The 72,089-nt window shown below is 39.6% G+C and overlaps 1 protein-coding gene across 1 annotated transcript; it reads right to left on the reverse strand.

Moving 5' to 3' along the window:
- Nucleotides 1-7,084: 7,084 nt before the first annotated feature.
- On the reverse strand, nt 7,085-28,722 carry n4bp1 (nedd4 binding protein 1). The gene is made up of 12 exons (XM_046038026.1): nt 28,009-28,722; nt 23,710-23,937; nt 23,336-23,509; nt 21,250-21,764; nt 19,725-20,082; nt 18,106-18,441; nt 17,237-17,472; nt 11,873-12,003; nt 11,318-11,414; nt 10,370-10,477; nt 9,802-9,903; nt 7,085-9,569 (listed from the first exon to the last, which is right to left on the reverse strand). Exons 1-12 carry the CDS (start codon nt 28,318-28,320, stop codon nt 9,209-9,211), a joined length of 2,958 nt encoding a protein of 985 aa, XP_045893982.1. The 5' UTR covers nt 28,321-28,722; the 3' UTR covers nt 7,085-9,208.
- Nucleotides 28,723-72,089: the final 43,367 nt, after the last annotated feature.

The raw sequence follows: 72,089 nt of genomic DNA on the forward strand, positions 1-72,089 counted from the left end.
ATTGTACTAAGCTATATTATAACGACGCCTCCTAATTTTGTCAAGACCCTGTGAAATCAAACGTATTTTTTAGCCGTTTGATTGTAGCCTCAAGTCTCCCATAAAAAGGTTTAATAAGGAACCCCAGCGTTTTATCCCTCAAATTAAAGAAGCACAAAAGGGCTCCATATTAGATTACCGCAGTAAACAACATTTTATATTGCTGTTTTTTTTTAACTTGCAACAGACATTTAACTTACATTTTCTGGCATTATGCTATAGAAACAGAGATGGTTAATGCAAGAGAGTTGTCTAAATAAAAACAGACCGCTACCAACATGAGATGATTTCTTCCTGTTCCGGGCAAACTGTTAGCTAGTTAATTACTATTAATATTACTGTGATTAATCTTCTTGCAAAAGCTAATCGTCCAATTTAAAGGCAAGCTCCTTGTAGTGTAATATTCACAGAACTTAAATAAACTAGGTGGATCATCAAGCAACAAATGGTAAGTGTAGTGATGTAGAAACAGCTCCAGGACTATGTCCTCTCTCTCTTTTTGTAAAAGATTTTTTATTTCAAGAAAGCAGACTAGATAATGCTAATGCTAGCTGATATTAGCTAGTTATACCAGCAAAGCTGGATGTTGTATGGGTTATCCATCATTTTACTAACATTACATGTGAAACAATACAACAAATAATTAAAATGACATGTATTGAGTTGATACTCTTTAAACCCATACAACAATTAGGGACCATAAATGCTGTATAAAAAAGACCTGGCTACATAGCTGTTAGTCAGAGTGTGACAAAACTGTAATAAATAATGAATGTGGTGCAGATTTAGCCTTGATACCTTTCCTCTGTATACATGTCTGTGTGGCACCTTGTTTTTTGACTGCAGAAACACTGGCCGTCTACTACCAGAGAAGATGATGTTCCTGTGTGAATGAGATTTAACCAGTTTAGTTATTTCACACCCAAACCAGCAATTTCACAAACATTTCACAGTAAAAATATGCTCAATCATGTACTGCTGTCAACAGAAATTCACCTACACTACACCAACAACCATTTTTCACGGCAGGCCAACTGCTGTCAAAGAAGCTGAGAAAAAGAGCAGCAAATCCTTCTCCCAGTGGAGAAGCTGGAACAGACTCATATTTGGCAATTTTGTTTGTATGAAAAATGCATTTGTTTTCAGAATTGTTGAGCATGTTTAATCTAATGTTTCTTTACATGCACTTAATCAATTTATTAATATAAATGTACTTGCCTCTATATGTGTGTGCATGTGTGTGTGATTGTTATCGTGGTCAGGCTCAATAATGTTTAATCAAATAGAAACGCATTCTGTGATCTAGAAAAAGCTTTTAATGCTAAAGAACCTCAAAGTTTTAAAGAAAGACAGGAGTTCCTTGGAATGAGCCCAGAGGGTTGGGTCAATTTATAATGAACGCTCTAAAATGGTTTGATATTGAATTATTTAGGGTGGCCATATATGTACCAAGATATAGAAACAACAATGGTTCAATATGAAAACAACTTGAGTGTAGTCTAAGCATCCTGAGCTAAAAACTCACAGGGAGACAAACACATTTGGTTCTTTCCAGCATGTTTTTCTTCTCTTTTCCTGTAATCCAGAGTTTCTCAACCTTTGGGTCAAGTCTTTGTGTGTTACTGCCAAACTAGCTGTACAGGAGCCATCCGCTTTGCATGTAAATGCCTTTCATTGCAACAAGAGGCAACCCAATCTGTCCCAAATTAGATGACCTGTCCTGCAGGGAATTCTCCCAAAGCTATTTTTTGACTGAAGCAGACCCTCTTATGATTGGCGTCTGTATTTTCCTCTGCAGTCGAGGAAACATCTCTGGACACACACATCGACAGTGTTTGCAAGTCACTTTGCCTGAAAAACAAGCCACATGTATTTGCATAATGAGAGCCATGTTTCAAGAAGCATGTTGCTTATGTAATGTTGAACCTGATACATGTTAACACATAAGTGTTTATTGTGTCTCTGGGGCCTGAGTCTTCACTGGAAAATTATGATTAATCAGATAAAATAAAGGATAGTGCGATAATGTGGCCCTGAAACTAAGATATCCATAAAAACAGGGAACTTAGGGAATGTTGTGTAAGAACACAGGGATCAGGCTGAATCTGATCTACCTGAAACACACACCACTCACACATTTGCATGAAAGCAAAACTCCTATATAAGCATTTTCCTCATAAGTGTGTGTGACCCCTGGCACCTACAGGGCCTCCCTCTTAACACCCCTGAATATCTAATATCAGGAAGTACATTATTAAGTTTCAGTCTGGCTGGATTAATTTCCTTTTGGCATGTCTGCATGGACACAACCTTGAACAGGCCACCGGCTTATTTGGTGGATGTCGAGTGTGTTTTTAAAAGGGAAACCTCACTGGCCTTAAACTATCTAAAACTATTTGACCATACCAGCTAAATGTTTCACTTTTTCACATACATAAAACAAAAGAAAGTGGTGTTTTTGCAGTGTGGTTGTTGGATACACGGTGGAATGAAGAGGAATGCTGGTTGGTCAAAAGGCCTTTCACAACCAGATGTTTTCAGTTATTCTGGCATGTTGGACCTCTGATCAGGTTAAAGTTGGGTGGAGCTGAGAGTTCCCTGAGGTCACCAAACTAAATTAGCATTACAAACAAAAGGCTGTCCTACCCTAACAGGTGCAACAAAGCTAACAGGGAAATCAGAGACATGAAAGCATCAATGAAGGAGTGACAGTCTCTGGGGATACATCAGTGGAAGATTTTTGCCTTATGGATGCATTTGGGACCTAGGTTAAAAATTAAAGCTGATGTCTCACAGAAACCTTAAGGTGCTGTTTTTTTTTACTCCAGGACTTAATCAGGATGATCTGGATTGATCATTGCTTTGTTGACATTGGATTGTTTGAGGTACAGACCCCACTGCTGTATGTGCACAACAAATTGCAAAATCAACCTTTTATCTTTTTTCTTCTGACCTTATTAAAAAGTGTTAACCTTTCCATTTGTCACAAAAGGTTTAATAATAATACTATCAATAATAATGTGCCAAAACACAGAAATTACCATAAAGCATTGTTATTACACCAAATAAGGAAATATTTATTCTTATTTTATATTAGTGTCATATGGGCTATGCATGAAATATATATATATATAAGTCTGACATTTGTTTGACAGTATGTTATATATCATTTGGGGTCAGACTCCAGAGAAGTGTGACTCCCTGTTAGTCTTCTTTAAAATCTTAAAACTCCAATAATGAAATTACAAATAGGCTTATTTGGGATTAGGGAGGGTAGGGTAGGAAAAGTACAAAGCTTTAGACCTCTTTTTACCCTCTGTTAATTATTTTTTAACTCCTAGGAGTGGTAAATACATGGAATGTGTATATATATACATACAATATAAATATTGTTCACAAATCTGTCAAAATCTGTCTTAGTGAGCACTTCTCCTTTGCCGAGATTATCCATATCAAGATGCTGATCAGACAGCATGGGTGTTGCACAGGTTTGCCTTAGGCTGGCCACAATAAAAGGCCACACATCTAGTGAAGTCAAAACTTGTAAAGTGAAGTGGCACAGACAAAATTACTCCAGTGGCCACAGCTTAATGCACACTGACCCCTAGTGAACAATCTGCAGAAGTGATTCAGGCATGCTGAGGCATTAAGCACGTGGCTGTTCCTTCTCAAGATGAGGAAATGATAGTGAAATACAGGGCTTGTATTAAGTAAAATTATGTTAATGTTTTATGAATACTTTTGGAATATCAAAGAAGGCGTATGTTTAGCCTTATCTTACTCCTTTTAGTGGAATTCCACAAATCAATACTGAAGCTGAACAACAACCATGACCACGTGAAGAAACACAAAAACAGGCACAGCAACATCAATGGTGGGATGTTCAATTGGTGACACCCTTCTAATGGCAGGAAGTGACAGGATTAACAAGATTGTAAACATATAACTTAATAACTATTTTTGATGTAATTAAAACTTGTAATAACACGCCTATTAAGGTGTAAAGTAAAGTGCAGAGTAAAGTTCTCATGTAAAAACATTTTGCCATATTGAGCTTTGTGCTGGTTGTTATGCTATTAAATCATTATTAACTTATTAAATCAAATGCAAATGAGCATAGTTAATGTTTCATAGAGAGGTTTTAGTAAAGACTATGCACACTAAAGCAAGGACACACCCAACTTGGTAGAGCACACGAACACAAGGTACAAGGTAGTTTATCTGCAACACAAGGTTGTATAACGAAAAGAAAGTTTGTAGTCCCTTGATGCTACACACACAACACTAAACAGATAATTAAATGTATATTAAAATATGGTACCATATAAAATAAAAAAAATAAAACAAGATTTATTACAGTTATTTATATAGGCCTACATTCCGCAGTGCATTTTTTGAATTTGTGTCGGTGGAGAATGTAAATAGCAGCAACAAGATGATGATTTTCATCTTCACATACAAAAGTCTGACTTTTGGAAACAGTGTCCACTCTGACTGTGTTGGAGCACCAAGCATCATTGATGTACACAGTTGAGTCCACCTCCTCTCATCTTGCCGGAGTCTTGCGCTTGATTTGGGATATTGATGAGCTGTAAAGATGTGGGGACAACGGTATTGGATTGCTTGTCCAACCTGGGTCCCATTTTGTCACTTTTGAACATGTATTTTGGAGTTCAACACTGCAGAGACCTGACTTTAACTCCCAGCAACGGGGCCTCAAGTATGACCAGGCTGTTCAGTCAACACAAGTGGCAGTTTTTACTGGGGAGACATAAGTGAGGGTCCGGGTTTGAAAGTCTTCTACTGTATTAAGGTAGCAGCCAAAATGTCAGAGAAAATAAACCCAGAAAAAATATGCATAGCTAGATATTACTAAAGATAAGACACTAGTGATTCCCTTACAAGTGTCCCACCCTACATAGAGAAAGCCACACCTTTTCTGCCAGTGCACCACACTTAGCCACAGCTTGCGTTATACTATAAGGTCAGTAGGGGGGCCCTCATCTTACAAACAGCTTTGCACAGGCAAATCCACTACTGCACAGTGGCTTGGGATATAGTTAAAGACCAAAGCATGTTATCTGTGACAATGCAGGGATACAGAGTAACTGTCTCTGGGCAACTATAGCTTGCATTAGGCACACTTGTAAAATCTGCAGTCTTGTTCATCAGATCAAGCAGTGAGTAGTTGAGCAGAGAAGGATCACACACAAATGTCAGGCAACTCCACAGCACAGAGACTTGCTAACAAGACATGGGCAAAAAGCACACCTTTACAACATTACAAAGAATTTGAAAAAGTGTGATGAGGAACTTAGCCCCCCCACGTACTTTGCCTACAGTAATGCAAATATCTAGCATCACACACACAACTTAAAACCATTCAGTCACACATTTCACACACTGATAATGGCGCGCCATTTTGTTGAAAACAGAACAATCCATCTGGGAACTGACTTCTGGTTTTGGATAAAAGAGTGGACCTACAGCACTATATCAGACATAACAACTACTGACAGTCCTACTGTGTAAAGCAAGGTGCTGCAACAACTATCTTTATGGTGGGACAGCCTGACACAGAATCTACTAACAAGGATCCAGTTCCAGAAGAAGTCTAACAAATGCACTGTTTTAGCCATGCTAGCGACATGGCTCTAGGAATTGGTCACTCAGTTGCTCCACCTCTTTGGTCCAGACTAAAATAACTCAACAGCTTAAGGATGGATTGTCAGCCGTGGTCCCCAGACGATGAAGCCCTCGGAATTTGATTTTCCCGACCACCAGCAGCAGGTCAAAATTCTCATTGTCTTGATAAATATCTCGACTTCTGTAAGTTGACTGGCTCAAGATTGTGTACAGATTTTCATGGTTCTTAAACAATGAACTTCCCATCAACACACACCTGGTGGAAAGCCTTCCCAGAAGAGTTGAAGCTGTTATAGCTGCAAAGGGTGGGCCAACTCCATATGAAACCCTACGGATTAAGAATGGCATGTCATTAACCTTCATGTGCGGGTAAAGGCAGGCGACCCAAAACCTTTCGGCAATATAGTGTCTCTCAAACGTTGGATGGATTGCCATGTAATTTGGTACACACACATTCATGCCCCTAACACGATACTAGGTGCGTTTGACTTCATGCAGCGCTGAAGCAACATAAGGCATGCTGGTTAGAAATTGCATCTACAAATCGTCATTAAAACCTCGAGGGAGCAAAGCGGCTGTAGTTGCTTTTTTGCGGCTGCACGAAGTTGGAAACACACTCGTGCCTTGTCTCGCTGCATTTTTCTTTGCAAATGCCTCGAGATCAGTCATTGATCTCAGCTCACAGTAGTGATCCCTTGACTTTTCACCTTGCGCCATCAACAGGTCAAACTTTTTATTTTTCCTATGCAAAACTAATGACAATCCCATCAGCCTCAGCTGCACTTTGTTTTTAATGCTAATTAGCACATTAGCATGCTAACACACTAAACTAAGATGGTGAACTTGTTTAACATTATACCTGGATGTTTGTATTATCATTTTGAGCATGTTAGCATGATGATGTTAGCATTTAGATCAAAGCACCACTGGCCAAAGTATATTCATGGTAAGTGTGTATCTTGTGATTTTTCTGTAACAAAGTAAAATATTATGTAAAAAAAAAGAAATAAGAAAATTCTTGAAAATTACACTAAACTGGCAATGTATGAAAAAATGTGGCACAAAGTATTTTGATAGTAAATACAATATTATAGAATTTCATTAACTTGCAACCACTATTAACAAATTTAAAGCTATAGTTCCACGTTTTGGGAAATACATGTAATTGCTTTCTTGCAGTTAAATATGAAGCCCCTATAAACAGCCAGTTAGCATAGCTTAGCATTAAGCTTGGAAGTCGGGGGTAACACCTACCCAGGCTCTGTGTAAAGGCAAAATAATTAAATTGCCAGCATCTCTAAAGCTCTGTATTTAACATGTTGTAATTATAATGTGTAACATTGAAACACCGTAACAGTTGAATCAACAGTAAGCACTGTGCAGGCATATGAAAAAAAGCTTCATGGGGACTGCCGTATTTATTTTGTTTTTTCCACATACATAAAACCATATGTGCACTGTAGCCAAAAATGCCTGTATATACAAAAAAACAAAATCGATATACACAAAATAATTATAATACAAGAGGGGAAAAATCCTTCAGTAATCCTTACAACAACATTGCAAGTACGAACAAAACATCTTTTTTTGACACCTTGTAAAGTTTTTGTGCAGATATTCTTTCTTTATATTATTACAAGGAAATAAAGTGTTTGTATATTACAAAGCCCAGATTCTCTGGGTGTATGAGGGTAAAAAAAAAAACTATAAGCTTTCTGAGGATTCATCAATGAAACCTTATTTCACGCACTACACCATTACTTACCTTCAGTGCATAAAATGTATCTATTAAACACTAATTACAAATGTAACTGAAGTAAATCAAGTCGTCTTCGCAAGTTTTTTTTTTTCTGGTTAGCAAAATGGTATGGCGTGTGTGATTTCAAATATAAGTGTGTTATTTAACTTAAATCAACAAAAGGATAAATCCAAACTCTTGTAGTGTTTCCATCCAAAACCAGATGGACTGACATACGTTATCGCCCAAAGACCGGGGCGAAAAACTAACAACGCATCTCAGATGAAAATGCTGATGTAGATCTACAGACTGCATCCTCATGAAAACACTGTTTAACGGTGTATCTAACTGGAACAAGTGATGCCGGGATTCAAACTAATTTCAAACTCTTAATATCAGAGCAGCAAATTCAAGTTCTTCCACAGCTTCTCAGAGATCACTTATAAACAGCAGGTGTGAGAAGCAACACAGAGCTACCAGGAACATCTCTCAAAAGACAGAGAACATGGGGGCAGTTGTTATTGTGGGCGGGTGTATTTCCTTCTGAATAGAGAGACAATTTTTGCCAAAACAATGAAATTCTAATGCAATGCATTATCAAGATTCCTGGCTGAAAGAGAACGGTAGTTTTGAAACACTTTTCAGTTAGTTGATATGGTTGTAAAATTTTAGGAATAATTTGTAGTGTACAAATGCATCATCTAGATTCAACCAGGCAATATTTTAAAAGGCATAGAGATGGGCAGTGCTGCTTTAAGTGAAAGTGAGATTAACCCAGCCTGTGTGTGTGTGTGTGTGTGTGTGTGTGTGTGTGTGTGTGTGTGTGTGTGTGTGTGTGTGTGTGTGTGCTAAATCTGAAAAAATGATCGTAATCGTAACTGCCCATCTACACAGCCTCAAAATATTAGCCTTACACTTGACTAAATGCTTATCTTTAATATGGTTAGCTGTAAAACTGAAATTAAAGTTGTATGTACTATCCAAATGTGGCTTTTGGGATTTCTATCCAACATTGCCAGTCACTAGTAGTGATTTTATTATGGTAAAACTAGTGATCTTTTCATGCTCCCGGAAAGTACACCGACAATGAAATGAGAAACATCTGTGGTAATTTAAAACTCAGTCGTCCCTGTTGATGTTGAATGATTCCCAACTGCTGAAACTGCTGACTGATAGAAGGGTGCAATAACCTGGTAAAGCCAGAGTGTATAACGAATATACTGAAAAAATAAAAACATGCAAACAATGTCGATGTCCCAGATTTTATCCAGAAAAAGCTCAGAGCTTGAATATTCAGAGAGGTGTTCGAGTCTGATGGTAAACAAGGTTTTGCAGAAGAAGCCCATCACATGCTGAGCTGGAGCCACTGTCACGTGGGCTGTTGGTCCAAAACATTTTCTCCCAGTGCTGGTCCCACATTCAAGGAACTTCTGGACCATTGTCAATGATCTGCAATGATTTATTACCATCTGAAAAAAATAAGACTTTGCTGCCTGACAGATGTAGCAATTTGTTAACATTTTGCCTCTGTAGATAGCAGTGTTGTTCACCATTTGAGAGCAAAGGAGGGAGGTGAGAAAAAATATAATACTTTTTGCCAGTAGCAGCTACTTTGATGATCAGTTTTTATGTGAAATACTATTTAAAACAAACTTTCCATGTCCGCCAGGCTGGAATAAGTGGTAAAATAAATAATTTTTTTTGCTGACACATATATGTATATTCTTGCATGTGTGTGTATGTACTGTGTGTGTGTCTGCTGATTCTCATTGTGGAGCCAGTTATTTATCCGAGCAGCAGCCCCGACAGGGCGTTCAGGTCTCTCATGTACGGGTTGTCGCTGAGGATGCGGTCGATCCGTTGTTTCTGGTCCGGGAATATGTCGTACAGCTTCCGTTTCAACTCTGACGTCTCCCCCGGTGACCGCTGGGGAGGTGGTGAGGGTGAGGGTGAGGGGGAACGGCGGGGCGGGTGCCATTCGGGGGGACCAGAGTGGGGCCACTGTGCAGTGGGGAGGAGGGGCCATGGCGTGGAGGCTGGGGTCCGAGGAGCAGAGTGCAGGGCCTGGACGTAAACTGGCTGCTGCTGCTGGGAGGATGGCCGCAAGTCTGGGGGTCTCAGAGGGGGAGGAGTGACTGGTGCCCTCCTGACAGAATAAGTAAGAAAGAAAGAAAGAAAGAAAGAAAGAAAGAAAGAAAGAAAGAAAGAAAGAGAGAGAGAGAGAGAGAGAGAGACAACAGACCAGCCATTTACTGCAACACATGCCACAGCAATAGTTATTTATAAAGTATTTACATGTCACCTAGAATCATAAAAAGACTGATATCACAGGTTTCCTCTGGGCCCTAACCTTCCACACATATGCAGGTAAAACATACCTGTTGTCTTTACGCAGGAAGCTGTCGATATGAGGTCCGTATTTCCCCAGAGGGTCATCAGGGATCATGAAGTGGTCCTCCACAAAAGTAAACTGAAGCAACCTAGGAAAGAAAGAGGAGTTTAAAAGTTAAAGACACACATTAGTTAAATCAACTGTAATTGTCTTGGCACTATTAAAATTCTCATACAAAAAACAAAAAGTAAAATCACAATGAACCTGCAAAACATTATAGAAATTTCATCTGCTCATGATTTAACAAAAAAAAAGACAGAAACATTTTCTTTCTATTAGCATTAGGTTTACACTTTAAAGTCAAACAATGCTTCTGATTCAGATGGGACCTTTTCCCCTCTTGAATGTTAATTTGATCTTCAGTTTCTGTTTGTTCTTCTACAAGATTGTTTGGTACATGTAAATAAACTGGATAAACTAAATAAAAACTACATTCTTAACATCAACGTCATCGAGCTGGCAACCCGCCTCAGTGGACTTTCCAGTATCATGTTGGGTAATGGAACGTATACATGAATGACTGACTGAGCAGTGTATACATAACAACCAATCACCTCTCTTGAATGATCGTGCGCCAGGTGTCTGATGTGTCGACAAAGTCCCTGAGGTTGTCATTGGTTACGATGATCCCGTCAGTTTTTTCTGCTAGGTGGAGCAGGAACCTGAAACAGAGAGAGAGAGAAAACTTTCCTTGTGTTCAAAGGTCAGAGGCTCGTTCCCTGCTCGGACGCTGCCGCCCACAGAAGGGAATCCACTGGTAGAGCAGGGGAGGAGGCAGACGTTAACATTCAGGGCTTAGCCCAAATGTATTTTTCAAGCCGTTATAGCGGAGATAATAGAAATGCCTAAAAATCTGTACACAACTTGGGAAAAACATGATAGTTGCCCAGAAAAACAAATCATCCTGTTACAGCCCACATCCTATTTTGTATCTTTTTTTTCAATCTTCTTCATCTTTGTGAAACCATAACACAACAAATGTTCAGGATGACTAATTTTCACTTCTGCTACCTAAAAACAGGTAATGTTACTGTTTTTAAGTTAAATAGAATGTGGCATGAACAGCATTACTATTCTTGAAACCTATGTTTGTTATACTGTGCTGGAGAAGAGTTCACAGAATGAATGTTTAGCTGAGAAATCTGCAACATTTGAATCCATTCCATGAAAATCTGGGCTGCTCTTACAGCAAATCAAAGATCTCCAACAGTGCTAAGTCAATATGGTCTTCGATACTCTGAAGTGATTTTTACTAACTAACTTATCTCCTACACTAACTGTGTAGGAGATAAGTTCATAATGGAACTAAAATGTACAGATATAACTGAGTGGCTCAATCACTGGCTCGGGAGAAGCATGTGTTCATCACCACTGCTCTACGATGTCACCTCTCGGTCTGCCTGCTTACTGCTGTCAAGATATAAAGAATTCAAGATAGGTGGACTCTCCTTGAAAGGTGACTGTTTTTTTAATGGTTTAAGACTGCGTGCGTGCTTGTCTACCTGTCGTCATGTGAGGATATCCTCTGGCCACAGACCTCCCTGGAGGGAGTGAAGGAGAGCAATCTCAGGTCTTCTAGCTGGTTTAGAAAATGTTGCTCTGAAATAAAACAATTATCCTAAAATTACATGATAATAAAACGGTTGAAAAAGTTGGTTCAAAGGGTTTATTAATTCATTAATTCCGTTATTAGTTTTTATTTTTTTTTTTACCAGGAGGCCTAAAACTTACAACACCATATTAAATTTCCACTTTTAACCGGATAAAGAACACTTAAAGAATGTTTTAAGATTTGGTTTTGGCTCTGTACCCGACCACTGTATTTGCAATGGAACGGTACACTATATGGTTATAGTGTTGACTGCAGCTTCAATTTGACACAGCATACAGTGTGTATGAAAAGGTCGGTACCCTTGTTATACACACTCAAACATCATTAAAGATGAATGTCAGTACTTTAACCTCATTACAAGTAAAGAGCCAAAATAATGAAAAACATATTACTGTCCCTTATGTTGAAGACTGCCCTGTATACACATGCAAATGTACAAATGTACCTGTTGTGAGTCGGTCTCTCTTCTGACGCCACTGAGGGACAAATACAGTGATCTCTCTGTGGCCCCGCCTCCAAAACGTCTCCACAGCCAGTGCTATTCCTCGACATGAGAAGAACCGATGAAGGCCATGCCTGGAGAGATGGGGGACGAAAAGAAGACGGACACAGTGAGGAGGAGGTACATGTAGATAAATCATGTCTGACGACACTACAGTTTGCACTGATTGTCTGAACCGCTGAGGTCCATGACTGTTAAAAATGGATGTCAATTTTTGTAGCATAAATGTGGGTTTAAGTAAAGAAAACAATCTTTGTATTGCACACCGGGTTTCCAGTGACATGACAAGTGAGTTAATCAGTGAGGAGAAACAAGGCTGCACATGAGTGTCTCTGCTGTCTGTTACATTCATTAAGTCTTGGCGGGCCACCAATTCAGTTTTTAGTGCTACTGTGATCTCTGGCCTCCCTAACATTTTGTCTATCCTGCACCAAGGGCTCCTCTGGACAATATGTATGAAAAACAAGAAAAAACATGGGAAAAAAACAAAGAATTACGCAAATAGGGCAGTGCTGCAAGCGATGAAATTTCATCATGTCGTAACGAGGTGACCAAGTGACAAGTTCAGAATATTTTAAATATTAGCAAGTCATACTGGTCTCAATGGTTTCCCTGGCAACTGATTTTGATAGTACAGTGGAAACTGCTAATAGTGATCTCGTTTCCATTTATAGTGATTAAAAAGCTTCAGACAGAAAAATTCCCACAAATGCTGCTTAAATAATTTGCTTATAGCAATGAAGAAGTACCCATACGGTACCATACCTGAACTACGGATGTTACTGTATTTGTAAACACCACAATCCTGTTTTAGGCTATAGACCAATTTGAACTTGAACCACAGTAAGATATATTTATATACAGTACTGTATTACTGTACTGTCAGTGTATTTGAATTATACACAGGGCAGTAGTTAATTTGTGCTGTAAGTTTGAAACAGCTGAACTGTTTTGAACAGTCAAAAATAGTCAATAGGGACGGTGTCTGTTTCATTACTTTATATTCATGTAAGAAATATAGAAATGTCAATTAGATGGTAATCTGTATAAAAAATAAAAAAAAGCCACAGACGTGATCGCTACAAGAGGTTTCCACTGTTAGTGAAAACAAAACAGCACCCAAAACACACACGCGTGTCATGTCATCAGCTGACCCAGATCGCTGGTGGTGACGTGTGTGCACGTCAGACGGCTGTTAAACAAAAATGGGTAGCTAGGACAGAAAACCACAAAACAACACAAACAAACAACAGACGTGAGAAACTCCCTGAGAGCAGCCAGGCTCACTGAGCAGGGAGCTAGCGGCTGCTGCTACAAGCCAGAGAGCCAGAACACTAGTGATTATTATTTGAGTATTTGTTATTATCAACGCATTTAAGTTCTTTATTTCTCAGGTGGACGTGTTGAGGAAATTATGCCTCAAAACCCTTCTGTGGATCATCACCTCAGGTTGAATGATTATCACTTTCAGAAAAACACATGTCTGCTCTATTCTATTTTTATGTTAGGGAAATCTTTGTCTCAAATCTGACACGTGCATTACATGAAGAGTTTTGTAACCATTAAACAGCAGAAAAACATGGCCGTCACAAGACCCTGTTTCCTTCACAGATGGAAGAATCTAGACTGAATGGCACTAGATATGTCTACTGGAAAGTGGGGTGAATCAAAAAATTTGACTGGAGCATCAGTTTACTCTTTCATTTTCCTCATCTTGTAAAATTATTTCAGTTATGTCTCTACTGGTAACTTCCCATCGACTGGGTTACTTATCTTGATCAGCAATCTGGCCTCACATAAACTGTAGTGCAGCAGAGACGCACAGCAAGAATCTGTGTGGCTGTGTGTTACACAAAATATGCAGCAAGGGGACACAGGTCCCCCCTAAAAATGAAGCTAAAGTTAATCTATTTTGCTGCTGATGAATATGGACGAGGTAAGTAGATAGAGTTGCTCTTCCTGAAAAATATTGTGGAAGTCACTATGAAGTTTGATATTGCTCAGGCTGCATCATCTGGCCTCAGTTAACCTTTTGATAAATAGTAGCAAAAGTGTCACTGCAGAAAAACACTCCCCCACTACTTGCACATGTAACTGATTACAAATTGCTTCTGTGACATGGCATTACGAGCCCATGTACAAACACACACATACACACAGTACAGAACAAGATCAGCTTGTGGTCAGAGTCGCAATGCAAACTCAAGGGAAGTTCCACCGACTGTTGCAGGAGAAAGTGATGAGTGATACCATAGGAGGAAGAGATTATGCCGCACTAAAATCACCATGAGAACCTGGACGTAACCTGACAGGAAAAAACATCTCCGAGCTCATTGGAATAAGTTTACATAAGCTAATGACCTAAAAATCAGGATTGGGACATGTCCTGATCCTCAAAACCGCACTAGGGACATCATCAATGTGAAGAAGTTAGGTGGGGGCTTTAGTTTTCAATAAACAAATACTTGATACACCTGAAATTACAGATCCATGAAAATGTTTACTATATTCTGTTGTCTTGTTAGTAATATTAAAGAGTAGATGAAGGTAAGTTCTGTGGTATCAGACATAAAACTGCGTGTCTCGCTTTGCAGGATTGGTCGAGACATAGGTGACCCATGCTTTTCTGTTTAGGCATACTTCTGGTAAGGAGTCAGGTAGAATGGAAGGGAAGCGGGAGGGTATAGTGGGAGTGACAGAGAACGTGAAAGGAAGTGGCTGGCAAAAGTGAGAAGTCAAGTAAAGGTCATCCGGGAAAAAATTGTCAGCAGACAGTGAGGGAGGAAAAAGAAAAACAACAATCTGCGCTCCGTCCTTCCTTGTGTGACACCAAAGTCCCTCTTTGTTGCACAATTTCTGGATTAAACAGAAACGACGTTACACCGATTTGTTTTTTACTAGAAAAGGCCTTTCTTCTCAAAAACACCTCCGTAGTACACCCACACTCATCAATATCACGTTGTTACAACTGCTTTCGCTCTGCTGGACGCACGCACACGCAAGCACGCACACACAAACGGTGATGAGTAACAACATTATGTGAATGCGTGGGATAGGTTTTGGTGCACCTACACAATAAGGTTGTAGCTGCAACCTACGCACTTTTAACAGGTGGTTTGTTTAGTTTGACAGTGTGTGATTGTGTGTGTGACCTTAAATGGTGATGATGCCAATGTTGATGGGAAGGGTGATGGCTTCATATGTAAAAAGGAAACATGTGGGGCATGCACTATAGCTGTGGTATTATAACTGGCATCAGAGGAGCTACAACTCTGTCTTTACACTCAAACTAGTAAGAAAAACATTTAAGAGTCATCCAAGTTACATTATTCATTACCTCACCGGTAACAGCTCAAGCTTTGTTAAAAAGTGCCAGTAAACCCCAGACCCTTGTGGCCTGTCACTGCAAAACATCCATTTACCATTGCTATGGTTACACTCCAGGGGTTATTATATGCTTTGCATGTTAATACCAAATAAGAGATTCAGTAGTAGAGTGTTTCCCATGAGTCTGTATTCCGTGGTCAATTTTCACAGGCAGTTGAGGATAAAGAGAGTTTTTAATGACCTTAAATACAGCCCCCTGGACACCCTCAATTCAAAACCCATTATGAATTTGGCAGAATATCTTTCTACTACCAGAGAGAAAGCAGAGACAAATCCTAACAAAGTACAGGCTCAGTGACTCACGTTCAGAAAAGGAAGACACGAAAAGAATCATGGCAACCAAAAGAATACAGACTATATGGTCACGGTTCGATAGGTGAGGCTGAGACACAGGTGCAAGGACATTCACTTTAACAAATTCAACTCTGTTATCTCAGATTTTAAGAGCTAAATGAGAGAGAGAGCGAGCAGCAGAAAGTAAAGGTGAAAGTTAGCAGTAAATAGTCAGTATGGCAGTAAAAGTGCAGTGTCTGTAACAGTGTGTCCGTTAGCAAATGCTGCAGCTTCTCGTGACCAAGAGAAGTCTGTCTGTTGTTTACCCAACTGCTGGAAAAGTGAAGGTCGCAAGCAAACATCTCCCCTGGCCTTTAGACTCCAGTCTGGAAGCTGAGCAGGAAAGGTACGCTTTTTGGCTGCTATGTAACTTAACATTAGCTAAATTTATAGGAAATAACTACAAGCTGCATGTCATAACCACCTACTTGTCCAGTGTTAAGGTACAAGCTTAGACTAAACTGTTGACCCACTCTGTGCTGTACACATCTTGATAGTTAAATTATATTTCAGTTTTCTGGTTTCCGTTAGGAAAAGAAAAGACGATGGTGACCATGTAGGAGCTGAAGTTAGTCAAACAAATCAGGGATGCAAAGGAGTCACCTTTAAGCTAAATAGGAGACTTCTTTTGGATTTTAATGTACAAATGAAATACTTGGTAATTATGCAGAAGGGAGTGAATAAATTAGCTAGTTCTTATGTTGCCTATTTTTTATATTAACTTCTACAGATAAATTAAGACACAAACATGTCATCCATCATGACTCTGAAGTTATATTAACAAGGTTTTCCCTGCCATTATAAGAGTTAGGTGGTGAAGATTTATTAGCTGCTCTAGCTTTTCCAACAATTGGTTCAGAGATATGGCAATAAAAAAACCAAAAAACAAAACACAGACAAAACTATTACAATTCTAAATTTCTCCATGTAACATGGTGTTATTATACAGCTTTTCTGTATTTTTGTTTTTCATGTTATATTTAAAAAAGTACCCGATGTGACACCAATATCCTCTGAGCTAAGCTACTGTTATGTGCACTGCACAAAAATAAACAAAAAATTCCCCAACAAAAACCACAATTCTGTCAGGTTGACACCTGATCAAGAGGTGTGATAACAGCCCAAGCGCACAGATGAGAGATTTTTTTAACAGATGAAACTCACTTTTCTCTGTCTGAGGCGCTGAGTCTCAGAGACTTTATATGCATGTTTGCTTGGTCTTAGTTGATGAATATGATGTGAAACTGCAGGAGTTTTTGGGTTGACCCATTATTTCTGCACAGTGGAATCCACAGCAAAGGTGCTTCCGACTTTTCTTCTGCCATAGGAAAGTTTATTATTGGTGCGCAACTCCCATGACACACCATTAAATATATCTGTTTAAACTATTTCTTAAAATTTGGCAAGAATAATTTGTGTGGATAGTCCTGTGTGGTATGAAAAGGCCACATTTTTTAATACAACGTAGTTCTCATAAATAACTGTAGGGACAGATGCTGCTTTATGCCTGTACAGTATTTCCAGGCAAAGAAAGGAAAACAGATTACACTTGCAGGGGGTGTGTGTGCATGCGCAGTGCAGACTCACGCCATAGCCACATTGCTGCCATCAATGATGATGTGTCTGAGCTCCTGACGTCCCGGCTCATTTGGCAGCTTCAGAGTGTACGGAGTCCTCAGTGACTGATGGAAACGAGCCAAGCCAGTTACCGGGGGCACCGGGGGGTCGTTTGCAGGAGGAGTCCTGGCTCCGACCCCATGAAACCCTATGTGGCTGATGGTCTGATAGGGAGAGGCAGAGGGCCGGGTGATGGGCTGAGCTGACTGAGGAGGACAATAATAATTATACCATGAGTGGGCATGTTTAAGATCACAGCTCATTCCAGTTTCATCCAGAAGTAAAACTGATTCTTTAAACATCTAGCCTTCAACAAGAGTTGATCATCAGTAGTAATAATAAAGCTAAAAATGGACTAATTGTGAAGTAATTCTAAGACCGCAGCTTTGTCAACATGTCAACCTGTGGGTTTAAAAAAAATAAAATAAAGTTCAGTCATCTTTTAATAGCAATAAAAAGCAAATCTTATGACTTCATCTTCTCCTCCCTCTTTAAAAAAAATCTAGAATCTGTGAATGCAAATATTTTTCTTTTAGGTTTTTAAGGTTTAACTGCTCGACGCAGGATGTTTCCTACTTTACTGAAAAGTCCATTCTCAGTGTGTGCACTCTGGAGGTTTTCATATCACACCACTATAAGTTTCACATTGGACCATGACGGGTTTCCTGATGTCACAAATCATCTCGGTGGTAAATGTCAAACTCAGATTAAACACAGAAAAATGTTCCTCCTTCACACATTAATTTGAACTCATGTGCATTCTGCACAGTGAAGATCAAACATCCATGTGAAACAATAAAAAGCACAACATAAGTGGAGGACCTCAAGGTAATACCTACACTGGGTGTTGATGCTAAGGAGGAGGTTGTGGCAGTTAGCCACTGAGGCGTGCTGCGCAACGCTGTCACACTCTCAACTTTGACGGATCCTCCTAAAGTCTGAGTCCCACCCCTCGACAGGTAGTCCCTCTGTGAGACGCCACCTGCTCCCCGCGCCAAGTAGTCTGTTCTGGATCCTGACTGGGTGTCCAGGTGGGCCACTGTCATTATCCGGGACGTCCTACTATCTGCTGTTTTGGTATTCATGGGGATGACATCATCGTCATCGTCAATGGTAATAACCTCGTAGTTTCCTGCTCCTCCCTGAGCACTAGAGCTCCTCTTGATAGTGATGGCCTGAAATGAGAGTCGGTATGATTTTATTTTTATTTTTGGGAGAAAAACGGCATGCATTACACAATTCTGTTGTCTAAATTAATGATGTAAAGTAAACACAATTTAAAAATCGCTCAGTGTTTCCCACAGAATGTTTACGTCGCTTTCCCCTTCAGTTCTCTTTTCCCCACACTTTCCCTCAAACCTACACCTCTGGTCTCAAACACACCGGCTTGACCCGCCTCTTTCTGTTCCTCTCTCTCTGAATGTGTCTGCTCTGCTGATTGTCTCCATCAGCAGTATGTTTTATAAAGTCGCTGAAAACACACAGAACTTGTGTTTTGGATTTTTCCATCCATGATTCTGTTTTTCTATTAGCAGGTGCGCCATATGTGTAGGAGGCTTGTTAATGATGTAGCCTATTGAAACCAACGTGCTGCCCAATAACATCTGCACTGGTGTGTTCGCTATTTGTTTACCTGGTGCTTGTAAAATACCCACTGTGTCTGCATCTTGTTACATAATACCAGATAACATCTCTCTCGGTGCAAAATACTTAAATGGGTCGCCAAACATACCTGGATGGCTGGTAATATATCTGGGTGACCTACCCAAGTAAAGTCTGTTTGTGGGGAAACACTGGCTCATTTAGCAAGTTTTGAAAGAAATTAGTCAAGAGTATTTAAGACAATTACATAGTTATCATGCTGTAAAACACCACACATTTGTTAGCAAATATCAGTGTTCATCAATAGGAAAGCAATTTCTTATTGAATGTAACCATATTGTCAAGCCATACGTGAGATGTTTACTGATATATTTGAGGCCAGCTGGATGAGCCAAATGAGCAATGAAATGAGGTGTTCTGTGATAACAAAAACAATATTTAAGATCCAGTAAGATGAGTCATAAGATATGAAGCAATTTAGTGGAAATGAGATCAGAGTACAGGGTAGAAGATAAAAAGGGAAGAAGAAGCGTCTGAAGAAACATTTAAGTGTCATGGGAGCTAAGATATGAGAGATGTAAATGTGAGGTGACAGATTAAACGAGGATTTCACAGGTGAGATGAAAGAAAGAACATGGTAAAGTACTTCAAGTTATATTATCTGAAATTTCTTGACACCATCTAGACTGAATTTCTCTGTGATTTCAAACCCTTTAAACTCAGTCAGGAACTTAAAAATGGAGATTTGGTTCCCCTCATCTCACAGTCTTTTCCACATTAAATTTGAGTGTTTTATCAAAGAAAAAATAAATAATATTACACTGAGAAGCAACAATCTTTCAGTGAAGGGGTGTACCTGCTGAGTGCTGGTCTCGCTGCCACTGCACTGCCTTCGATGGCCCAGACCGTTACTGCTGCCACCATGCTGGTTGGGCTTAATGTTCTCTTTGGACCTGCCCGGGTCTACTAATGCTCGACTCAGCTCACGCTCCTTCTCTCTGAAACGAGAGACCGTAGAAGAGGACGACGACGAGGAGGAGGAGGGAGTGTCTGAGGAGCGTACAGAGTTCGACTGTCTTTCTTTTCCCCCTACTTTTCCCTCTTCATGACGCTTGGTTTCCGCAACAATTTTCTCCAGAACGAGGAAGGTGTCTTCTGTCTGTCCCGTCTCCTTGACGACACGCTCCACCACTTCCTGCTGATAACCCATGGTTCTGAAGAAACCACAAAATTGGAACAATGCTTCATTTGGCAGGAAGAACTAAAAAGAGTGTTTCACAATTCAGTCTCCAATACTTCAGAGAAGTATAAGGATACTAAAGGAAATGTTGACTAAAAAGATTGATTGGAGAAGTATAAATTGGGCTTAACTCAGTCTGCTGAAACCTCATGAGCTTCAGTTGAACATTAGCTTGAATTTTTACACAGGACAATGACCACTATTTCTCACATTGAAATCAAAAAGTTATGTCCATGGCTTCATGGCCAACTACCAAAAGTAAACCGATGACACAACGCATGCTATAGCGTAGTGTATGTGGCAGTATATACAATATTATTTTTTATAGGCTAACTAATCGATAGAGGTCGTGTTTTCTTTGGAATCAAACAGGCATGTGATTGGCATAGGACAAAAAAGCAGGAAAATAAACATAACACAAGAGCATACAACATGGTGCTGTTGTTTTCATTCAAAAACCTTGTGGAAGAAAATAGTCTCTAATGTGTTAATGATAAGTTTTAACTCATCAATAATGCAACATCAATGCAGAACAATGAGTTCAACATTAAAAGTTTGCTGTAGCACGTCAAACTTTTTTTTTTTTTTTTTTTTTATTATTCAGCCCCATCCAGATAGGTCTGCTGACGAAAATGGCACATTGACTTTTTGAAAAGTTGAACATGTTTCAAGAAAAGGCATCTGATATAGCGAAATGGGCAGCTAGCCAAATCTAAACCTTCCTTATCTTTTCACAATTTTCTTGTCTCACCGGTTCAGCTGCATTGGATGCATCTTTGTTGCTGTTTTTGTAAAATGAGCTACTCGAGCAGCCGCAGAGCGACCGGACAGTCTGACTATTGGTGGCTTCACTGTCTCCACCGTGACCTCTCTGCTGTCTGTGATGTACAAACTGAGCTCCGCTCTCGGTCAAACGCACAGAGGAGAGGACAGAGCAGCATAGCAACATATTTTTCACAGATCTGCATGATTCACGCGGGTCATATTTTCAGGTTGGGAAATCCGGGAAAATCACAATCCTGATTAGTGTTATTGAAACTAATTTCCATGACTTTTCCAGGTTTTTCATGAGAGTATGAGCCCCATCCCTAATAGCACATCTGTAATAACGACAAACAGTTCAAACTATTATGACCTTTACCTGAAGAAGTTGACCAAGCAGCGGAGGTTGGTTTCTGGACTGACTGCCTCACTGTCATCTGAGACTCCTTCACTGGCGTCCAACATGATCGGACCGCCAACCGTGTTTGCTTTAGATGAAGAGGAGAGGGATGATGAAGCAGAGGGGGTTTTGGATCGACAGCTGCTACTGCTCCCCCTGCCCTCTCTGTCCCTCTGTCGCTCCCGCTCTCTCGCTCTCTCCGGCGACTCCTCCCTCCGCTCCAGAGAATACTGTCTCTTTGTGTCCCGAGTCTCGCTCTCAGATGAGCGCCGCTTGTGTGAGGGCCGAGTGCCGTTGAGCAGGACCGCTTCAGGACATAAGCCCATCACTCCTCCTGCTTTACTACCTCCAATGACAGATGCTGCTCCGGCCCCTCTCTCTTCGAAGCTGGTGTCAAGGATGCGGTTGGAGAGCTCCGTCACAGGGGTGCTACTCTGTGAGCGGTCCTGATCGACCTCTGCCATGCTGGAATACAGCGTCTGGTTGAGCTGAACCTGGGAGAGAAACACAAAGCATTTACATGTTTGTAAGTTTAATTCTACTTAAATTTTTAAATGCACGTTAAAATGAAATCTATTGTCAAAGCAGTACGACAAAAACTACACATCTATGTCATAAGATCAGACAGTCCTTATTTGTCACTGAAATGTTTCACCATGTAATGGCAGTTAGTTTTAACACGAGCGGGAATGCTCAACTTCCTCAAAACCTTGTATGGCCTTATGTTTATACACTCTGTAATATTTAATTTCTACATCAGGCCACAACATTGATAGAACAATGTCAGGTGTCACACATGTCTCAGGCTTTGTTGAGTCTCAGAAATGTTCTTGGAGATAAGAGTTTTCTATAGAACAGGAATGATAACAATCTGCCTTGTTGTGACCAATATAAAAAGGTATCCTCCGGCCAAGGACAAACGGGCCTTCACAGCAGTGGTGTAGGCAGCAAAAAAACAAATGAAGGCGGTGAGAGCTCAGTGTACATAAATTGCATGTTTAAATGTCTGTCTTAAGATGATGTGTACCACACCGCTATTTACCCACATAACAGAACCACCATCAAAGCAGAAACCAAGATTCAAATCAGTGGCTTAAGCACTTCAAGAACCTTCAGGGTCATATTTTGCAGTCATATTTTTCTCCAAAAACGTTCCCTCCATTTAGAGCTTTCTCTGTCTTCCTGTGTCCTCTGAGTGGAACACCTTGTTTAAACATACAGCATATCAACATCCAATAGCACTGCTGACGGTTTCTCTTTATAAAAACCACATTCCTAGAGTCATTGTGAATTTGGTTTAATACAGTGCCGACGACTCTGTTGCCCATGGCTTTGCTTGTAAGCTTCTAATTTAGATTGAGCAGCTCACTGATGGCAGATAAATCTGACTTAAATCAGACTTGTAGTAGAAAGGGATGGTGATAAAGCCGAGCTTGTCTGAGTTATTGCAGTTCTTATTTCACAGCAAAATCTGAATATTTCCGAACCTCAACTCCTCAAGGGACTTAACAGCGGCATTTTAGCTGTGGTCACTCTGGCTAGGCCTGGGCCTACCCCTTGGCTACCCGCCTGGTTCATAGACAAGAGCAGCATGTAAATGAATTTCAGTCACAATGAGAGATTTCACTCATCTAATCAACACAACAACAACGGAAAGGATGTCCACTCTGTATTACGTACAATTGAAACACCATACATGTGTTTATTTTAGCATAAATCCTCCCTCAGTTGCAAATTATGACTACACTAAATCTTACAACTAAGACTTTGTAGATTTGTGGCTGAGCCGTAGCAGAACCCGTACACTTCCCAAAGGTTTCAGGTATCACACGGTCAAGACAGGAATAGGACAACTCACATTTTAAAACCTAAATTATTACAGGCCACTGTCTGAGAAATCATACAGAATGGAGGTTATAACCCCAACTACATAGTAGATACATTTAAGCGTATTCAAAATTTGCCACAGTTATCCAAAGGCACTCTAGGTATTTGACATTTTAGCCGGACAGCTGTTATTATGCTGCACTGTAATAAATCACATTTTAAAAAGGTATACACTAACCAGGGAGGATGTGTTGGTGGTAGTGGGGCTATGAGCCAGTCCCAGTAACTCCTCCTTTAGGGCACTGGGTAGCAGAAGAAGCTCCATAGTGTACTTATCATCCCTTTCTTCCACAAAGGACTTGAACGCTCGTTTCACTGCGGGCTCTCTGTCGCTAGGCAGACTTCGCTTCTCCTGGATACAACACAAACACAATCACAGGTTTGTAGTGTCCTGTCCCACATATTGTCATGCTTTAGAATATTTTTTTAATCTGCAGATTAATTTCTCTATTCAATGATTAATCATTTGTGTATTAATGTCAGAAAATAGTAAAAAAAAAAAAAATGGCCATCACAATTTCCTGTGTGATCACATATAATTAGTACCCATACCTGGAATAGTGCTACAAATTGCTGAACTCTGCTCTGGGCCATCACTACGGGTTCCGCCCGGCCCAACAACCGAAGGCGGCCTGGCTCAGGCACCACAACTTCAGCACTTGTGTCCCGTATGAGCCTGTCCAGGAAGAGGCCCCGGGCACCAGCAAAAATACAGTGCATGTCCACTGGGTACCGCTCTTCTTTCTGCAGTTCGGGGTCACACAATCCTCGAACATATTCCTGCATGACATGAAAAAGAAAAAAACTGTGATAGCAAGTCATTGAACCACTTTGTGTTCTCTCTCTCTCTCTCCTCTCTCTCTCTCTCATTTTAAAAAGAACACATTAGCTACTAAAAATAATTGGGTAAAAACTACAGAAGTCAAACAGGCTTTTTGGTGACACATGCTCCTAAAAATATATCTAATTTTGCCAAAATTCAGGATGAAACACATTAAGCAAAATTAAATGTATACATTTATTTTACAGGGTTTGTGCCAATATTGCTGGTATGTGCTCTTTTAGTTCAGAAGAATGTCCCTGCACCCTCTGTAGAGCTGACACATGCTGAAACTTAACACTTGTCACTGATTCAGGGAATATCTTGGCTATGGGAAATGTTCGGATGAATCAGCTGCAGGTGGGAGCGGTAACTTCCTTACAGATACAATGTCACATTTCTTTAGCTTTAATGTGTAAGAAGAAAAAAAGAAAGGCTCAGTAGTGAGAATGTAAAATGACTCAACAATGACGCAGTGTGAGAATGACACAAATGATGTCAGACATCACAGAGAAACAGATCACAAATATTTGGGTGTGGCTTTTCAAATCCAAGAACCAGTAAAATGAGTTGGGAGGGCTGACTATCTGTAACAGCATGTGTGCAACATATAGGTGCTGGTACTTAACTAGAAATGCAAACTAGCCAAACTAAAAATAGAAATCTGTTTTTTTAGTTTTGTTTCAGTTTGTTGGAAGCAAGCTCTACTTGGGTTGTTGTAAATCTACTTAATTTTTTTTTTTAAGCATCCAATATATTTATGTATGACATGGTACATGAGTTGAAAGCTTATCAGTAAGTATTTATACAATTGTTGCTTGTCATTTTTCAATTTTGTGAACACAAACAACAAAATTCCAGTGACCTCCATTGTATTGTGGTAGAGACACAAAACCTGGACAAATAAACACAGAACTACTTGCATGGCTATTTTGGGAAAACCAACCCTTTCACAAGAACTGTTCTACTGCCCAACAAAAATGTTCCCAAATTTCCAGGGTAGTGGTTCTACAGCCTTGTAGAAGGGGATATCATAAAAAAGTTACATAAAAACATGCAAAATTGACAATTTACAAGCACTATTTCTCATTGTTCGCTCTATTATAAAATATTTTATTTCAGTTGTCCCATGACCCAACAACTTTCACCATTTATTCACAATTATATGAAACAGCAGTGGATGTAGACAGGCAGTTGCATCTGCCCATTACACATGACCAAAGAAGTACATTCAGGTTGATAACTGTTAGAGACTGTACTAGTAAAACACCAAATACAAGTAGTTCATTCTGTTCAGGGTCACTTATTACTTGCCTGGGAATCGGACAAATCTGCGCGCTCATGTTTTGTTTGCTCTGGCAGATGAGTCTGGCCGCCCTCATATTCAGACATATCAACCCATCCTGGAACACAACCTTTTAGCTAATACGAGGCTGGTATGACTGCATAGAGGAACGCAACCTAAACAAACAAGATGGTTGCTGCTAATGTGGAACTGCTGCTGTTGAATCAGCCATCATGTCAGTATTTAAATGAACTAGACGGCATATTTTCTCTAAAAAGAAGAACAAACAACTGCACTTTTGTTGATATGAAATATGTGTCTGCCGTACTTTAAACAGGAATTGATAAGTTTAATTTACCAACCACACGCTTCATTGTGCCGAATGGTTGTGGGTCTATCCAATTGCATCCAGAAGCATTTTAGCCTGCGCCCGTTGTTAACGGCCCTTGGAAATCAAAAATGTACTGAGAGGTTCCAGGCAAATAATTAGTCTGGTGATGTCATGTAATAACATAATAATTATGGTTATAGATGGGAAACTGAGTGAGTGACCCACATATGTAGTAAGTATAGTAAGAGCAGTAATGTGCTGACCGAAAGAAATCTGACAACAGACTTTCTGTTTCAGTTATGCTCCATTTAACATAGAAACCTCTGAGACCTAAAATCTACTTTAAAAAAAACTTTAACAGACTCCTCTTTTGTTTAGTCAAAGACAAAATACACTACAAAACAAAAGATGACATATTCAGGTATAAGAACCAAATACTTGGCTGACGTCATTGATTAATTTTAAATAAAACTAAATACAGTCAGTTAGTCACAAATTGTATTGGCCCTTCTTTAAGTGAAGCAGACAGCTTTACACTGCAAACTTGCTGAGCTGTGAGAAGCAGCTGCAAACTGTGGCAGGTCGTTGAAAGAGAAAACAACAATTAGGACTACTTTAAATCATGTGCCATGTGTCATTTTTCCTTCCCTGAAACTACATTACCAGAAAGCATGTTGAGGGAATAATGGCAGTTATTTCCCAAACTAGAGGAAGCGCCAACATTACTTGGTATGGTCATGCAGGAAGCCGTTTATGACTCCTGCGTCTTCCTTATGAGTTGAACGGGGCTTGCAGTGAAATTACCATTTCCACATTGCATTCTCGGTTGACTGGCAGAGCTTGGAACAGCTGGTTCAGGAGGAGCAACTTACGCACAAGAGAAAGACCAATGACACAAGATGCAGAAGTGTGAAAAATTGCTCTTGTATGGGAAATCACACAGGAATTTAAAAAATGCTGCAGATGCTGACAGCTATTTTGCATGTGTAAATGTAGTGTATTATCTCTAAATGCATCTCAGCCCAGCTGGTTTTTAAATTAATGGCTGTGTTCTGAGTTGACTTTTGTGTCAGATAATGTGATTTAGTCACACCGAACATTGTCAAGTGGAAAAAAGAGCCTTTGAAGCTATTTGAGATGGTATTCAATTTGGACCTTGACTTTTGGACATCCACAAAACAAAATTCCTAAAATCTTACAAGATAGTAGTTTGTGTGGCCAGAAAATATTAATTTGGAATCAAGTGTTGCTTAAGTAAAACTAGCACAATATAATGTGCTTGATAACTACGCCCACAAAATAATAGAAATTCTACAATGATTGGGAAAGTTGTACAATATGTCGTAATATACGTGAACATATCCACAAAATGGCAGAATACATTTCCAATAGGGCTGAACAAAACAAATCATTACTTTGACAGATACCGCGATATGAGTCATGATTTTGGTGGGAATGGTAATTTTGGCATTTCATACATCTGGAGAAAATAATTTGTAGGTATCTCTGTAGCAGCACAATGCTTCATTTTGTTGTAACACATTTTCCTTTATCTTAAAAAAATTGCAGCTCCTGTGATTTTGATAATATTTTAATTAATTGTTAAGCCCATTTATTAATTGTTCAGTCAATTTGCATAAATGTATGGTATGGATGGTAGGGACAAACAAAGACTACAGGAATGTATTGTTTCTCATACTGCAGACAACTGAACTCTCAGCTATTTACTTTCTTGTCATCTCTAGCTTATGGTTGCTTGACATCTAAATGAAGACTATACACTTTGTAACACAGACTTTAACTCAGATTAGTTGTCTATTAAAATTAAAGGTATTCTGCTCATTTAAATTTAAGACTTCCACATCATGATATTCTTTAGATTGTCTAGTAATGAGAGACCTGCCTGTAAAATGTTGTTATTGCGATGAATTTAGCTTCCATTTCATGGAATATCTGATCTAAATTAGGGGTGGGTGATATTATGTTTAAGAAAACCCTGTCAGTTTTGCGGATGTGGTGGCTAAGGGGGAAGAGACATTCATTGTTTAACTACATATCCTAGCTTCAACTTTAACAAAGTTATCACTTTGTGTGGTGCAGCATTTAATAAACACAAAGAAAACACAAACATAAAAATCTAAATACGACCTTCTCCCCCACCTCTGATGTTATCTAAATTAGATATGCTGGTGGGATGTGTGATATAACAGCACAGACTGGTGCCAATCACGGGACACTAATAACTTACACCCGTTCATCAGCCAAAAACAAACAGGCAGTGGGCGGTAACGTTACTGCCAGCATGGTGGTTATTCGGTGTTATATTTTATTAAAAACAACTCCTTGTCACAGTGGACTGTTGGTTTATAAATAAAACAAAAAAAATGTAAGTGAAACAGCACTACGGCACCTCACCTTTGCATTTGACACGTCTTCTCTGTTTCCTCTGAGCTGCAGCCATATCTGCCGTAATGTTTTGCTACCGTGCGGCTGTCCCGTGTGGTCCAACAGACCGATAATAGTGAACGTTACTTTGAAAACCTGCTCTACTCGAGGCTTGGCACATTTCAGTTCATCTTCTTTATCCTCTAGCACTGTAAACTCGTCCACGGTGGGGGCCTCCGGCTGCTGCCTCCCTGCGGGCGCAGGGAGCCTGCTGGTCGGCTGCTCCGGGCACGTTAGCTCGGTGACTCGTCTCATTCCGAGGAGGGGCCGCGTTGTTGACATTCCGCCTCTCGCTCTTACCGTCGCTCCAGACGACGACGTCTCAATATTGAAACCTTTCGGCGCTGCTGGGGGCCTTTGGAGTTTTCATGGTCTCGTTTGGGGTGTACTCCGAGCGACGAAGGGGCGTTTATAGCGTCTAGGGACATGAACACAGAGGTAACACTAGCTTAATAACTCGGAAGCCCCGAGTGACGTATCCGGAAAGTCCCAGTGATGGCGTCATCAAAACACGACAGTTAAGCGTGCTCTCTTTAGTCCAAAGATGTTTATCGGTCAAGGTCTTGTCAACACAGTGAAAAGAAGACGCACATTTACGACAGAAAACCGCTTGATGAAGATCCTGTTAGATTACACTATTTTGTTGTTCACCAGTGGCCAGAACGCGTTTAGACAGCATGTCTATGTGAGAATACGAGAGCAGCTGATTGCTGGTTGGACGCTCTGCCCTCTCGTGGTTGTGTGAAGTTATTGCATGTTGCAGTTGGTGCAGGAGGACTATGGCAAATTCAGCCTTGTGGATTACTAACCAAGGCAAGTGAGGCGATTGACAACAAAAAAACAGTTTCATTGGATGAATTGCACATTTGCACCACTAAAGTACTACATCGGCTAAAGCCTGCATTAGTGGCTTATTTTGTGGCCATGTCTTGTATAGGGACCCTGAGTCAAAATGTAGTTTGAAGAGCCTAACCATTTTAGGTTGTATTGCTCATGTGATACAATAAACCGCTTATCCTGTGGACACATATACAAACAACCTCTTTCCCTCACACCTAAGGGCTATTTAGAGTCACCAATTAACCTTGCCTGAGTGTCTTTGGAAACCACAGAAAGGCAGCTGGAACGACAAAGGTTCGAACCCAACCAACTTTTGTTAGACTATGCTATAGTAAGACCCATTAACCTACCTAAGGAGAGGCCTAGCCTTACTTCATTAAAGACATCACTGGTATCATTATCTGGTACATTAGACTTAATTTCAAAACATGTTCTGTCTAGAGTCATTATAAATGAGTCTGTCAGAGTGAATTACCTTCTCCGTATGGAAGGTTTGGACTTTTAGATGGCAAAGTAACATCATTTTCATTGAGAATTAGGTAGACCTTGCTGTTAAATCTCTATTGATAAATGTTTTAATATTGTTATGCCTAGCAAGGGAATTAGAAATACTACCTAAAAATTCAAAGTTTATTGGGGGGCCAAATCATTTTGATGAAAGACCAGATTTAGCACATGAGACTGGTATTTGCCAATCCCTTAGGGCAAGGCATGCTAAACATGAGATCACAGAGACTTTTGACAGATCCGGTAAGAATGAATTAAAATGAACATTATTATAATAGGCTGAATGTGGATTAAGTTAGACATGGGCTGGAACTAGGGACATAACTCGACACCACAGAAATGCCATTTGGGCTCAGTGGAGGGGATTATTATTTGTGAACAAAAACAGGTCGATTTAAGGCGTTTGAACTATCAGTTCTGTCTTGGAAAGGACAGTAACAAACAGCCTTCTGGTAGGTTAACAACTGTTTTACCTAGACCTTCAGATTTAGCCTCCATGTACCAATTCTGTGATGTAAAAAAGTAAAAAAAAAATCTGACATGTTTTAAGAGAAACTGTGTGACAGAGACTCACAAACCCAATAAGGAACAGAAGAAAAGAAGAGAGATAATGAGAGCTACATAGAATGAGAGAGAAATAAGAGAACAGACAGATGAAGTAGACAGTGAAAAAGAGAGCATAAAGACATATTGCTGTTACCCACAGCACAGCCTTGAGATGGAGCATGCACACACTCCTACACACACTGAAAACATATTTTCTGTTTTCTGTTTCCTGACTGAAAACATCACAAACTGGCATGGGATGTGCACAGCCCAGGACTGGAGGGCTCAGCAGCGGGTGAAACTGCTCAGAAGATCATTGGTACCCATCTCCCGAGCATTAGTGATATCGGTGAGGTGAGGTGCGTACGCAGAGACCAAAGGATACTAAAGGACAGTACCGAAGTACAGAAGGGAGAGACAAACTCAAATCCAAAGTGTGTGTATTACTTAATATATAGAATCAAAAGTCAAGATGTCCATTCTAAATGTTAACAGAAGTGATTTTTCAACCTTGTGAATGTGTAAAGGTGAGATGATATCAATACCCATGTTTTTAACGATGGTAAACCAAAACAAGATTGTGAGAAACATCCGCCTGACATGAAAATTAGTCACACTTATGTAAGTTCTTGTTTTTCTTCACAGCTTACAAAGCAAACAAGAAGCAACCAATTTGTCAACTTTAATTACAAATGGAAGACAAGTGACACCATCTTATATGGAATTAATTCTGAGCTGCTCTGCTGCCAGAGATGGTCATTAATTCTGTACAGATGCTACTGTAGCATCTTGTGGTTCTAAAACGCCATGTTTCATATAAACCTCGTTCTGTTGTGCAGAAAATGTTTTCCCTCCTCCCCCTCTGGAGTCATTCTGTATTTGTTTTGACAAGGAAGAATGATAGGTGGACAGAGGCCTTTGTTGAGACAATATGCACTGCGAAGTAAGCAAATGTGAAGTTAAAAGCTGAAGTTGATCAGCCTACAAATCACTCATCCATATTTTTCCACCCGCAATCCTTTATCAGCAGTAGGCAGCAGGTGAGCCGCTTGCTTGTTAATGACGCAGCCTATCAAACAACTCAGCCGAAACCAACATCTGCACCCTGTGTTCAATGTTGCTTGTAAAATATCCACCACGACTTGTAACTCATTTCAAGTTTTTAACCAAGTAAAGTTCTTGCGAGTGAACACATGCACATATGACGAACGCTACAGGTAGGTATAGGTTTAGATAATATTTTATTGCTGCTAAATGGAATACTGCTGGTAAAAAGCACATTATTTGTTTAAAGTGTTTGCAAACCACATGTTATTACACTTTTGTGTATATAGCAGTATATTTAAATTACCTACAAATGCGCAATACACTACTTTAGAATTCATTATTCAATTTTGCACGTAACAATGCGATTAATCGCGATTAAAAATTTTAATTGTTGCCCAGCACTAGTTGTAAAGCAATCATCCTGTAAAAACTGTAAAATTTTTTCGCCTCATTTATGGAAACTACCTACAAAACCTGCATGTGCAAGTCCATGAAAATGAAACCCCTCACTCAGCTCTTCTCTAACACAACATGCGTTATTGCCCAAATGTTTTCTGCCATCTTTCCTTCATCATGGTGGTATTTGACGTTGTTATTGGTTTCTGTATATATTGTCATGTGACGTGATCATCACCATCTATCCATCGTCAACCGCTTATCCTGCGTACACCGTCTTTGGACGGTGGGAGGAAGCTGGAGCTTCCGCACAGAAAGGCCGGGTAAACCGGGGTTTGAACCCACCATACACAATACAAAACAGAAAATTATATACTTTTCACACTGAGTTTTGTATATTGTTTTTCATACTCTACTGAAAAGTCAATCTACAGTTCACAATCCTATATTAACATTAAAAAAGAAAAACAGCTTCAGTCCATGTTTTTCATGGAATTGTAATTATTTGCTATTGAAAGGGAAGGAATCACTGTCAAAATATGTTTGATGCCAAATAATAAAGGTCTAAATGTTTCCACAAGTATGACATGATATGAGGATGACTGTAGTCTGAGGGCATATTTTAGTCCAAATATTTATGCTGTAAACTGCATAGCAAGTAGGTTAAAGAAAGTTAAAGCAAGTACTGCAAATCAGCATAAATATTAAACAGAAAATTGACAATAAGATATTAAAAAAATATTACATAATAATTACATTATGACTGTTATTTAAATCAAAGAGCTGAACAGTTTTGTGCAGGAATGTGCAAATTATTCAACAGGAGATGTGAAAAATTTCATGATATGAACTATAAGAGTACTTACAATGTGTGCATTAAGGTTAAATAATGAGTCAAGTGTGCTGAGTTGTAGTGGGTGCGGGAGGTATGACAGCGGTTCTGGGTCCTGGGCCTTGTTGATGGCACAACTGTTCATGTGCCATAAGTTTGTGTCTGGGGTGGGAGGGGTCGGCCACAATCTTTCCTGCATGCCTCAGGATCCTAGAGGCGGAGCGAATGATATGCTGCAGTCTGCCCCTGTCCTTGGCAGTGGCAGTAGCTTACCAGATGGTGATGGAGAATGTAAGTATGTACTTACTGTTGGTGGTGTAGAAGTGCGCCATCATTGTCTTTGGAAGGTTAAACTTCCTCAGCTGTGACAGGAAGTAGCTCCCATTGAGGACATGATAATGGTGCCCAGGAGGCAGAAAGACGCAACAGTGTTGTTCGGGGAGTCACACAGCGTGATGGGGTTGGGTGGGACTGGGCTCTTTCTGAAATTCACTATTATCTCTCTATCTCTGTCTGTGGCTGTTGTAGATGCAGTGTTAACCCCAGATTATCTGATTGGCCACCGCAGTGTAACGTTGTTTTGCGTTTCTCCAAAAGTTAACTCTGTTTCAACTTTTCTCCCCACCGCCGCAACCTAAACACATACCCCCTTTCAAATGAATGGGAGGACTGGCATTTTCTAAAATGTATAAAATCTACATTTTTACTTATCAACATGCATATATTTTTTAGCAGTTAGGCTAACACAATTCATTGTTTATCCCCATTTTCCTATGACACTTTTGTTTGCATCCATTCATTGATTGGACCACATTATTCATTATTGTACATTACATTATATTATCATCATCATTATTATTATTATTATTATTATTATTATTAATTCATAATGTATATTGTTCAAACGCATAGACTAAGTTATCTTTATTTCTTTTCTTAATAGTCTAGAATTTATATCGTATATATTTATGTTTATTATTTAACATGTTTTACAATTTAAAAGTATACTACCCAATGAAATTTAAGTGTAACTCACTCAAAGTTACTAAAACTTGCATACAGAGTGACTACTGGGTCTGCACCCATATACCTAAACTCCATAATACAAGCCTATGTTCCTTCTTGGTCACTGCGCTCCTCCAATAATCGCTGCCTGGCTCTGCCATCCCTACACACAAAGCAATCTCAGTCCCGGCTGTTCTCTGTAACACCACAATGATGAAACAAACTACCACATGCCTTCAGAGCAGGGGTGTCCCGCTCTAACTTCAAGAAGCTCTTGAAAATTCATCTCTTCCAAGAACACTTGGTCTTATAGAATGCCTCTAACCCCTAACCTCTAATGCACTTCCGGTGCTCTTCTTCTTCTTCTTCTTCTTCTTCTTCTTCTATCCCCTTACAGTTATCTTGTATTGATTGCACTATTAGTTAACACTTACTACTTTCCCTATTACCCCACTGATGCCGTACACGCTAATAGCTCTTACTACCAATTATTGCTGCTCTTACTAGTCTCTACTGTAACTTGTAGATTTCTTACTGTATTGATGCTTGTATGTTGTTCCTCAGTTGTAAGTTGCTTTGGAGAAGAGCATCTGCCAAATGAGTAAATCTAAATGTAACTTAAAAAATTTTACTGACTGACTAGAACGTTAGTTCCTATGTAACTTGAAACTGTGACCTACCAGACTAACTGAAAAAGGCTGTGTAATTGCTTCTGAATTAATCTTTTCAAGTTACATAGCCTAACTTTAAAGGAAAGGGTAGGATGGTGAGTGAAACTGCAGCTGCTGGGTTAGTAACTGCAAACAGCTTAATTTTTTTTTGTAAAACCACATCCTCCATAAATACAGCCAGAGCTCATCATCACTATGCCGACATTGCACCTACACTTACAGTAGACCTACACTTACACACTTAAGTCTCTCCCACCTTTTACCACCCTTCCCACCACTCTTGAAACATTTGGGCCATTGGAACATTTAACCCTGTTGGCTTGAAATGGTTTTAAAATTGATTTGTATACATGCACTTTTGAGAAGATCATCACACTCATGGAACAATGCTAAGATACGAGAAGGCTAACAACAAGTGTTTTATGATACAGTGATCATGGTGACAGTGTTTCACCACTTACATGGATCAAATAGCTTGAGACAGAATCACTACTGGCCTTACTTATTTGTAAACAGCACAATACAGTACTGTAGTAGTTCATTACTTTAAATTAATGTAATAAATATACACCTCAATTAGATGTTAATCTGCATGTGAAATAAAGAAAAAGAAAAACAATGTGGTTATTATTGTGGTTATAATTATCACCCGATTATAGTGATCAGTTTGACCCAGACAGACAGGTTTCCACTGCAGTGAAACAGATTGTACCCACTTAATATTATTTTGAGACCTTAGTGGGAGAAGGTTGCATTTTGTTTCCAATAAAAAAAGTTAATAATGGTAAAGTGGGGCCTTGCTTAAAAAAAAGTAAAACATCAGCATTGGCCCCCCTCCCCATCTCAATAGTTTTCCTACAGTCCCCAACACAGCAGTTGATTATCAGATGTGAATAATATACTGCAAATTATCTTGTTTGAATGTCTCTAGTCATTTTACTGCTGATGTTTCCAGTGATCTGATGACTGAGCGTGATTACTGTCAGTGATATTCAACACTGCTATATTACAGTATATTATTGCACTGACAGCATTATGCTTTCTACAGGAAGCTGTGACATGCGTTACTGCTGCTCAGGGCCTAAAAGTAACAGCAGCCACGTGACAGTGAATTGTAGCAAAAGCTTGTGATCATGCCCACTTTTATAACTATTTAATAATGCATTTTTTTATATAAAGAAACCACTTGTCATCCTCTGTGTGAGATGAATGTGTCCTCCTCTTTAACAGCCATTGCTACAGCACCTTTTACTTAACCTCAGTGATCAGATTCAATGGACAGGATAATTTCTGCACTGAAAATTAAGTACTTTTTCAGCTCATTACTTGCTAAAAAAGTCTCTCTTCCTGGGAATCGAGCCAATAAAAAATATATTGCCTTTCAATAAATAAAACATTTAGATGAAGAACCATATGTTTTTCAGATGACTGATGCTTTTAGATCTCACTATTCTAGATTGGCTGAGGAAATCTGTTTACATTCAAGCAGAGGATTTTGATTCACACAAAATAATGTGTGATTTATGCACACATTCAACATTAACAAAAAGAAAATAACATGGTCAGCCACTAGATGGTGCTGTAAGCCTCAGAATGGCAACTTGATTCTGAGCTCTCTTCCATCCTTGCTCCCTGATGACAGAGAGTAATATCGACTTAAAGATATTTCAAATCAATATTTTTCATTATTGGAGGTCCAGACGCACAAAGCAACGGAATATTGTCTTTATTAAAGTTCATTGTGTTGTATTATGTGGAGAGAGGGGGAGAAAGACAGACGGAGGTGACAGCAATATCCACAGTTAGACTGGTATACTGTACTGCTTGGTTTTACTGTAATCTTGCCAATGTTGAAGTGATGTATTGTGCTTTGAGTCTGCAGAGTTGCTGAAATCCAGCCCGTGGCTTTGTGCAGAACACATCACACTTATCAGCCACTTTTTCTGGACAGGTAGACAAATAATTCAAAATTCAAGCATCAAGGAAAACACAACAGACAGTTTTGAACGAAGTAAATGTCAAATTCGGGTTGAGTTGTTGAAAAGTGCAAATATTAAAAAGTCTAAATCTAAAAATAGGACAGCCAGTAAAACATTGTGAAAACTCAGCCACTGTGTCAGTGCTTCACCAGGGGGCTCCATCCTGCAGAACAGATGAATGTGTGTGTGTGTGTGTGTGTGAACAGCTGTGATTGCCACCTGTGAGGTGAAAGAGAGGCTGACCTGCGACACATGCTCCTCTTTAGTTCCACATGACTGTGTGTGTGATAGAGATAGAGAGAGAGGTGGCTACAGTATCTCAGGGACCACTTAGTTAAAATGGCCTTGCTACATGAAATAAACACCCAGCAGAATCCATGCGAGTTGAATTTTGCAGTGATAGTTTGAATACCCAGAGGAAGATGCAAGCGAACGCCTGTAAGGCAGAATGAGGTCTTGGATCTTTATTAATAATTACTTAAATTCTGGTTGCACTTAAAAATGAATCAAAAAGGAAATATAACCCAAGAGAAAAACATTAAAGAGAGCCCAGAGGCAGTTGACATTATTTATTTGTGTATCAATCAACTTATAAGAAAAACACAGCATCATCACCCCTCATGTCCACTAGAAGCAGCTGTGTAGCATTCCAGTTGCACCACGGCTCTGTTACGTCTCTGTCGCAGTGTCCATGGGAAGAGCAGCACATCTTCAAGCAGTTTATTTTTCAGCAGTCACGCTTTCCAGTATTGTTTTGCTGACATTTTATGTGGCTCAGGAGGTAGAGCAGGTAGCCCACTAATCGGAAGTTCTGTCCCCCGGCTCCTCCACTCTGCGTGTCGCAGTGTCCTTGGGCAAGATACTGAACCTCAAATTGCTCCCTGTGTGCTCCTTGTGCGAATGTTAATTTCTTTTAATGGGTGAATGTGACGTAGTGTAAAAGTATAAATGTCCTGAATAATGTGTATTTCATCATAAAGGAATATTGCAGAATTCCATCTCCCACTTCACAGATATTGGTGGGAAAGTACACAAACAGGAAATAAAGCATAGCGTTAAGGCACTGTCACATTTTCTGTACATGAATATTCACCCCGTTTCCCATTTCCTAAGGCCTGAACGCCGGCGATGGTTCCCCTGTTACGCAGCAGTATCCAGACAGTTAGGATTCGCAGGTCAGAGTTCACCTTTGCCAATAGAAGCACTGCTGCACTGTGTTATTACTCTAGCTTGTTTCTTCCCCAACAGACTAAAAACTGTAGCGTCACTGGCCTAGTTTATAGTCTGTAATAATTATTATTTATTAGCCACATCAGAAATGTGACATCACATGTGATTTGACCAGACAGAGCACTGAAAGTGAGCTTGCGTTGGCTGACTGTCATCGGTTTGTTTCATTCATGCCTCCCAAAATTGCTGGCTTGTTCCCAGAGCCAAGTTGAGCCCCGACAAAACATTTATTTAAACGGAAACATGGTACCTTGAACACCCTTGTGTTGTGTACGCACTGCACATAACTGTTTAATTTGACTGGTTTAAATACACGTCGCTGCTGATTGGATAAGACCTCTGACACGCCCACCAAACGAGAGGAAAGATACCTCAAAACCCTTTGCACACCATTTTGAGGGAACATGTTGTTCAACACGGAAACCATAGCAAACTGTGGCTATTGCTGACTAGTATCATCCAATCATATCCAGGCAGGTGTGCAGCGCAGCTATAGGACTTTTTCCCAGAGTACGTTTTTTCATGTAACAGTAGGAAAAGCACAGGTGTAAATAATAAAATGAATGATGGCTAAATTCCATTTAGTTGCTTCAGTTTCAGGGTCCTGGTATTGTTCATGCTGGCTATCACACCATCATGGCTCATGGGGGCACTTGAATAAAACAGAGACACCGTTACTAACACCTTATGTTTTTCCTACTATGATAAAATGTCTGCTGGGAAAAAGGTCTGTTGTAACCTGAGTCACTATTACTTTGCTGATACACTTATTATTTGCTGCCCTGGCTCCTTCCGCCACCCCATACTCCTCCTTAAATTCATTGTTAAATACTAATTTCATGTCAAATATAGGGATTAGTATATAATCACAAGTGACCGTCACTCTTCAAAGATACAAGCTGGTCTGGCAAAAATAGACCGTGTGCATAAACATACAGCAGCAGACCAGAAAACAGAGCTGTGAGTGAGACAGCTCATGCATCCAGTGCAGTGTTTCCCACAGGATTTTAAGAGACTATGGCGGGTGGGCCTCGGACCCTCTCGGGGTGACCGGAGGCATGCAACCCCCGGAAAATATTTTGTACATTTTAAAGTTAAATGGATTGGGTGGTGCAAAATTAAGAGGCTATGTATGAAGAACTTTGTACTCTTGTAAACAATGTTGTGCTATAGTAAACTATTTGATTATAAACCCATTGTATAGCTATAAATGGTGATGAAACAGCAACAAAAGTCAACAAATTTATTTAATGTTTTTCCAGCAACCCTAAATCAAAGAATAGAAAATAGAATAAGTAATTTCCCTAACATTTTATTGTTGTTGTTTTTTACTTTTAATGGACACATGTAATATGTTTTATACTTTCTGTAATTAAAATCCTATTAATCTCATTTCCATACTGTATAGACAGCTTATTTTGAAAACCGGATGTTGTCACATGTGTATCCTCGTGCTAAATGCATTAAGCCCGACCCAATTTGATAAATAGTGTTGTACGTGGTTCTCGTATCGTGTAACATGAAGACTTCACAGCCTCTCTTCAGGTAGGACTCTCATACAGCTACACTCGTCTTTGTAAAGACAGAAAATTACATGATAAAACTCACACTGGTCCATTTCAGTTACCAAAAAGGATTGAATATGTGTTCACCCCATTAATCGTTCTCACAAACGAGTGACAGAAACAGACGTTACCGTAGTTACCGCAAAAGAAAAGTGGTTGTTTTGAGTCGGATGCCAAAGAGTGTGAGTGTGCGAGCTTACAGCAGCGGGGAGCAGCGCCAACAAAACACAATGTTAGAAGTCTGAAATGTTATTATGAGATGTGTAAAAATATTTTCTGCCAGAATGGCAAATTCGGCACCATAGCATGACGCAATTTGGGAAGTAGTGTTTCCTATGTTTAGTGAGGTGAAAAGCATGTAGAGTGTGGAGGTCCGGCAGCCCATGGGTTATGCTACATACACAACTAACTTTCATGCAGAAGACTGGTGTTCTGGTCCTGTCAAAGATATGCAAATAACATCCATCCATCCATCCATCTTCATCCGCTTATCCGGGATCGGCTCGCGGTGCAAATAACATCTACTTATTTATTAACCCTTACAATGATCTTTCCTTAACTTTAGCTAAGTGTTTAGGTGCCTAACTCTTAACAACACCTTCACAATGTGTTTATTTGCCATTCGCACGATTGTTCTCTATCTTGAACCTTTCCATAGTTGTCATGCATATTGCAAAACATTTCATTGAACATGACCCAGGGTTTTGCAGAACTGTCTAATATTGAGAGTCTTGTCCCACAATAGTTCTTTGTTCAACCTAGTCCGGCAATCATTGGAGGTCAGATCATATCTGTTCATGAAAAACTTCCACCTTCAGCCCCTGGAGGCAGGAAGTGATCTGAATGGACTGAGCAACAGAATGAGCAACTATTCACAATGCAGTGATCCTGCTAGTGGGACTAAAATAATTGGTCAAATGCCTAATGATAGTAAAACATCAATCTGTCATCAACAACATCGGAATAAAGTCGAATTTTATTTGGACCCTTTCAATGTTTCAGTGTAAAGGCGATCAATATGATCATATTATAAAAGGATTACGCAGGTGTGAGTGAAGGCAAATTACACAGTGCGCTTGCACTTACCTCATGGGAAACACATATGCTCTCTTAATGAATTAATCCCAAAACCCAACTTATACAATGACAGATTGTAAGGACAGAGGGAATCAGAAATGTCAAAAAGGAAGAAACAGAAGATGCACATGTGAAGAGGAAGAAAAGAGAAAGAGAGGGAACAGCAAAATGTGTTAAGCAGGACTGCTGCATGTGGTTTCTGGGCCTCATGGTGGGAGAATCGAAGGTAACACTTACACACACACAAAAATAAAAACCCCACACACGCTCACACACAAATACTCAACCACACCCGCCCACTTAACAAATTTATTTATGTACAGCTCAGCTAAAGCCTCCCACCCCCTCCAAACGCAGGAACACACTGACTTTTCCCTCCTCCCTCTTTCTCTTGCAGGTCATGGGAGATAGCGGAGAGATAAATATCGCTGGCAATAAAAGGCCTGCATCATGAATAATAAAACAGCCGTAATCTTGACCAATGATTTATACATCTACAGGCTCTGATGGCCGCATACACACACACACACACATACTGCAGCGAGTCACACATTGAGCGCTGTTAAATTGAGATGAATGGTGATGCAGAATGTGGGACACACAACCAAACAGCCCCCCCCCCTCCCCACACACACACACACAGACACAGACACAGACACGCACAGACAGACACCCGCCCACATGTGCTAAAGAAGAACACAAGAGATTCATGCTGAAAATATGGAGACATGGAAAAACACACACATACACACACATTAACACTGGTTCAGCGGTGGGTGAGAACACAGAGAGAAGAAAGGAGAAAATGTACACGCGTTTTTCTGCTGAGAGTCCACAAGAGAAGATAAATAATGCATACTTAGTACAAATTTCCTTCTGCAAGTTTGTGTACTGCTGATGGCGCAGGGTGACAGGTCACCAAAACTGTCCAGTGAATGAGTTACCTGCCACGTGACTTCACGTGTACGGCTCTTGGATGACTTAATGATAAAGCAGCATTACCTGTAAGTTTTTCTGGAATGATTGCAACAAGGTATAGTAAACTGCGATCGCACCCTTTTGTTTTCACGACAAACATCCAGGGAAAAGCTACAATCCCTCGCTGAATTTCTTTGCTGTATTTAAACCAATTAACCACAGACACACAGTAAGTTACACTGGGACTTTGGTAAAACGGTCGATCGAGCAAAAGGGGCTACAGCTTATTATTAGGAAGTAGCTCTTTCGTTTTGTTTGGTGCTGCTTCAGTATCTGCAGTATAGTCACAATGTTGTCTAGCACAGGGGCATAAAATGATGAAGTGCAAAGACAGACAGAACTTTTTTTTTTAACCTGCACTAACTTTTTGGCCTCTAAGGGGCAGCGTGAACAAGCTGCAAACACAAATGTGATCACCTTTTAAGTTGAAATAGGGACCCTGTTAGCAATTGTTTCTGGTCACCTGATGAATGTCAATGCAATGGTCCCTCGCTCTTTGGGGTATTTTGGATGTTTTTTCCCCTCCGCTACAACAAGCTGCCTGCTGCTGATGAAAACGACACTGACAAAACTGTGAGAGTGAACTAAAACAGTAAAGTTGCTGGCCAAAAAACTCCAAAACAATCATCTGCAAGATGCAAAAATGCCCCATAGAGCTCAGGGAACTGCAGAGTTGGGGTATAATTCTGTGTGGGTCCATCACTACGAGCGACCCCCCTTTTCATTAATGTAGTCATTTGATTTACTGTTAAAGTAAAATACTGCTTATAGCAGCTAAATGCTGTCTCAAAGCCTTTCCCACACAACCAGGAATAAAACCGAGGTGGGGAAATAATTAATCCTTTATTTATTGGCCTAAAAGGACTCAAAACTAAATATATTGACTCAGATATACCGAATCACCCTATAAAATATCCACCAATTTAAAATGTCAATTTCTTCACAGACATGTGTAAAGCAATCAAACTGGGGCTATTCATTATTTTTGTCAGTGTAATTCAATAACTTTATTATAATTTCTGTTGCTGTTCATTGTTTTATTTGATAATGAACACATTTATTAACTCTTGAGAATTTATTCTAGTACAATTTCATGTGAAGCAGACAAGCCATGTATTGCATTATGTTAACACTGTGTGTAAATCACACACATGACATTTTTTAACATAAAAACACATAAGAGCAAGATATATTAGCTAATGTTGTACTGTTGTCAATTTTGAGGTACTTCACTGGAGTACATATACATGTATGAAAGTTCCACTTTGACCGACTACAATAACACAATGCAGCGTACATAAATATGAGTAACACTATAAAAGGAAGCTCTGCTGGTGATTGTTTTGTACTGTTGTTAATTTTTTTTTTTAATGCAGGACTTTTACTTATGATGAAGTACATATTCCTTGTGGCTTAATGTTTTACTGAAGACTTCTCTCACTATTGTTATGTGTTATGTGATGTATTAAGGCTATCGAGTAAATTCTCCACTTTATTGCCCATGTAAATTTGGTTTGGAGACAGGATTTAGAATAAACACACAATCTAAAGGATAAAAAACAATAAAAGACATGACAAATCACCACAACATTATCAATCCTCAGTTTAGAAGAGATGGCACACAGTAAAACCTAAAATGTTGATAGTCAGAGTTAAATACAAAGTACTCAAAGAGACTCTAGATGCTGCAACAATTTACTTAACAGTGAATAATGAGTTCCTGGATCTTTCAACCTCCCGTTAGTGGATACTAGAAAGTTGTGAGTCTGACAGCTAAGAATATATCTTATTTATTGATAACTCTTTAGTGTTGTGGGGCATTACTCTAATTTAAGCTAAAATGTTTTCAGATGGCATCTTACACGCCAATGGTCTGATTTTGATAAAGGTATGATGGTCTCTGGAAAAACCTGGACTCAGTTGAAATGTCAGATAATCTGTAAATGAAATAACTCTGACATGATAAATAGTACATTTTGAGCAAACTCAAAGAGACTATGTCCAGACAGGAGAAGTTTCTGTTGTAAAATAAAGGCGGTTTCATATTTATAAGGAGTGTATATCAATTTAAATGTTTTAGAACAGACTGTAATGTAGTAAAGTAATAAGGAGATATAGGAATGTATGCACTATTTGTCAAAAACTAAAACAGAGGCATGTGTAACATATTGTGAATAACTGATAATATGTTGTAATCATATAAAATATGCCTTCATAGTTTACATTGATATGGAACATGAAGTATGTAATTATTATTAAATTTCTTTATCACACTAATGGGAAACTTATTCTAATAGGCTACCATTTATAATTAAAAGTGTTATATAAATAAATCAGTGTTATATATAATATATTTTTTCCCACTTTTCATGACAACTGAGCAAATTCCATCTGCTGATGAAGGCCATGAGATGTGGCTGAAAGCTCTACAAAAAACCCCCTTACAACCAGAGTTAAGAACTTTAAACTGAAATGAACGTTGAAGCTCAACATTAAAACTGCTTTAAACTGGCTTGTGAATATTTCTACATGCGCATGAACAGTTAATATATTTTATTTATTTAAAAATTGTGTTATTATGTGTTTAATCCTATTTGAATATACATATAAATACACATATTATTCAGCATTTTTAATCATTCATTGAGTGTTAATGCAGTAGTAACAGATTCTTCAGAGGAGGATTACATTATAGTGTGTTAATATACAGCTTATTAATGCTTAATGGAGGGTCGGGGTGGGGAGGAGGGCAGTAAAAATATGACTTATTTACCTTTCATGTTGTGAGAACAAACACAGCTGTTTTGTGATGCCAAAACTAATAAAATTCTTGATGCCTAAATTCTCAATGAACCAACAGAAAATCCATGAAGGCAGGACAGCTGCTCTACTTCTAATTGTGCTAACCATGCCAATTCTTGAGCAGGCATTTGAAAAACATATAAGACAGAAGCCTTTGACTTCATCTATTGCTACGCTTTTATTATTAAGACTGTTGAATGGATCCAGCAGGTTTTCATGATGCTGTTCCTTTGATGTCGCATTTTTGTTTCTGGATGCAAAAATAGACCAATAATGCAAATTTGCTTTTATTTCTACGTAGTATAAATCACACAAATTGTATCTTGTGCTCAGTAAGATCATTTCTTAAGCTGTGCAGGAAATGACAGCTCCTTTTCATTCTCACCCACTCCTGGCCTTTATTCTGCTTGCTTTCCCGCTCCCTCTTTCTCCTCCTCCTCCTCTTCTTATCCCTTTCCACCTCACAAGCTGAAAAGAGACAAGAGGGAAGAGACGAGAAAAGAGGTATTAGAGCGAAAGATGGGAGGAAAAAACATACAGAAGGGGAAAGATGTGACAGAAAATACAGAGAGATTAATAATGTGGAACTGCGGGATGAGAGAAAAAAGATATTGGACACATGAGAAAAAGAGGTTCACACACATCAATCAGTATGTTAACGTACATGTACCTCATTCAAACCGCCTGCATGTTATGGCTTTTAATTGTATCAAATATTGAGTACACTTAACGAAACAATCTTCTCATCATCTGTTTTCTTCTTCTCTTCTTGAATTTTCTACAGGCAATTTCTTGCATATTTCATCTTCTCCTTTTCCTTTGCCCTGCTTCTAAATCTTCTCTAGGACCTCCTCCTCTTCTTCTGCCTTGCATTTCTCTTGTCTATCATCTCCCGTCTTTCCCATCCCCTTTCACTCTTTATTTTCTGTCTAGCTCAGCACACACTTTCTCCTCTCCCTCTCTCTCTTCTCCTCCTCTTTTTCCTTCCCTCCCACTGAGTGATCCGTTGCAGACATGCCTGTTCGGTGCTACAACCCATTTAAGGCCCTGCTGCTGTGGCCACCAGGTAATTGGAGCTTGAGTCAGGACCAGCACAGAGAACATGGGACAGGGGGGTTGTAAATATACTTGCGTGTGTCTGTCGGTGCATGCAGTGCCAAAGGAAGATAGAGAAAACAAAGGTAAGGAGCAAAAGAAAAGACAGAAGAGAGACAAAGGTAGTGACATATACTAACCATGGGAGCGTTTGAGCATGTCAAGGCTACCACGGTGCGCCATCGTGTTTTTCACACCAACTGAAGTGTTCAGGAAAAGGAAGTTAAATAAAAAGAGGCAGAAAGCATCACACAATAGTCAGCTGCTAGACAGGAGTGGGGTGGAGAAAAATCATGGCGACAAGAAAGTGACACACACACACACACACACACACACACACACACACACACACACACACACTGAGGTGGGTGGGCCATTTGTCAGTCACATTTCATAATATTCAGTTGAGTTTAAAAAAAATGTAAATCAGATTATTTCACAATTTCATATTTACTTTACATTTTGCCTGTCTCTATTAAAATGACTGATCATAAATAATATATTGTTAATTTATCCAAACCCCAAAATACCAAACCCTTTGGGTCTCCATAATTATTATTTATTTTCTACTTTGAGGTGATTTACCCAATACTTAATAATAAATCAATTAACAGAGTTTTTATTTTTCTTTGCTAATTAGCAAAAACATTTAACAAGTACATTTTCTATTTAGTATTTATTTAGTATTTTTAAAATAATAAATTATTTTCTCCCAATGACGAAATAATGACGGGATCATCTCAAGAAAACAAAACATTTTACCCAAAGATAATTTGACAACCTTGTGTTTTCTTTTAAAAATAAACTATTTATCCTGTTATAACAAGATTAATAACCATTTATTTATTAAAATGACATATAGTCTTGAAAAGTCAAATAAAATTACTGCAAGCAAGGCCATTATAAGCTTCCATTTTTTTTCACCTACCCACTGCCACTTTAAATGTTTTCCATCTATTTGCACATGTCCTATACAAGGTGTGCTTCACCAGAGTTATACAATTTTAAATTTGAAAGTTATTCTCCACTTTTGTGTTACAAATACATTCTGTGATTTAATTCTGTGTTATCTAGTAAGTTTGCTAACGTCAACTCAAGATTTATAGCTAGTGGCTAATACTCTGTCTGTGAACCTTCTGGCTGATTTCGACAACTTTGCTAACACAGCCAAACATCAAGCAAGCACAACAACACAAGATAGAGCAAGCCAGCTAATAAGTTGTTACTTGGTCCAAAAGCAAGAAGGCCACCTCGACATCTGTGCTGCTTCCTTTCAGCTATTTTAATTCTCGCCAGTAAGTAAGAGCCAGTCCAGTATTTACTCTTGTCCAGTCTCTTGCTCGGTCACTCTCTCTTTGTCTCTTGCTGGCTTCCTCCGTCATATTCTACGGTCTCTTCGCAGCCTCTGCCATGATATCCATACTTACAGAGCTATCTTCTGCCATAGAACTTACATTTTAGAGTACATTCTATACTCTTTGCTTCTTCTTATAGCTTGCTTTCTGAAGAGTCTTGTTGGTATATGACATGGTGCCGTAAACCATTGTCGTGAAATGTTTCAATGTTCCAGTGCTACACAGTGCAATACCAGGCACTCCAGGCCTGAAGTGGCAATGACAGAGATGTCATTCTCCCTATTGCATGAGTCAGTGTACCATCCAAATGATTTTGAAGCATAAATAATGTTGCTTTAAAAAGAACTGCAGTCATTTTGTCTCTCTGTCTTCTTCTTCTTTATGTCTTCATCACTTAATCTCTTAACCATAATTAACCAGCTCATAAGAAGATAGCAGTCCAAAGCTTATGAAACGAAGATTATTTACATACAGTATATTCATACAACCTGCGATGGACTGGCGACCTGTCCAGGGTGTACCCCGCCTTGCGCCCGATGTCAGCTGGGATTGGCTCCAGCCCCCCCGCGACCCTGTATGCAGGATAAGCAGTTGTCGATGGATGGATGGATATTCATACAAAGACTAACTTAATTACACTTTAATTTGGGCTAAAATCAGAATTGATTCAGGATCCACAGTGGTGCATTTAGACTTGGATTTTAGCCAGATGTGAAAATGTATTTTTAGAGCAATGACAGTAACTCTTGAAGAGTATCTTTCCCTTTCAAATCCAGATTCACGTGAGAAGTTCAAATTCCATAGAATCCTTTTAACCACTCACAATAACACAACATAAAGACCATCAAACATAAATACGGGGATAATTCATCCAGACACTTCAGACATAATGTTCCCCCTCTCCTCCCCACTTTGTCTCTTCTCCTTCCGTTTTCTTCATCCACACCTCTGCTCTATCTACAGCTCTCCCTCCCTCCTTCCCTCCCACTTTTGCTCTCCTCCTCCCTCATCTCCTCTCTAATGCGTCCATCTTTCTCTCCCTATTCAGCACAGTAGGGGAGAGCTGCATTTGAAGCTCATTAAGTAAAGACCTACAGAGCTCTGTGGTGTGTGTGTGTGTGTGTGTTGTGACTGTCTGGTTTCTCCTACACATTAAGAATTTATGACACTTATATGTCTGCTGCAGGACATTCAAACAGATGCCAAGTGAAAAGTATTTTGAAAGAATGTCCTAATGATGCTGAGATTTCAAAACAATTTCTGATTAATGATGGGAATTATTATTGGACAAATATGTATTAAAGTTTCTTTGGTAACAGATTGATGTAGATTTAATTTAGTTAAAAGTAACCATCTGTTTCAGGCATGTGCCACCTAAAGTACTACAAGTGTAGTTATTTAGAATGCAGTCTTAGCAGTATCACACTTAATTTGAGAACGAACCACCATACATCGATAAATCTGGAAATCTAAAAAGAAATCTGGAAGACATATAACATAAAACCACAATGTTCAGCACTGTGTCATGCCTGGCTCAACTTTTTAAAACACAACGTAGCATTTTCTTCAAGTGCACTGCTTTGGCCTATGCTTGCAAGTGAACATTCCTGGTAGATAAAATTGTAATTCTACTGTTTATAAGAGTTGTTCAGTCTATAAAAAAAAAAAAATCATGCCAGGATCAAACTACACGCTATCAGCCAGATATGACAGACATGTCAGATCTGGCTGCTCATTGGTGTTTGGTGTTCTTGTGTACGGTAGCTTTGGTTTCCTGTCTGCCTTGATTCCTCGTGTCTCACCTGTGACTAATTACACTGCATGCTTGTGTCTGTGTGTGTGTGGTGTGTCCCAGTATACATTGTCCTCAGTTGTATTCAGTCTTTGTTGCTTCCTGCTCATATGTTGAGTCTTCTGCCTAGTGTTCTGTTTTCCCTGGATTTCTGGATTGCTCCCTTGTCTTTGGATTGCCTTGCCTTTGTTGGACTTACCCCTGTGTTTGGACTACCTTGCCCTTTATTTGGACAACCCAGTAAGTGACTGTTATTATTTAAATAAACCTGCAAACTGATCCAGCCTTGCTAGTGTCTGCATTTTGGGTCCACGCCTCAGTTCGTCTGCCGTTGCACTCAGCCTTTCTGATAGTTATAGTAGAAACTAATGCAGCAACGGAGCTCCCCACTGCGTCCTGACAAACAGCCCTATGTGTAGATAAGAATGTCTATATTGGACAATTCTGCAAAACCCTGGACGATATCCAGTGACCACTGGATTGTTTTGTTTTTTACGTCCAATGCCAATGTTTTAAAACTCTAAGACTTTCTATAGTATCTTGCATAGCAACTATGATAGGGTTAAGGTTAGGGAAAAATAAACTCTGATTAAGGTTTAGTTAGAGTTAGTGACTGAAACGCTTGGATAAAGCCCTCATTCTGTATTTCAGTGCTGTTTAAACTGTTATATTGTTTTATTGTATATTCTGGATATATCCACATACAGTACACCTACACTATGCTCCATCGCACTGTGCACATGTATGCATGTATGTGCATATATGTAGGCTACATCACATCCACCTCCGACATGTACATAATAATAAAAACAATAACAATAATTTACACCTGCATCCTTTGCACTCTGCTCATTGCACTATTGTCTCAATCTATCTATATTGTTTTTGTTTTGGTTTATAGTGTGTATGTGTTCTGTATACTGTAGTCTGTGTCTGATTTTATTATTGAATGAGTAAGCACATTGTGAGCAATGTATGATCCAGAGTCAAATTACTTGTATGTGTACACATACCTGGCAAATAAAGCTGATTCTGATTCAGAAAACTTTTTTAATAATATTAAAAGCAAATTTAGAGTTAGGAAAAAGGTTGAGTTTAACACTCAAAAACTAAAAGCTAATCTGCTTCGGTTCAGCTGTTTATGTTCTCCTTTCCAGCTTAGCAACATGGACTGGAGCAAGAGTTTCAGAGTGGTGAGTTATTAGCCATGTTTCCATCCAATTGTCATGTGAATTTTAAGTGGATTTTTGAAATGTCGCAAAAAAGAAAAAAGTAAATGCAAAAAAGGTGCGTTTCCATCAGCTGGTTTGGAGCGAATAAACCAGGCTACGGCAAGCTTTGTTACGTCAGTAGTGGACGTTACACATGGCTGTAATAAACAAGACGTATGGGTTCCAAACCAGAAAGAAAACTAGCCACATGGAACTAATGGCCATTGATCTTAGAAAAATAGAGAGAGGTCCTCAGGAATGTGTTTCAAGTGGGCAACTTGCCAGGCGTTAAGGGAATATCCGGCAAGACGCCAACAGCGGAAACAGCTGATCAATCGTGAGTTACATGTGAAACTCGAAAGATTAGCACATCGTGCAAAAGTTCATTTATTTCAGTAATTCAACTTAAAAGGTGAAACTAATATATTATATAGACTCATTACATGCAAAGTGAGATATTTCAAGCCTTTATTTGATATAATTTTGATGATTATTGCGTACAGTTTATGAAAACCCCAAATTCAAAATCTCAGAAAATTAGAATATTACATGAAATCAATAAAAAAATATTTTAAATACAGAAATGTCAGCCCTCTGAAAAGTATAATCATGCATATGTACTCAGTACTTGGTTTGGGCCCCTTTTGCATGAATTACTGCCTCAATGCGGCGTGGCATGGATGCTATCAGCCTGTGGCACTGCTGAGGTGTTATGGAAGACCAGGATGCTTCAATAGCGACCTTCAGCTCTTCTGCATTGTTCGCTCTCATGTCTTTCATCTTTCTCTTGGCAATGCCCCATAGATTCTCTTTGGGGTTCAGGTCAGGCGAGTTTGCTGGCCAATCAAGCTGGAAAATGAAGTCAGCATCTCCATAAAGCTCGTCTGCTGAAGGAAGCATAAAGTGCTAAAATGTCCTGGTAGACGGCTGCGCTGACTCTGGACTTAATAAAGCACAGTGGACCAACACCAGCAGATGACATGGCTCCCCAAACCAACACAGACTGTGGAAACTTAACACTGGACTTGGATTGGAGCATCTTGGATTGTGTGCCTCTCCATTCTTCCTCCAGACTCTGGGACCTTGGTTTCCAAATGAGATGCAAAATTTGCTCTCATCAGAAAAGAGGACTTTGGACCACTGAGAAACAGACCAGTTCTTTTTTTCTTTAGCCCAGGTAAGACGCTTCTGACGTTGTTTGTTGTTCAGGAGCGGCTTGACAAGAGGAATACGACATTTGAAGCCCATGTCCAGGACCCGTCTGTGTGTGGTGGCTCTTGATGCAGTAACTCCAGCCTCAGTCCTTGTGAAGCTCCCCACACATTTGAATGGCCTTTTCCTGACAATCCTCTCCAGGCTACGGTCATCCCTGCTGCTTGTGCACCTTTTTCTTCCAAACTTTTCCCTTCCACTTAACTTTCTATTAATGTGCCTTGATACAGCACTTTGCTTCTTTTGCAATTACCTTTTGAGGCTTTCCCTCCTTGTGGAGGGTGTCAATGCTGGTTTTCTGCACAACTGTCAGGTCAGCAGTCTTCCCCATGATTGTCAATTCCACTGAACCAGACTGAGAGACCAATTAAAGGCTCAGGAACCCTTTGCAGGTGTTCTGGATTCATTAGCTGATTAGAGTGTGACACTTTGAGCCTACAATAATGAACCTTTTCACAATATTCTAATTTTCTGAGATTTTGAATTTGGTAAGCTGCTAGCCATAATCATCAAAATTATATCAAATAAAGGCTTGAAATATCTCACTTTGCATGTAATGAGTCTATATAATATATTAGTTTCACCTTTTAAGTTGAATTACTGAAATAAATGAACTTTTGCACGATATGCTAATTTTTCGAGTTTCACCTGTACATGTTGGCTACGTCAGAACTTATTCAGCAATAGTGTTTCCATCTCCCATTTAGCGCATTAACTCTTTTTCGACAAAGGCAAAAACCACCTCAAGCAAGCGTAAAAACTTTTGCCGTTTCATGAAGCTTTTCTAATGCGATATTTCAAAATGCGTATTAAAAAATGTTGATGAAAACACAGCTACAAATTTGTTACAAAAGTGTCTTTCATCCATAAAATTTTTCTCAATAAAGGAGAGGGAAAAGCCAAAAAGCATAATGAGACCTCTTTAAGTTAAATAGCCTTACTGACTTCCATTACGTGATTAATGTGAGTTAGTAATCAAGTAGTTTTATTGCCTAAACCAAAATGCTCATATGTGTTGTTTTGGAAGGCATGGACAAATGTGTGTGTGTGTGTGTGTGTGTGTGTGTGTGCTATGATCCTGGAAACGAATATTGCAGACAAAAACACAAATACAGAATACATTTCTCAAGTGCAATAACCAGAAGTGTTCTAACTTGGGCAGAAAATAATGTCCTCTTGTAGGACCACATCATTCATAGTAAGATCAGTGAGCTCATTCAGAAAATAGCTTACAGGGCCTTTAACGTTAGGTAAAGATTGGCAACAAAAAGGCAAATGGTAACTTCTGGTCTGTGACAGGAAAATATGAATTGGGTTATTTGGTCTTGAGAACATGAAGTATTTATGAACTGACGCACTGTAACCTACACTGTACATTTCCTGCCAGATTGACAGCTTCACTGCTAACTTTTTCCTCTGCTCCTCTCGCATTCACTACACATACATTACGCACTGTCCTATTCATTAAAGAAGCTAAACTACTCTCATAACACACGCAGAAACTAAGAGGGAATTCAGAGGATTAAACTGTTTACTTCATTGTGAAGTATGCTCTTCATACTGAACATTACACAACAGACATGATGAACAGATGCCTTCGAAAATATAGGAAAAAAACCCAGAACATGTTTACACACTTTGAACTTCAAACCATATGTAATGTGCTACTTGCAGCTGAAGTGCAGTTAGATATCTGCAGCAAAAATGAACACAACACCAGCTGGATATTCAGGCAGTACAGCATTTCTCCATTCACATAGTTCCATCTCATTTCATTAAATCCTGCTTTCTCTGCTTTGTATGAGAATATTGCTGTTTGTGTATGACTGTGTCTGTGCTGTACTGCATGTGTGTGCATCTGTGTGCCCATCATTGTTCCAGTGTGTGTGTGTGTGTTTGTGTGTGTGTGTGTGTGTGTGGAGGGGTAGGCAGGGGCATGGGGTGGCAGGTGTGAAGCTAAGCTGACAGAGATGGACCACTTCACTTACCTGAGACGACTGTTCCATCGTTAATGATGTTACGCACATCCGGGGGGCCAGACACACACACACACACACACACACACACACACACACACACACCCCTACAGTATATGCTCACCAACACTGCAGATGGCAGACAAATCAAGACAAATATGTGCACACACATATGGCACCAAGATTAAGGTCTGTTATTAATAACTTAAAACGACAAGGACTGCACCACTTCAGAAGGCTGATTTACACTGTAATCACGCCTACATTACCAAGACACATACACATGTCACCATACCTGCACCTACCAGCTGCACTTATATATGAGGCAGTGAGAGAGAGAGGAGAAAAGAGAGGTAATTTTAAAGTTTGCATACCAATGTGTTAGCAGGATGTACTGGAACCATCTACAGGGACACAGATTAATTACAGTCTTTTTTTTTTACAATTGCTAAGATGCAACGGTCAAATCTGAAGCCACTTTTTCAAAACTCTTCACACAGTCTGCATTACCAACATGCATCTTGGCCAAACAGTTAATCTCCCCTTCAAAAGTCACTCAAACCCCCAAAACACTTCATACAAGTCTCAAAATAAACTTGTTCAACCAAAACACTGGCAACAATACCTACTCAGAAAGCACACAGCCTCACTCATAATACACTGACCTTCAAAACACTAACAACAGGAAGCATTACGTAAATATTCTGAACTTTTATCTTCGAAATGTTGAACATTTTTCATATAAATCAGTATTTCATTACAGAATACAGTTCTCAGTCACTTTGGTACATTTCTCACATCAGAATTGAAATTCTACTTGTTCAACCTCTACATCATCTAGTCACATGTGCACATAGCAATTTCTCAGTCTTTTGAGAAATTGTAAATTGCAAATGCTTTGACACATTTATGCAAATGATTATGTACAATTGTCTGCTGTTTCCTACATTATCAGTCGCTTATGTCATGTTGATCACAATACTGGTATACAAAATAGTCTCTTTTTTTTTCTGCATCACAATGACGTGCTCTGTCAACACATTACAGAGCATACAGTAAAAGCGTAACTGTGAATCTTGTCCAAACCTTGTCCTGTTTGAAATTGATGCCATACAGAAAAAAAAGTTTTGCAAATGTTACTGTAAGGATGATTCTAGAAAAGCCACTGAGAAAATCTGTAAGAATAACATATTTTCCCTTTATTCACCGTACTATTGTATATGTAACAAGAATGAATCAGAAATGCTGAAATTTGCTTCAATATCCTTTTTTTTCTACATCACTGCATTCAGTATTTGTGAAAAAAATTTCCTGAAATTTCAGTGCTGCAGTACAGTTTTTCTCAGTTGATTACACAGTAAAACTGATACCTAAGACATTCTGACCAAAACCTCTAATTGATGTACCAACCCCTTGAACCAGTTCTGCTAAAATACAAGCACATTTCCTGCTTTACACTCAGCTCACAGTTTTACAGTAAAACCACATTCAAAACACTACACACATTTCTCTACATACACAGACGTAAACATAAAATGTTCATAAATGTTCAGCTGTTCTATATATTTCAGTCTGATTACTGCAGAAATGCAGGACATTTGCAATAATTCTGTTTTGAATGTGTTTTTAACAGTTTTGGTCAAAGTGTGTTAGCATTTGAAAAATGTGCTGCAGATATACAGTGTTGTGCAGGAGGTGAAGTAGTAATGAGAAAAGAGTTCATGGATTTTGGAGAAAGTGGTCAGTGAATGCATTTTGTGTGAAAGCAATGAAAAATGATTCACAGTTTGGTCCACATATACCTATGTTTTGCTAACTGTGTAAAGAGTTTTGACAATGTGACTTCAGATTTGACCAATGCAGGTTAGAAATTGGAAAAAACTGTAACATGGTGTTTTTTTCAGTAGTTAAGGCGCAAGGTGCAAAGCGCAGTTAAGTGTGCAAGGCCCAGTAATCGAGGGAGCGGCACGCTTTTGCCTTTCTGGTTGGAGATGTGCGGTGCACCTGGAGTACACTTGTTAACAGGGTGCACATGGGCATGTTTGCCGGTGGAACTAATCATTGCCAATTGCTTCAGCTCATCTCATCTAATTTTAAACAAACGCTCTCCCACCCTGACTATTATGACCCCATGTAGGTCTGGGGGAGAGGAAGAGCAAAGGTTTAAAGTGAATGTTTGGGGAGATTCCAGGCCTAGATCAAACCAACCAGCTCTGGCTAGAAATAAAACCACAAAAGTAAAAAAGAAATTAAAGTAACAGTAGTAAATTAAATTACCTAACAACACAAAGAGAAAGGAAACAAAATGACAGCCATCCGCTTCTGGGCAAATTCGTGGAATATGTTACAAAGCAGTAGGTGCATGCTTTTTCAATTTGCGCATAAAAGTAGAAATGAAGAAAATTCTAAAAAAATCTTGAAATTTTATATGTGATGCTGAAGCCTCCGCTCCAATGAAGAGATGAAAAATAGCAGCAGACAAAAACATCAGATGTGTGTGGAGCGATGACTAGACTGTAACGTTCCTCACATTAATACATTACGTTGTTCATTGCTTTCTCTGGAAAAAAAAAATGCCATGCTTTGTTTGCTGCTTTTGTCAGAAGAGAAGACAGAAGTTTCAACTGTCTTATGATTTGTCATTGAACTGTGTCCCGCTGTCTGCAATGCTCCCACTAATTTGCACTGCACAAACTAAGGAACTAAAACAAAATGGAATCAAGCTAACCAGTAGATCTGTCGTGCACACACGTAGCAGCGGTTTGACAGTGCACGCCAAGACCCCATTTACACTTACAATTTCAAGTGTCGGGATAAAATCCTAATGGGATTTATTTATACTTTTGTTTACAGTTTTTCAAATATATTCATTTTGGTTTTTCCAGGCTACATGCAAACTGGGGTCAGCCCTTCTTCAGTCCAGAGGGTGGTGGTAATGCACCTGAAGCTGTTTGAAGACAGCAAAAAAATGAAAGAATAACATTTGCATGTGTGTCTCTGCTGGACAGATTTTATTGCACTCCGTCTTGGTCTTCCTGGACTACATGCAAAACAGGGTCAGCCCAAATCCAGTCCAGAGGGTGGTGGTAGTCTCTGGTGTACCCGAGGTCCCCAGAGTGTCTAGACCCCTATAATTTCACTACAGGCTACTCTTTAGCAGGTAGTTTTACGTATTCAAGCGACTTCTGTACTGTCTGTCTATTTCTCCCTGGCTATTAAATCTTTGTCATAAAACAGTTTCATGAAAAAAGTTTATATCTCCCAGCAAAATAAACATGGTGTCTTCGTAGGTGTACATGGTTGCACAACAGCATTTTCCCCAAGAGCAGAGATCAAGTGTAACTGCTTCTGCACACTGCACAGATCACTGATAGGCTAATATGCAGCTTCCCAAGTATAGACAAACAAAAACATTCCCAGGGTGAATACATTTATTCTCATTGTTAATTAGAAAAATACTAGTTTTCTGCTGGTTTAGTAAATCATGAATGTCAGGGGTATGTGTGACTTGAGAGATGTTTATATCGGTGCACATCCACCAATTACAGTAACAAAACTAGAAGACGGACAAGGAAAAGATGGAAATCTTGAAGCCAGTGACACTGTTTCTTCTGTGTGGTTTCAGCGTATCTATGTTTCCAGGATCCTAAGTTCCCTAACCCATTAACCCTAACCCATTAACTGGGTATTCTAGGACCCTGGGAACATAGGAATTGCCACTTTGTGGTAAATCACCAATATTCCAAACCATCACCAAAGCAACTATACCCAAAACCCGCTGTGTCACCAGAAAATACCTCTTGAAGCACCACTTTGCACAAACATACGGACAAAATGACAGAAGGAGACCTCTTTGCAGGAGGTCAGTTAGGGCTCCTCAGGCTCAAGTTCCTTACAATCCAACAGGAAGTGTGTGTGCTGTCTTAACCTCTAACCCTGTGAATGTAAAGCGGCCTCTCTCCATGCTGCTTCCCCTGGATGCTGCCTTGCCTGCTTTCTTACTATGCCTCACTCTTTTCGCAGCTTTCCTATGTCATCTCACCATTCCCCCCCTCGCCCATCTGTGCTTTCATCTGCTCCCATTCCTGTATTTCTTTTTATCCCCCACAATATTCTCACATTATTACTTCCCTGTTTGTTTAACAATTTCCCCCCTGCTCACCTCCACCTCTCTCTCTCTTGTGCCTCCTCCACATTTCTTTCCATCACCTGTCCTCTTTCTCCTCTTCACACGAGCCCATCAGTGTGTTCAGACCCCTCCTTCTCAATCTTGTCTTTTCTCCCCCTTCTCCACTGCTGTATCCCCCTGTACCTCACGGATTACTTATTTTCAAAGTCAAATAGCAGTCGCTGGCATGCCAAATAGGACCGGAGACACAGGCGGGTTCGCGCTCGCAGGGTGCCATCTCACTTCAAATAAAAAAAGAGAAGAAATAAAAGAGATGCAGACGAGAAAGAGAGAGAGAGAGAGAGAATACAAACAGGATATCAAATTGATCTTTCTCCTCCTGTACCTGCCTCCCTCTCTTCTCTGCAGTGGGAGACCAGGTGCTGAAGCAGGGTGGTGCTTTAATTGTGTGGTGGGGAGAGATGAGAAGTGAATTTGAGCCGGGGGTGTGTGTTGTGTGAGCTTGCATGTGTATGTGTGTATGTACTTTTCAGAGGCAGCAGTAACAGATAATTGGAGAGGCACACCTGGACACTGGTCCCCTCTCAACCCTGCCCCTCTGCCCTTCAAACCAGCACTATTCACTCTGGGCGCATACTGTGTGTGTGTGTGTGTGTGTGTGTGTGTGTGTGTGTGGTGAACTCTCATTGCCCATCTAGCCTGGGGATTGCATTTGTGTGGGGGTAACAGCAGGCTACTGTGTGTGTATGCCCATCTTTACTGACTGCCCATCTCCAGTCAGTGTGTGCTTCTGGTTTACTGTTTCTGACCGTCCATCTTCAGTAAGTGTGTGTGTATGTGTGTGGGATGGTGGTGGTTAAGAGCAGTAGGTCATTCAGCTGTGCTATAAAATATTCAGGACTGACTGATGACCCCAGCCAACTAAAAAGCTCTCACTTTTTTCTTTTATTCTTCTTTGGGAGACTTTGTTTTTTTTTATATTTAACCTTTGTGTTGACAAAGAAAACACATCAAAAATTCTCTTTCACTAATACACCCCGTGTGGAGGCAAACCATCAGTGTGGTGCTCGGTTGCAGTGTCTATGGCTGTGCATTTTGGGCTGGTCTCAAAGATGTGAGATTTTAAAATGTTATAGAATGTTATAGATCTTGTCATTGCGGATGTCAACGAGACAGGGGAGTAGGGGGTGGGCTTGGCCTCCAGTGACATTCAGTGTCAACGAACAGTAAAACATTATTACAATTATTACACAATTATTTGTCTGTCATTAGGAAAAAATACAATGACTGTGTTATGTGTAACTGTGTGGCTGCCTGCAGCTACACTTCTCCTGTCCTCGTAACTGTGTCTTTCACTATCTACACTAGAAAACAAAAAGGGCAAAACAACATGCATGAGTTTTACTTTGTGGCTATAACATCTCTGTTGACACAATGCCCACAATACCCTGCAGCCCCTGCTGTGGCCAATGGAGAGCTGGAGTAGTGCCCATCTGTGTGCAACACCAAAAGAATGTTTCAGATCAGTTTTTAATGTTTTATTATGCTATAACTAATCACAACTCAGGTTTAGTCTAGTTTAGGAAATGTTTAGTTGGAGTTTTTTGTCACTGCTCATTGCCAGGCAACAAGAAGTCACTACTAACAGAGACGTTATATACAGGAGATAGGCCACTTTAAGAATCCTCAATACAACTCTATAGGGAAAGCCCGTAACGCCAAAGAGGGCGGTTGTCCTGCCCCTCCCGCTAGAAGGCCAATTGTCTTCTTTTAACAGCCGAGGTGGGAAACATATTTCAGCCAATCGTGTGGTTCCTCTGACGTATGGGGCCTACTGCGCATGTGTCACTACTACTATGCAAGTATAACCGAACCGAAATAGCTGGAGGTGTTGCCAAGATGGCTGCCGAGTGGCTTGACTTGCCTATTATTTGCTCAACCACTCAGCCTGTTTTTATTTTCCATTTAATTCTTTTAACCCTGATTGTACACTGTAACTTGTATTATATTTTAATGTGTATTTTTTCATTTTCCCTATGTTGCTTCTAAACTTTTTTATATTTCCCTGTTGCTTTTATGTTTTATGTAAAGCACTTTGAATTACCTTGTTGTTGAAATGTGCTACACAAATAAACATGCCTTGCCTTGCCTATAAGGACTTTTAGCTATTAAACACAACTTGTCATTTTTACACTTTTTGGACAGATTAAACAAACGACATGTAACGTGTTAATTACTGAGCTTTAGAGCTGCTGGTATGCATATTAAAAGAATGTTGGACAGGCTGGTTGTTTCCCTATGCTTCCAGTCTTTTTGCTAAGCTATGGTAAGCTAACCTAACCGCTTGGTTGTAGCTTCATATAGCCTACCTCAGGGGTTTTCAAAGTGTGAGGCGGGCCTCCCCAGGGGGGCTCCAAAAAGTTTTACAGTTGAGGCTCAGTGAATGGAAGTGAAACAATATATTACTCATTGCATTAGTTATCAAAAGGAGATCACATAGAATAGTCTGCATGTGTGAGAGTTCAGAGATACAGTAGTTTTTGGGAACTGTTTTCCCCCTATCACAGTCAGAAACTAATAAATGCCTTAGGACTGACCTTTTTTAAAAACTATTTGGTGTAGTCAGAAGTTATGTCAAACAGCAATATTAGGCTATCTTGGCTCAAATGTTGAGTGTCTATGGGCTCAAATAATATAATCATGATCCCCTAGGCATCCAGGAATTGAGCGAAACCTACCAAGTAAACTAAAGATGTGTCTGAGGGGAGGCCCGCTGTCTCAGACTTTGAAAACCCCTGGCCTACCTCATATTATACAGAACACGAGAGGTCTCTCGTGTTCTGTGGTGGAATGTAAATACATTTACTCAAGTACAAGTCATCTACAGCAGTAACATGCAACATACACATAAACAATTGTTCTGCAGAAAGAGTATTTTTACTTTTGGTACTTTAAGTACATTTTGCTGATAACACTTACATACTTTTACTAAAGAAAAGTTTTAAATCCAAGACTTGTAGTGGAGTACATTCACAGTGTAGTAGTACTTTTAATTAGGTAAAGGCTCTGAATACTTCTTCCACTACTTGTGTTGACCCACCTCCTCCTGACACAGACTGTATCACTCTATAATGCATCACTTGACTTTCTGCTTTGCTCCTGTCATAATTACTACGCCCACTAGAAGACTGAACATATATGTAGTTTTGGGGCACTTATTTGCACCTCCTCCACTTGTATATATATCATGTAGTTATCTGTATTCTACAATGTTGTTAATTTTCACAGTAATTTGACGAGACCATGGTACAGAAATTCATTATATAGGTAAGAAATTCTTTGGAAAACTCTTGTGCCAGCTTCCCATTTCTACCAGTAATACTTAGGGACCTTTGACCCAACACTTATGACAGCTAAGTTGGGAATTAGGGTTTAAATGACATCACTAATTACATGAAATAATAGTTATAATAATTACAATTAATAATAGAATTTAACTTGTGTTAAATTCACCTCAGGGCACCACTCCTAAAGAAGAGAAAATTGATAGCCAATTACCTAGTTGATAATAAAAACTTAAAACAAAAAAAAATATTAAGGACTGTAACCAAAATTTGCATCAACAGCCAGTAAGTTGAAGGATTTTGAGTTCTACATAGAAGAAGTTGGCGATATATTCTCTCTTATGCAATGTTACAGAAATGAGCATGTATATTCACAAGCATTTATTTAAAAAGATAAACAAAAGCAAAATACACAAAATGAAATCTAACTATAACATATTAAACTGAAGGACAAAGAGGTGTGTGTGTGTGTGTGTGTAATACCTCCATTATACACATGGTTATATAAAGTAATTATAAGGAACAGAGACTATGAATCCAAACTATAGACTTTTTGTTTGTACAATGTATCAGAGCAGCTCTAGTTAGCCTTGACCTATTAGCTAACCTTTGCATGTGAATTACAAATCAGTTATTTGTGTTTCAATCTTATAATCTAGTTTATGTTGAAGGAATCTGATACTTGTCTACCTCATGTAATTTCAATTCCAGCTATTCTCTGGAGCTGAATTATAAAATAAAAATGTGTTTGGGGATGTTTTACACATTTATTAAAGTGCCACAATGACTTCATCTCCATCTTCACTCCATCCTGCCTCTGTGTCTTTTAATCCTGTAGTGTGTGCCCCTAGCTTTAACCTTATTACCCTGCACACCCAGGGGACATGTAATGAAACAGTTCCTTCATTCAGGAGGTCAATTTGCTCACTTTCCTTTATGAAGTCTAAAGTCTCCTTCATCCCATTGTCATACCTGCCTGTCTGATTCTCTTCTACTCTGGTTTTCCTTTAATTGGCCTGGGTACCTATGTGTATGTGTTACTACACATAGTACTATATAGAGAGAATTCCTGTCTCACACTTACTTCATTGATTTTAGGTTTGATCTATCAGAAGCAATATTCCCTCTTTCTACTTCTTACATCTTAAAAATCCTTGATGGTTTGACTGTTTGCGTTTGCACAGACAGATTGCTGCTCTGGTTTTCTGCCTCTGAAACAGGAAAATCAAGCATTACCAATTACAGAAGACACACACAGAGCATCGCAGGCCCCGAGCTGTCATCAGATTCAATCCAACTGTCAAGGAATCAAAACAGATCAAATGCAGCAACACAAAGCAATGCAAAAAAAAAGCCTGTTCACTTGGCAACGAGAAACAATTTGTTCCTCAGCAGCCTTCTATGAAACCACTATTGCAATCTGTTACATCACAATCAACACTTTGCCCTTTGGGTAATTGATCCGTCAATCAGTGATTAAGTAAATGACATACAGTGTATTCACTCTAGAAAGGTTGCTATCTGAAAAGTTTTTCACGGGTGAACAGATAATTCTGTCTCCATAAGCACAACACATGGCTAGTTAGCACAGTATAATTCATGTATGCAAATTCGAAGAAGGAGTATTTCAGTCCTTTGGAGAGGTCAGGGTTAAAATAAGTGATTGCTCATGTTTGGAAAGAAATTTCAGACGTGAAAGCAAAAACAAATGGACTAATGAACTTTTGGGTGCTGCAATTTTTCAAAAGCTTTGCAAGATATAGGTATGTACTTCACAGCACGAAGGTCGTGGGTTCAAACCCCCGTTACCCCATCCTTTCTGTGTGGAGTTTGCATGTTCTCTCCGGGTGCTCTGGCTTCCTCCCACCATCCAAAGACATGTAGGCTAGCTTAATTGGTGTCTCCAAAATTGTCCTTAGGTGTGAATGTGAGTGGTTGTTTGTCTATGTGTGGCCCTGTGATGGACTGGCAAACCTGTCCTGGGATTGGCTCCCGCAACCCTGTATGCAGGATAAGCGGTTGACGATGGATGGATGCAAGGTATATAGCATAAATTTTAACTTGATGACTGTCGCTAGAAGAGGAAGATCACTAAAGTTATTTCAATCAGGAGAGACAAGTGAATGAAGTAAAGATAACGTTTTGTGATACTTGATAGAAAGTCTTTGATGCTAGACACCGTGGGGAAATTTTTATTTTTTTATAATCACGGGGCATTTGCCCTGGGCAGCAGCAAAATACGTCCCCCCCCAGACTCCAGACACTGGTGGTGGTGCTGCTGCTGAGGCCGATGGAGCTGATGAGTCTGAAAGGACTGGACGGTGATGGGGAGGTGCAGGGGCATGAACATACTAAAGAGAGAGAATAATTTAAAAAGACAGCAGCAAGATGATAGGCCAACAATGTAGGTGTGTCGCTGTGCTGTTAGATAGATGTCAAGGGTTGGCTGAGTGAAGGCTGAGGACTGAGGTGTGGACCCAAATGCAGATGTGGGCGAGCTGGTTGCAGTTCAAACAAAAGATATTATTCGAGCACAAACTAAACTGAAACAGGCTTACATGGAGCTCAGGGCAAAAATCCAAACAAAGGTAATCCAGAAAAAGGCAAGTCCAACATAAAGACAGAGTAATCCAAATCGGGGGAACAAACCAGAAATCCAGGGAACAGAGCACAAGGCGGAACACTCAACATCAGACGCAAGGACGTGACAAGGACTGAAGACAGCTGAGGACAATATATACACACACTGGTAAAGGAGCAGGGAGGGAGGCACAGCTGAAACACATCAGGGAATCAACCACAGGGACAAAGCTAGACAAGGACACCAGGTACAGAGGATCACCAAAATAAAACAGGAAGTAAAGTTCACACGAACACACAAGGACAGATCTACCAAAGTAAAACACAAAACATGGAAAGACAACAAAATCAGGGCACGGACAGAGACGGGACCAAACAGGAAACAAGGCTACACTAAAACAGCTTTGAAATATAAGACTAATGACTAGGACACAGACCATAATGATAAAACACAGAAGTACACAGATCAGGAAAACACTTAAACATGAACTAAAGCACAGGACTAAGAACTAACTAAACAAGACTACACAGAGAAACAGGGAAGACATGAGCACAAAACCACATTCCTAACAATAGATGTGCCCAGCTGATTGAACAGCTGATGTCACAACCAACAACCCCAGATAATGACAGCAGGAAATTATAAGTGAGCATGTGTGAGAGGAGTGAGAGACTAAACATGCAAAAGAATAGTCTTCCTGACTGAACTTTTGCTAGAGCTTCATTACAATTCATCCTGTGGTGAACATACTGTAAATGGCTGCACCACATTTCCAGTGTTACGATACGATTCAGCAGATTTTTTACATTTGTCCGCCTCTAATGCATCTGATGAAGCAGATATAATTAATTTTAATAATCAATACAGCTGTCTACACAGGCCACACAGATCTGCATCCATGTGTAACAGTGGCCTGAAACAACTTTTTTACCCACTGTGGAAAGCAGTTTCCTACCTTCACTGACTGACTGCTAGCTAGCCCCAAGCTGCTATTTTGGTCACCACTGTGGTGGAGAGCATCTGTTCTTCAGCAGCCACATTTCTATTACAGTTTAGAGGTGAACATGTGGTATTTGTGGCTGTACTTGATCATTTAAACATTAATTTAAGTAAATGTATGTATCTGAATACATTCGTGAGTAAATTTCACACTTCAGAAGCTCAAGATTGAGTGGACATTATGGGTAGCGTTAATAAATATTCTGTTATTTTGAGGAGTGCAGAATGACATCAATATTATAACTGATGTAGTTAATAGTATAATAAAGTAACTGTAGATATAATGTGCTTGGTTAGTCTTTAAATACAGTCTGAAATCAATTTTAATCAGTTTACACCCATTGTTTCTTTGTGTGTGATACTTGTAAATGAGAGGTGTCATTTAAAACTAATTAATGAAACATAATCATTATCTAATGTCACCTTGCTGTTTTTTTGATGGGCAAAAGGACAGAAACACAAGAAGCAAATGAAATGGTTACCCCATGAAACATAATTGCCTTTTCTCTACCTCAGAGGACCCAACCAATTCTGCAGGAACTAGAGGGGGAAAAAACTACACGACACCTTGAATATGTGCGTGTGTCTACATTAAATTAGATCATAAGTGTGACACAACATGAGGGCTTAAGTGTGAGGTTTGCTCATCATAACAAGTGTGTAAACTGGTAGGTCAATACGTCACCGAATGACAATCATCGTCTTAATCACCGGAGCATCAATGAGACATCTAATCAATGCAGAGGGGGAGGGGTTTGGGAAAAGTACAAATGAGCTTTTAATGATGCTGTGGGCCCCTCAGAGAGTGAGAGCGAGGGAGAGGAAATTACAATAACACCTGATCTTTCCGATGGTTCATTCTTCTTGTCTCCATCTATATCCTGTAACTCTTTAAGAAAATGTCTCTAAGTTCTTTCTTTCATCCCCTCTACTTCTCTCTTTCTGTCCCTCCTCCCTCCTACAGCCATGTCTTGTCCTCTGTGTTTGAAGAACAAAGGAGGAGTTGTCCGGCGGGCGGGTCAGCGTGATATTTGGATGTGATATTTCCATCGTTGGCCTAAATGTCTGGTGTCAACCAATTTATTACCCAGCAACCGGAGAGAGAAAGACTGAGCAATACAGACAGGCTACAAAGAACCACGGGGTTTGAAAGAGGATGAAAGAGGGGAGAAAAGGTTTTTCCTACGATTTATATTCAAGCAATATGTTATGCTTCATGAGTTGGTTGAAAACACAGCCTCCAGCTACCTTTTTAACATTTCCAGCAGACTAGTTTTAAAATGGGAATCTTGTAAAAGTGGGCTTGAATACATGATAGCTTGCTAAAGGACTGATGCTAAACCTGAAGTCCCAAAAAGGCAGCTTCTTCAACAGCCTCGTTCTTGTGTTGCAGAAGAGCTTTTTGGTCTTAGTATTATAAGAATAGTGTTTGAAGTAACACAAGAATTTTTATTTTGTTCCCATAGCCCTGTATGAGTGATTAGCTTAAATACTTTGTGTTGTCAAACAGTATGTTTTCACTGATAACGTTAAAAAAAAGGTTAAAGGATGAGGACTGACCACTGTGTTTGGCAAACGCCATCTGAGGTGACATTGGCTATTTCTGTGGGGTGTAAGCTTAACTAACATTACCCTAAATCAGGGGTCGGCAAATAAGTCTGGCATCGGGCCAAATTTTTTTCAATCTGTTGCATGGCGGGACAGAACAAAGTCAAATTATTTCAGATCCTTGTGTGCATATTTTTAGCTCAGTTGGTTCTGTGCGGGACTCTTGTTTGGAAGGTTGTAAGATCAATTCCAACTAACTGGATATTTTTTTCTCCCTTGTTAAACAAATTGATTATAAGGACGCTTTTGGACATACTCACAATAAAGCATGTGCTGTGTGTGTGCGTCCCAGCGTTTGATCCGCATTCATAAACATATGGACGCTTATTTTCATTTCACTGAGGAAATTCAGGGAAATTCACACGTTTACTGACTGATTTTTCAGAGGTGTGTCAAGCAAGCCAGAGTCTCTTTTGAATGTCGTTCAGAACTCTTGAAAGTAAAAGCTCTCAATAAACTTGTCATAAAGCATTGCTGCAAAAAAACTTATCACGCTTTTGTTTGGAGGCACAATCACTTAAGAGGAAACGATTGTGTGAGTAACTGTATCTGTCATGACTGAGATCTATTTCAGCACTATAAAAGCAATCTGGCCACTGGCGAGATATTATTGCTAGCCTATTGCCGACCACTGCCCTAAATAAATAACAACTCTTCAGCCACTTCTCTACACTTTTGCTCTTGTGTTTTTGATTTTGTAAAATGATCTTGATAAGCCCCATGAACGCCACTTAAATATGTAGAGAAATCCAAAGCTTGAGAGGCGCACCATGCACAGTTATGGACACTAACTTTGATCCTTATGTAGACCACCCTATGTGCTCCTTTCATACTGGAATATGGTGGCCTATATCAAATACACTGTAAAACAAGACTTAAATGTGCCATTTATACGGCACCTTGGACCATTCACCATCAAGGATTACACTTTTCCTCTCAGTATGACTGTTATCATCCTGCCAGGACACATTACCTGACATGTCTGCATAATGCCACAATAGATTTAGTTCATATTTCAATCAAATGAAGCAGATTAAATCAGCCTTGCTTAGGCAGGGTTGCACTGCGGTTGTAATTCTACACAGTCTGTGTGAAACCTGGAGTGCCAATGTGAATCAACGTAAGTTAAGTAGTTTAAAACAGAGTGGAAACTTTAATAGTGGATTAAAATGGTAAGTGTGACTGCATCCTGATCTTAACCTTATTGTTGAGCTCTACCTGCTGCTGTTCTGTGGTTCTATGTAGCTCAACAGGTAGCCTATGTTTCTTGAAGTAACTGTTAGTGGCAATGTGAGTTACAGTACCTTGTTGTGACATTGTGTCAGTGTACTACATGAATTGTGTTTCTTTGCTTTGTTTTATTGTGTTGCATCACATTGTTCATACGCCATCATTTTCTTCCTGTTAAAACTGACATGACAGACTGTAGAAAAAAATCAGATCTCTGTGCTCCTGTGACGGAGGCCTCCTGCTCGAGCGAGAGAGGGAGTGACTGCATAGAGCAGAGGCAGATAACATTTGATTAGATGACACAGCTGTGGAAAAAGAAATCAGACGGAAACTTGATCTACTGGCGAGAACATGGAGTACATACAGTGGTTCACAGTGTTCACAGTTAATTTCAAACTGAAACTAAAATAGAATTCTTCTTGCAAAGAAATCAGCATATATAGATCTAGTGTTTGTTTTGACTTGCTGTATATTCTTGCTCAAAATGAAAAACCAAAAATAAAATAAACTTTAATTTATTTTCTGCAGTGATAACACATATTTAGGTGCCTCAAGCAGTGTAAATCTTTGGTGCTACTACTAATCTCTAATCTAGTTTTTTGATTGATTGATGTCTTTATTTCGAACGTGTAAAGAACTTAAACACCTCTATTTACATGTGCGAATGGGAGTAGGGAGTAAAACTTATGTACTCCTACCCCTTTATTAACTAAAAACATCTAACAATAATAAGTCAACAAAATTAATAAATCTACAAAAAGAACAAGTCTAAACAAGAAAATTAAATATGACAATAGTAATTTGATGCAATAACAATGTGGGCAGACACTAAGAATAGTTTGTAATATCAAATAAAGGTTCAGTTTGTAATATTTAGGAGCATCTATTGAAAGAAATGCAATATAATATCCGTAACTATGTTTTCAGTGGTGTATAAAGACCTTACATAATGAGCCGCCATGTTTTTAGAATGAGCAAGTTCTATCTACATAACCACGGGTCCCCTTGCACGGAAGTCCCCATGTTGCACCGGCATTTTTCTACAGTCGCCCAAAAGGACAAACTGCTCTGCAGAGTGCGTTTCATCTCTACATTGAATTTGTACAAGAAAAAGAAGAAGTAGTAGTAGTACATAGCTGTCAACCCTCCCGTTTTTCCTGGGATTATCCCGTATTTTAGCGTTCTATCCCGGTGTCATCCCGTTTAAATATTTTCCTGAAAGATATTATTTACACTATGCGAGTTAAGACTGCAACCTGAAGTAATTGTTCCACATTAATTGCTATAATTATTGACAAGTTAGTGCTTATGTAGCAAGACGAGAGTGTGATTCTATTTAAATACGTAATAATAACTTAAATAAGTTGCCAACAACGCCACCAGGGGAATTTCACCCTAGGAAATAATATTGATAGGTCACACAGGTTCGCATGAAATAAGTGTTTCACATTTAAACAAATAATTTTATTAACAAAATACTAATTAGAAACAACCAAACCAAAAGTAACTTAACAAAAAGAAAAATAAACATACCAACTACATATACCGATTAAGAAGGCTTGCCATTACTGGATAAAATAAGTATGGGCCTAATAATTTAATATACAATATACAATTTAAAATACACAGTGGCTAAAAGGATAAAGCAAAACACACCAAAAATGAATCAAAACGTGTAAATCAATCAATTCAAACCCACCAAAATGAAAAACAAATTTGAACACACACACACACACACACACACACACACACACACACACACACACACACACACACACACAAAATGCCAACTGTATAACTAAATATACAATAACTAGACCCAACCAACAAAGAGCTGCTAAAACCGGCAAGCCCGCTTAGAGCCAAGACACAGCTGGAACTGGGCCGACCAGGCCGAGGGCAATCCCACAGTGGAGAGAGAGCAACACCCAAAGCCATACATACAAAGCCTTGTATGAGTATGATTGGTTGTGGTTTATTTTGCCATTTTTGGTTGATGGGTGTGTTTTTGTTTTTTTCTTTCTCTTTGTGTTCTCCTCCCACATGCCCAGGCTGGAGTTGGAGGGTGTTGTCTCTGGCTCCCCGGGTTGGACTGTTACACACCTGAAACTGATTGCTCCTCAGCACACCTGCTGAGGTTACCCTGTATACCTGTACTACACTTTACATCTGTACTCAGTGTCAATGAGAAGTAGGATATTATTACACACCTCTTGATAAAATATTTTAAGATTTCATCCTGAGTTGTTCCACTGCGGTTGCAGCTGAAATGAAGTTATTCTTAACACAACAGCATTATGTTCATACAGCGAGCCCTGTAGCCCTCTGTGATTTTAGGTAGGTAGATCTTAATTAATTAACAAGACAGTTTCTTAGATGTAGCCCATCTGTAGACTATAACTGAATTCTCCTAAGTGTTGTCACATATTTAGATTGACTATTTTACGTATCCAAAAAATCCTAGATGAAAGAGTCAAATTTACAAAAACAAAAGTCGGAAATTCCCTGAAATTAAAGTCACAAAAAATCAAAATCACTCTGGTATTTCCTTCTGCATAAGCCCGATCCATGGCAAAGTCTCTAAGGTGCACGATAGTGATTGTGGGCTAAATTCACAGGTATTTCCTCACTGCTTAATCTGATTGCGAAGTCTAATATAACTTTCCCCTGCTTGCATAATACACGGCAGAGGTTTGTGTGATGTTGCAGCCTTGCAAAGTAGATTAGTCTAGGAAATTAAAGGCTTCCAGGTACTGGCGGCAGCTTTCGGTATGTGCACACAACCGCTATGTCCAGATGATGTAAGGAAGGGCCTGCCCCCTATTATTTGGTGGGTAAGCTGAACCAGTTGCAACCAATTGTGCCGATGACTGGCCAATAAAATTCTGAAAATAAGTTGTAAGTTCATAATCTACCAGCACAAAAACAAATCTGCATTGTTAAGAATTTTTCTTAGGTGTGTTAATTGATGTAACAGGGAAAGGTAAGACAGGTCTAGCTTAGAGTAATTTAACTGATCCCATAAGTGTTTGACATTATAGCTTTAGGTATTTCTCACATGTACTTGTCCTTGTCAGGAAGATAACAATAGACTGATTAGTTAAGAGACAGCAGCTCAGGCGTCAGGCTAGCAGATATCAGTGTTCTCTGGGAATCTTATAAAGTTGAGTCTTACAAGAATGTTTACAAGAACTCACTGGCTCCACAGATTAGAGTACCACTTATGGATAGTGAGAGATTCCAATATGACGAAGCATTGGAGTCTAAACATCAGATAGATAGTTGTTCTAGGTGAAAGGTGACCTAATAGAGAAACTACAGGCACTAGGGGAAGACAGAAACATGAAAGGGACCACAAGATGTTATCCTTCAGATTTGATGTTGGCATTTGATGTGTTCACATGTTGTATGCTTGCACTGTACCTCCTCTTCTCAATAAATAATGCTATAGTAAGTCTTCATCAGTCTCCGAAACTTCTTCACATCTGAACCTGGCTCATAATATTTCTCAACATGCGTCAAGCTACTGGCTAATAAGGAGCGATGCAGCGCTGTTTTTGAAAAAAAGCCCCCAGACATATCCTTAGAAAAACCTGTATAAAATATAAATTTTTCATGGTATTGGTATAAAATTTAAACTTGGACTAGGTAAGGCTTTTGCTGTGACCCCACAGTGTTTTCCAGCTAATAAGTTCCAGCTGTAGTTGTCTGCATGCATTTGTTAGCAAACATTTTCAAGCAGAAACAAAAAATATATTGCTTTTAGTGTGTTTAAACTTTTATTAAATCAGTGGTCAGGAGTGGCTCTGCCTTCTCTCCCATCCTCTCGTTTCTTGTGTTTTCCCCTCTCTGCTGTCTTTGTCTGGCTCTGTCTGTCAGTCTGTGTGTGTTGTGGGCGTGACATCCTGGCTCCCTCTCTCTGGCGTTCCGGCCCTGAGTTTTTGTACTGCCTAAGTGATTCTTGTCTTTTTTACTAACGCCAGTTTCCTTTGCCTGTCTACAAAGAGAGACCTCAGTCGTGTTTGAAGACGCTGCCTGCCAGCCTGGAGAGAATCCGGACTTCGATGCAACATTCCCAAGTTGGCCTGTGAGATCCCCGCTCCGTCCAGCCCGCCCGCTTCCCCCCCCAGTCCTGTTATCTGTGTTCTGAATAAAACTAAATTACCGTTCATCTGCTTCCTGGTCTGCTTTGTGAATCCATTTAACTGAGTTGCACTTACAATCATTCTGACGTTTGGGTTAGACACTCCAGAGTGTTACCTTTCAGAGAAGCTCAAAACCATGCATTTACTCCAAATGGTACAAGAACTACATTCAATTTACTCTGGATATGCCTTGAATAGGTGTTTTGCATGAATTTTACAGGAATGGTAGGAGGTTAACTCTGAGTAGGTTGAACTCCCTTCATAGTACAGGCCACTGCCTGTGTTTTATGAATATGCTAATGCACAAGCCCAATTGTCTGCCTTGTAGTTTTGCATTGCGAGTTCAAGTATCAGAACCTCGGATTTTCCCCTAAGCATGCCAGCCTGCGCATTCCTGCCTGACCACCAGCCTCTCCTCTCAGCTCTCATTTTAGCCATTTCCCTAAACAGCCTATCAAAACTGGCCCCCCACACGTTTCCGTGGCAACTGACCTTATTCTTTGTTTTATTACCACATCAAAAAGGAAAACCCCTGTCTCACCCAAGTGTGACATGGTCCAGACACTGAACTTTGAATGGCCAAAGGACTGCAGTCTCCAAAGACTCAAAGCATTTAATTAAGTTTAATTAAATCTTTAGTTACTTGATTACATATGCCTCTATTTGAGTAGTTATGTCAACTGTTGCTATCTGTTATTAGTGCTGAAAAGAAAGTTACTTGTGCAGTGTTTTTATTTTCAGCAAGACACTCCTTCATCTAATGTGATCAATGCTTGTTCATAATACTTTCCTACAAATTCCTTTAGAAATGATGACAAAGGAATGTTTTACTATACTCATGTAACCTGAGCTCCCCCAAGTGGGCGAAATAAGTATTACATACCCTCGTCGGAAATGCCGTTAAATGTATAAATATCCTGACCAATAATGTGACAATTGTTTCCTGTTACCAAATGCTTAGAACAGTACAACCGTTCAACCATTGAGGTTCGATTGTGGAAAGTATTTGATTATAATACGTGCAAATAGATTTCTTTTCTTTAAACATTAAGTTTAGAAAGGCAGTCCCATGGGAAACCTGAGACGCCCCCTGGGGAACCACGCCCCAGGCAACAAAAGAGCGACATGCGACCTTGCTTCGCGCTCTTCTCTTCGCTGTTGGTTCTCTTCCATTCTGCTCGGCCCTCTGGACGCTTCGGCACTCGCCAGGCAACGCCCAGGCACGGCCAGTGAAACAGGCCTTTTGTTTGCCTGAAGTTACACACCTGAAGTGCCGCGACATCGATCTGCCTTCAGTTTGTTTTATTTTCTTTATTTCTTTTGTTTGTTAAAGTTATCAGTCCGTTAAGTTACACTGGACTAATTCAGGAACGACCAAGTTCCATTTTAAGCCTTTTTCGTCGAAGCCAACTTCACCGAGGTCAGACCAAGCCACGTGGTCTCGCCAGCTACAACGAAGGAAACCTGAAAACAGCCGAATTGCCAGTCGGAGGAGGCGTTTTCAATCAGACACGGAGAACCCCGGAGAATCCCTAGCAAAAAGCCAGGATCGGCAGCTAGCGTGGGACCCGTGCAACAGGCCAAAAGCAGGCTGTCGACAAGCAGTAAGACATAACACACGTTCTGTGATCAGATGTCCATTTTAACTCCTAAACTATAGCATTAGTTTACTTTCATTAGCTCTTCTATGCCGTATGAGTCAAATGCTTCCCACAATCGAACCTCCAGGCTCATTGTTCAGCAAATGTTTATGTTCCCTGTATCCAACCATCTTTTTATCACCTTAGTTAGAGAATAAATTCACTGTAATATAATCAAGAGCTGTGTGTGTTGCCTATTTCTAGTTCCTGCCAAGAGAATTGACCCTTTAGATATGAGACTGACTGACTGATTTAAGAT

This window comes from Micropterus dolomieu, linkage group LG22 (genome assembly GCF_021292245.1).
Source record: "Micropterus dolomieu isolate WLL.071019.BEF.003 ecotype Adirondacks linkage group LG22, ASM2129224v1, whole genome shotgun sequence".
Classification (NCBI taxonomy): Eukaryota; Metazoa; Chordata; class Actinopteri; order Centrarchiformes; family Centrarchidae; genus Micropterus; species Micropterus dolomieu.

Coding starts and splice junctions, on each gene's coding strand:
- n4bp1 (XM_046038026.1), bottom strand. CDS start 28,320: ATGTCAACAACGCGGCCCCTCCTCGGAATGAGACGAGTCACCGAGCTA. Junction 21,765..23,335: donor CCACCAACACATCCTCCCTG/GTTAGTGTATAC, acceptor TTTCTCTCCCAG/GTTCAGCTCAACCAGACGCT. Junction 18,442..19,724: donor GCGAGACCAGCACTCAGCAG/GTACACCCCTTC, acceptor CTCTCATTTCAG/GCCATCACTATCAAGAGGAG.